Source organism: Malus domestica, chromosome 06 (assembly GCF_042453785.1).
Source record: "Malus domestica chromosome 06, GDT2T_hap1".
In the NCBI taxonomy this organism is placed as follows: Eukaryota; Viridiplantae; Streptophyta; class Magnoliopsida; order Rosales; family Rosaceae; genus Malus; species Malus domestica.
Genome location: NC_091666.1, coordinates 25643774 through 25715862, shown reverse-complemented (window position 1 = coordinate 25715862; position 72089 = coordinate 25643774). Strand labels below are relative to the sequence as shown.

The following is a 72089-nucleotide window of genomic DNA, read 5'->3' as shown; positions in this document are numbered from 1 at the left end:
AAGTTTCTTTCAAGTTTTCTTAAGTCTTCATCTACCCCTTTTGCCCTCAGGGTTATTAGTCATACTCTTTTTCACCTTTGATCATTAGTTAGGAGCTTATTGAGAGATAGCAACCATAAGAAACTCTAAACTTTTGGAAGAATATGAAGTTTCAAAATGTGATTCCATCGCCAATTAGGAAAACCACTAGAATTAAGGCCCAACATATAAGTAGAATTAACAGAAAAATTAGCATCACTTGTTCCAGTCCAAGTACACTTATCAGCCAAAGTATCAAAACCAACTAGAATGCTAAGAATTTGTTTAACAATCTCCTTTGGTAAAACAAGCAATAGTTTACCAATATCCCAATCATTATTGTAACAATAATCAGTTACAGTAGCCTTAAGCATATTAGTGGAGAGCAGGCAACTAGCATGATGAAGCAAAATACCAAATTTAACACATTTGTTAGTCCAAAATTTTACTTTATTACCATTTCGAATTTGCGATAGTAGCCCCTCACTGCAAAAGTTTAGTCCCTTCAAGAACACCTTTCTAAGTGTAAGAAGAGCCTAAAGCAGTTTTATCATTGAGAAACTAATCCACAACACCTTTAATATACATGCCGTTGAAAACTTTTGCCCAAAGACCATTATACCCCTACATCAATCTCTAAAAGTTCTTATCAAGAAGAGCCGAATTCTTAACTGTCATGTTTTTCAAGCCAAAGCCCGCCCACCAAGAGACTTCGGAAGGCAAACTTGGCTCCATTTAACCATGTTAACTTCCTCTTTTTTTTTTTTTTTTTTTTTTTTTGTCCGATTAAGTGGAGCCAAAGACAAAATTCTTATTCAACTTGTCTAGTCGATCGCAAATGGTAACTGGTAATTTCACTGTCTGCATATCATATGCTAAGATAAAGAAGGTGACAGACTGAACAAGAGCAGACTATCCAACAAAAGATAACGAATTCACTTTTCAAGTAGAAAGTCGAGCTTGAGCCTTTTCTACTAAGCCTTTGTAGGTGGTTCTAGTGATGTGATAATGAATGAGTAGAACTCTCAAATACTTCTCCAAACCATTAGTTAGAAGAGAACCGCAGATGCAACTAAGATCAAGAACCAATGCCGAACCGAATATTAATAGATTAGTTCAGTTTTGTACAGAAACTTAAAAATAAAATAAAATAAAATAACTTATTTGAACCAAACCGACCAATTTTTTTCCGGGTCAAACCAAGTTCGGTTTCAGTTTTCGGTCCATTCTGCCACCCGTACCCAAAAGAAATTTGATCCTTTTGGATTTTGGTTACTTTTTTTCCTCAATAGTTTCAGGATAAAGCAGTGAAAATCTGCCTCATAATAATTATGTAAATTATATTTCAGTTCTTTTTGACTGGACCTTAAAATGCACAGAATATATTTGTCCGCACGGAACTAATCTCAAAACCAAACGCATTCGGAAAATGCTCGTAAATGACACTAACTGTAGCGAATGGTCTCATCATATCTATAGCATCTTCCCTTGGTATTGATATGTTGTCAATACAATCGATATTGTCTTATTATACCGGTAGCAAATGGTCTCTTTGACAAGAAGAAGAACTTATACAGAACGAGTTTCTGAAAAGTCTACTTACTTACGAAATCCTTTCGTTTTCTAGTTTTCTTGTACTTTTAGTTTGAGCAAACGATAGACCAAACATTACAAAGCTAATAACTCTTAGCGGAGCGAAAATGGTTTTCCATGAGATGGAAATGAAAACTATTAGCTCCACAAAAAGTTTGTGAATAAGTGACTGTTTTATAATGAGCAAAAAATATCCATCTTTTTGCTAACATGACATCATGTATCTTGTAATACATTGTTAAGTGCAAGTTTTTCTTTACATGACAATGTATTATTAGATTGAGACGTCACGTTACAGTGAACCCATTTTATGTAAGTTGTTCTTCTTGAAAAAATGTAAATTAATAAACGGTATATATCGTGAATTGTTAGCTTTTGCAACAGTAATAGAGAATTTTGAAAAAATACATTCGATTAGGTCAAAGGTTCACAATAACTTATCAACCAAAAGCCCCCGAGGTCAGTCCGAATAGTGAAAGGAGGCATGAGAATAAATTAGGACTCGGTTAAGTCAAATGTTCGATTACAAACACAACTTTTTTTATATACAAAAGAAAAACAACCTTTATTTATTTTTCTATTTCCCATTTTTGGCAGTGTTGCTTTCTATACTCTCAAAGAATCTAGACGTCACCTAGATTTGTTGACACTACAATTGATGGTGAACCACGATTATCCACTCCTTTCGGAGACCAAGAAGACTCACAAAAACATTTCAATCTCTCCCTAACCACAAATCTGACTTCCACACCAGGAACGAGTTTCGAACATATAAAGTGGCTTACTTTGTATAAACTTTCATAATTTAGGGCCGAAAGTAGCGTTCTATACTTTAGTCCAGATACACCATATAATAATACATAATATATATATATATATATATATATATGCCCGACAATACAACCTATATAGGAAATAGGTCCTATCCAACCCCCTCCCATGAAAAAAGCACAGAAACCCGATCTCATATGATCCTCAAGAGTCTTGTATGCTGCCAGTGCATCTTTAGAGATGTCGTGCCGCCATGAAAAATTTGCCTTCAAAGGGAGGCATTTTCCAGTATATTATGTGGCTGTGCGAGGAGCTTGATCACAAGGTTGGCATGTACAGCAGGAGTATGAAAGTCAACCGAGAACTCACTGGATGCCGTTCACTAACTTCTCAAATTTCTGGGCAATTGCATGATGCTTCCTGCTATTGTACAATTGGATTAGCGACCCAATTGCGTTGCATATCATCTCGTTCTTCGGATTCCCGGTAGATTTATTATTCTCAAGTTCAGCTTGACAACTTGTCTCTCCAAGTGACGAGCATAGCGCCTTGAACCAGTCTTCGAGGAACGAGGCTTTCTGTATCCGCAGAAAGAAAATGAGTCCAAGAAAATGGACATATCAGCAAACATGAACATATGCACACATGACCATTTTCTTTAGGGGTGTGCTATCCACACACCCTATTTTACTTTTCACACACCCCTTGATAATTTCTGTCCTTTGATCTTCTTCAATTCATCCGATCCGACGGTCGAAAATTAAAAAGGTGTGTGAGAAGTAAAATGGGGTGTGTGGATATCACACCCCTTTGTTTATCTCCAAAATGAAAATTGTTATCATGGTTCACTTGGTCACTTCGTGAAAATGATCTACGGTATGACATGATAAAATATTTTTCTACAATAAAACTCGTGGAGAAGTAACTACGAATATTATCCTGGGCCAAGTTAATTCAATTTACGTGTAAGAAACACTTACTTTTACAAGGAAATCTTTGACGGGTTCATGATCCGAACTTGAAGTGAGGATAAGAACATGCAACACGGTTGAGGTCAACTGAACCAGGCAGAAGAAAAAACTAATAAACACATCATATACCTCAAACACATGCACATTAAACCAAAATTCACTATTTCAACCAATATTAATTCACAACTGCTCAGGTGCATTACGTACCTGGTTTTCAAGTGCAACCCTGTATTTGAAATTTGACGGTGATGCAATCCGATCTGAACCTTGATTCTCTAATATATGCACCAGACCCTGGATGACATCGGAGAAGGATTCTCCATAATCTACAACAAACCAATAGGCTTCTCTTTTAGTTTCCAGATTGTATCAAGGGATGATTTAAAGGATTCTCATACAAAACACAATGAGCAAGATTTCCTTGATCAAAAATGCATCCAGAAGATGTCAGTCAACTAATTGAACCGATAACAATAAAAATTGAACTTTGGTGGAGAAGGATAACTGATATATAGCATTGTGAAGTTACCAAGGCAACAATAACATAGAAACAAGGGTAAATCCAACTACATACCAAATACTGATGCTGGCACGGCCAAAGCAGAAGCAGCTTGAATCCTGATCTTAAAGTTGGAAGAATCGCGTAACAGCAGTAAAAGAATACTAAACACAGACGAAGCCCTGTCAGAAAACAATGCACGGTTAGCTTTTTTTTAGTTATGATTTATGAGCTTACTTTCATACTTTAGGAGAATGCAGAGAAAACAAGCTATTATTGTAAACACTAGTAAAATATTAGGCATTTCAACCTCATACATCAATAAATTGATTTCCAACAAGAAATAAAAAACATCGTAACCATGCCCGCATAAGATTCAAACTATACCAATCCATCTCTCGCAGTCTTAATGTCTCATTCAGAAATAGGTTGCTTAAAGCATGACAAACATTCCATTGGACCTGTTAGATGCACAGTAAAATTAGAGTTGAAAACAGAAGATAATAATGAGGATACAGTCTCATCCATTCCACTCAAATTAGAAAATAAAATCTCAGCAAGTAAGAACTGTCAGCATGGTACCTTAACATTACCAGTCGTAACACAAGAAATAAATGCCTGAACGACCCTCTCTAGCCAATGAGAATCTCCCAAAGAAGCTGGATGGCATGATATTGATACATCTCTTTGACTTCCTTCCCTGTAATTGCTTGATGATATTTTGTCAGGTTTAGTGCTCTTTATTGGCATGCCATTATTGTCTACTATCCTGTCACTATTGCTTCTATATTTGATAGATCTTGAAAGATTCCCTAGAGCCCTTACAGCATTTGATTTAATCTGATTGTAGAAAGAAAAAAATACTCAGAACTGTGAGATATACATGAATTATCAATGACTATAAATGAGCAGACACTATGAATTCTTTACATCTAAGTGTCTATCATTTGGCTTATTATCATCATATTCAACTAACATATAGAAAGGAGGAAAAAACGAAATGACTTGACTTGTTAACATATCTAACCTTATCTCCATCCTTAGTCAGACGCAAAGCGCACTCGGTTAATACTGTGAATAATTTAGAGATTTCAGGATAGCCTATACAGAAATGAAAAAAAAAAAAAAAAACAATAGAAAGAAGATTAGTAGTTTGAATAATCAATGATACAGTGTAAATACCATTGATATATCACGCTTCAAAATTAAGCTCACCTCCAGATTGTTTCAAGGCAAAATCATCAATACAATGACGGATAGAATCACATATGTTTGCCAGAGCCCAAGAAGCAGTTATTCGCACCTAAAATAAGAATTATACGAAAGGTTTTGACTGCTTAAGAAGTAAAATGAAATACCAATCTTATTAAATATAAAATATAATTAGACAGACAGGAAAATACCGAGATCAGGGGATCACGAGTGTTAATCTCCACAGCATGAACAAATTTATCAAGGATCTCTGCACTGTATAATTTAAGTTCTTAATGAATCTCTGTCAAAGGTTCTCGAACAAAGCATAAAATTCGAAGTCGATAACAGATAATAAGAACTCTGAGAATCATTCAATGCCATTAAAAACATGTCAAAATCACCTTTGAGAAACTTGAGGAAACATTGATATGACTCCAATGGCTCGACAAGCAGCTGACCTAACCGAAGGCACATCATCACTTACGGCAGCACGAACCTAAAAGGATTTTGTACGTATAACCGATAAGAAAAAAAGCTTTCTATTCCATTTACAAAAAACAGAGAGGTTACAGTATAGCACCAGTGATTAGTTACAAGAAAACTTACAGAAGAAGAAAGAATGAAGTTTTGTTTTTCCTTCGACAATGAGAAGAATACAGAAGAAGTTATACCCGCAAAACATGTAACAGAGGCTGCTCTCACCTTCAAGGAAATTTATAAGGTTCAGAACAGTAGATAAAAACGCAAAAAGATAATCCCTACATTTGGTATATTACCCCACTTGGGAAAAAGTCAAACGTTTATAACAACTAACCACTGCAGAAGGATGGTGAAGAATCAGAGACATATGTTTCTCAATTGTCTCACACCACTGCTCTGTTCCAGATTGACATGATGTGGGTTCATCTCTAGTATTTTCTGAGTTCTCTGGTTCATAAAAAGGGGCAGATGAAACTTTTTTCATCCTTATGCAGTCAGAAATAAATGGAGCATCAAGTAATTTATCATCTAAAGGGTCTTCAGTTCCTTTAAATCCAGATATTGCCCGTAGACATTCGTCCAAAACCTGATAATTGACATCAAGGATCATTATACGTATATGTCCGCGAGGGGAAAAAAATCAATTACATGAATATGACCTAAAAATACCACTTTGTAAGGTCTCGCTTGTTTCTAATGTACAACAAACTCAACAAAAATTAATAGTATTCATTTACTTTTTTGGAGAGGAAAAATAGCTGATATTAAAGGACTCTTACTTTAATAGCAGCTGTAATGACTTTTTCCCCAATAAATCCAACAAAATTTCTAGTATTGCCCTTATATCCTGTAGGAACTTCAGTAATAGCTGCCCTCAAAACACCATAAACAATGGTGGAAATTTGTTCCCAACAGGAAAACATTATGCTTGGGTAATTATGGGACACAGCCCTAAGTGCCTACAAGAAACAATATAAGCCTTAGATATAATCACCAAATGCGTCAAAATAGCCAAACTCCTTTAAGAAAAGAAAGTGCATAGTCGAAAAGACACTAATAGAAAAACCACAAGCATCTCATGACAGTTGATGGCATGCTACATGCTTGCCCAGAAAAGAATCAGCACCGCTGCAAAACCTGATTATCATAAACCAATTACCAGAAGAGCCTCAAAGCATATCGTTGGGTTGCTAACTTGTTCTGAAAATTGAAACAGTGTAGAGAGAACAGCTGACTTCTTTTTAGCATCGACAAAATCTGGAGAAAGGAGACAAAGTGGAAAGGCACAGAAATGAGACAAAGTGTGATGATTTTCAAAAGGATGGTGTAGCTTAAGAATTAGCAAACATGAGCACCAGTAAAGTTAATCAGTTATGCTACCAATATTAAGCTCATCATTAGATATCTCCACCAGAAGCATGTCTTTAACTTGCAGTGAAGAAGGTGAGATGTTCAGAGCGGTTGTCAAGCAACTAATAGAAGAAGCCTAATCAACGAGATAAAAATAGTTAAGTTATAACAGTGGGGAAGGGCAGGCAATGCAGATATTACTCTTTACCTGAAAAAGAAAAAGAAAAAAAGGACAACTAACCAGCAGACCAGTCTGATCACTTTTGAATGGAAATCCATTTTTCATCCTTTCTTGTAGAGACGTAAAAACTGTTGGCAACAACTCTCCAGGCATTCTTGAATATCTGTAAAATGATCATTGACAGGAAATATAAGTACACAAGATTTTCCTCAAAAAAGAGTAGGGAGTAACATCATTCATCGTTTTGTTGTGTACACAAGTGTCTAATAAAATAAATAAAATGCTACTATGAAGAATCAGTATTCAGAGCGTGCCACTTTTCCTATCCTCGCTGCAATAAATAAAGAATATTGTTTGAAATCAAGATTTTCGGAGTCAGATCCTAAAGTAAAGGAGGTGACTTACTCACCCAAAAGTAAGGGAAGTTGGTAAGGGAAAGATTCAAACCCAAAAAGGGCATAAAGGCAATATAAAATGCTATTAAAGCTGTAAGCCAAATTGCCCAATTTCAGAACTGAATTAAAAAGTACACACTGAATAGTTCTAACTGGAGGTTTTGGAATCTGAATACAGCTTAAGAGAAACATAAGATGATACAAGTGTTTTGAACACCAAATCACATTTAAACAAAACCAAAGAAAAGAAGCAAATCATTAACAATTACAAAATTTTTGGGGGGAGAACTCATACGGTGTAGATGATATCAAAAGCATGAGAATCTTGAACAGGGATGCCATCAGTCTACTATGAGTTTCACGTTGAATTAAGTATAAAATACCTACACCAGATACATCATAAAAATTGTGACGTCATGAGAATAAGTTACTTGAACATGTAACAGCAATATTATTGCAGTGAAAGTATGAATTTGTGCAGCATAGTGGCTTTCACATACCTGTATGAAGCTGCATTAGTATATGTCCAAGGGAACTTGAAAGTGATGTGAAAGATCCACGTTTAGAAGATTCCTTGAACTCTGCTACCTGCAGAAAAACAGATGACGGGCCATCCAACATTGCTTCCAGGGTTGATGCAGAAGCAAGCCGTGCCTAGCCACAATAGAAAAGCACATGTCAGCTAGAAGCACCACTGAACATAGATTATTATATAACCATTGGAGTATGTATGAAAGTTGTGAAAATGAGAAAACAAATTGCCATGAACCATAGCAGAAGTACAAAGATATTTTACATAAACCCAGGGTCTAGGTTCAAATAATTCACCAAAAGCAAGTGCAGTGTCTAAATCTAATCAGTAACAACAGTTAATGATACCTTTAGATAAGGATCAAATAGCAAGCATGTCATTAGTGTTGCTTCATATTTCCTGTAATTCAGAACATAACAGGAAAAAGTGAGTTTGGTGGTGGAGGATCAAGTATATGAAATTAACTATTTGGGAATAGTAGAAAGTGGGATGCTTTACCTAGGTTGTAGTACATCACTGGTTGGCAATAGCAGCGTCCATTGGCTGGTAAATGATTTGGAATCAGCTTGACAAAGATCCTTCACCAAATTAACGAAGAAAAGAAGGTAAGTGTGCAAACAGTAAAAGATTTCATTGTCAAAATACAGCATCCCAATTTCTTCGTACATAATGGATAATGTCATTGTGCTAAGATGTTGTCACTTGTCACCATCTTGTTAGATTTCATAATATTAATAGGTACACCAGTAAACAAAATCAACTCAAAAAGCGAGGTAATCAATATAGCTACTTACGCCAGCCAGAGGCCCAGATCACATAACATTTGCTTAACATTTTCCTTCTGCCCGAACTTTTAACAAGTAAAGAAATATTGCTTTTCCAAAATGATTGGTGGGATTCTGTAGCTTCAAGAAGACAATAAATTTTTAAAACAAAAGCAGCTACTTTTTGCTCAGCCATATTATCCACTGCTTCAATCGAATCCCTAAGATTTAATCACTGTCATTAATCACTTAATCACTTAAGATGTAAAACAACATTAATCACTTAATACTGAACTTTTTTTCTTTTAGCTAGCTTACACCCCAAGATTTAATTGGATGCCGTGATGTAAATTAGTATTTCCTCCCTTTAGTAAAATAAGAGATCTAAGATCTTTGGGAGGTGAGACCCTAGGGCAGGGTACATCTTATTCTGTAGCCTATTATTGACATTGAGATAAAAAGAAGTGAATAAAAAAAAGACAAAAAAAAAACTGAAAAAATCTTTAATAACTTTGACATTAGGAAAGAGGATAAGAACCAAAAAATTGCAAAACTTACCTGTATACAAACAATGGCAGCTACTCGGACTTTTGATTTCTGAATGTTGTCAATGTCTTTAATTGATCCATCACTGTCACTGTAATCTGAATCTGACAATGCAAACTCATTTGCGGAAGATTCATGATCTGATAAACTTTGAGAACCCTGAGCTCCACTCTTCTTCATATTTGAATTGTCCCTTTGGCGCAGGTGTGGAGGCCTATATGGAGTACGATCGGTCTTTTTAGAATCTTCCAAACCCAACTTAAGGCTTGCTAAACTAGGTTCCTTTTCCTTTTGACCAATTGCTGAACAGGTATGTTGGGTTCTACTATTAATGCCATAGGAAAAGAACATTCGCAAAGCAGCCACAAAACTTGACACCTGAAAGGATAATCAAATCCAGAAGGTGTGAAATATGATGGTTGAAGATACAACTCAATCTGAACCAGGCTATCAGTTTAGTATAATTTCAGTAAACAAAATCATCAACTTACATGGTCAGAAAATGAACACTTACGATCCGCGAGAGTCAAATGCAGACAATGCAGAAGCGATAAATAAAACCTGCAGCAGCACAAATGGCGTACCATTGCCAATATATATAAGGATGACAAATTCATTTATAATATGTCGAAGCAAGCAATAGTAGAGACTGTTGGAATACTTGGACATAAAAGCGTCTTCCACAAGCTGGCTTTTAGCTGCCAAGCCATCCATCACTTTCCTAAAAACCTAAGTGAGAGCAAAACCGCATCAGCATCACATATACATACATACATACAAATACACAGAATTACAAGTGTCAAATAAATTATCAGGACCTCGATTGTTGATCTCCAGATGTCCAACGGCAAGGTTAAACCAACTCTGGAGATTGCCTCTCCAAGCGTAGTAAATGCAAGCGTCTGAACTTCCCATAAACTACAATATCGAGGCACCGGCATTCTCTTCCCAACTTCAAGAACCGAGCTTTGGTTGCGAACTGAGCTCAACTCTGCATGAGAGCTCTCAATGATTCGCAGCAGGAACTTCACCAGCTGAACCTCCTCCGCCGTCGTGCATTTCCTCTGATACGCGCTCATAACACGTCTAAAGATAACGAATTTACAAATTACAATCGAATTCACAATCAGAACGCAAATTTTCCGGAAATGGAACCGAAAACCAGAGGAGTTGAGCATACCTTAGAGTCTGCAGAGCTTCCATAACCGGCGTAAAGGACGAAGAGCCGATGAACGAGCGAAGCATTTTGTTGAAAGCGTCGAGGATCAGAGTCCAAGAAGCTGAATTGATCTCGAGCGGAACACGATGGGAGATATCATGGATCTGAATCAAAACGACAACAATTTTCAAAATTTTCGGAGAAAAAACGAAGAAGCAAAGGCGCAGAGCCAAATTCTCAGTCGAATACATACCAAGTGCGTTATGTGAGTGAACGTAGGAGTCAGGTCTTCGCCGCCGTGAGACTTTGTGATGACGAGATCCATGACGAAGAGCAAATCGGAGGTGACTTCCTGCGGAGGTAGGTCGTGGGCGGCGGAGAGGAGAGTGTGGGAGTGGGAGAAGATGGAATGTTTGAGGAGTTCGGGGATTGAAGTGCGCAGAGGAGTTGTTAGGGTTTCGTCCCTCACTGTTAGAAACGCCGTCCTCCACCACCGTACTGGCGATGACGACGGTGGTGCCGCTGCCGCCATTTCAGAGCTTGGCTTCTCAGTCCTTCCAATTCCAACCCACTTTCAGTTAGTCGTATCGGACACTGTCCAAACTGATTCGGTTGGACAAGAGAGACCCGATCCATTGGGCCCAATAGATTGGATGATGGGCCCATTTGGAATATTCATATATGGGCTTAATATATGCCCTCTTTTTATGGCGAATGTTAGTCTACTCGCTTTTGATTCAATTCAAGAAGCAGAGAAATTCTTGCAAGTAGCTTGTAGTTCAGTTGGTTAAGAGCATTCACCTTTGCATCCGAGATCTTGTGTTTTAATCTCCTTCCTCATAGTTTAATGTAAATTATCCTATCGTTTATAAAAAAAAAGTAAAAATAAATCTTAAATTTAGACACCTAAACCATGTCATTCGGTACTCTTCACAAAAAGCAAGAGGATTCCTTGCATTTGGTTGCACTCAATCTCATATTTCCCTTATTACTTTGAGTCTGTTGCCATATACAGCGTCCGTAGAGAAGAATCTCTATCCTATGTTCTTTCTTGTCTAAGAAACCTCAATTTCACAATACATTAACCATTTTCTACCTAGTTTGACTTTAAGAAAGGACACCTAGACTTGTTAAGACGTCCGCCTAAGTCGTAACTTTCACTTAGACAGAAAATAGATAACTTTTTTTTAATAAATTGTAAAAAACTTGTTGAATACTTAGATGAATACACATTATATGTTTGTTCTCCATGTTTCCATTATATTCTAATATTTTATAATCTATATGTCATTTTATTTTACAATTTATGTATCTCAATACAATTATGTAATTTTTAAGTATAAGCATGGGCTTATTTATATGATATGTGATAAATTTACTTAAATCTACATAGTTCACCTAGCCTCCCCCCGGGCCTAGCGCCCCCCCCCCCGAGCCTAGCCACCCCCGGGCCTAGCCACTTAAGCGCTAGGCCTCGACCCGCCTCATGACTAGAGTCTAGCGTCTTCCAGAACTTTACTGTAGAGTATGTGAAGGTAAATATTAGCAATAACTGTACTAAGTGTAGGTCATAACCATCTAACTAGCGTGGTCGTCATGGCATTGGTACTGTAAGGATCCATGATTGCATTTGCATAGGTGATGAGTCACTTTCGCATCATAATTTGAGCACTGTTTACATCTTAGTTCAGAAGCCAAATCCCAACATGCAGAAAAAAAATAGAGATAAATTAAAGACATAAATGCAAAAGGAAGACAGCTGAGCTGAATCTTACTCGGCCATCCAATTAATTGGGAGGAATTCTTATGTAGTTCAGAATTGCCCCGCAGTCAGTGGCGTAGCCATGATTTTCAAATAATGGGGTCATAATATCAACCAAAAAGCTTTATTGGTTCATTCTATCGAGCACCTAATAGGTACCTATGAATTCCTACCAACATATGCCGAAATTTTATGTCAACATATGTCGACGACTACTATTACTTGTACATGCTTGTCGAGGGTGGATGTAAGATACTGTGGAGTAATGTTGAAGACTTTCAAGGCTTTTCAACTAAAACATTTCATACAAGAAGAGAGAAAATGAAGACAAACATGATAGAAGAAAATAGAAGAAGTAGGATGAGGAGGTCATAATTTAATTTGCCTTAGTTGTTTTTTGCGGTTAAATCAATATACAAGTAAATATACGTAGTTTTTAAAGTTATTGGGGTCAAGGAAAACCAAAGATCCCATGCTGACTCCGCCACTGCTCGCAGTGGTCACAATGGTGGAACTAGGGGGTATGATACCAAAATACTATTAATATACATATTTATACTTGTACATATAAAGAATATTTTCATTTTTCATACATTTCTAAATCCATTCGCTAAAATATATGTTTTTCAAAATCAAACGTACTATATATACGTATATTTACACAGTTAATGTTGAATGCATTTAGTTTCACATATTTTTTAGTGTAACATATAAAAATTTCACGTATTATACAAATATTTATAACATATCTAAGAAAGATAACATTTTTTTTTTTGTAAAATGTATTTTTAACATTTTTAAATAATAGCGAACTTCGTATTTATTTAAAAAATTGCATAATAATATACGAACTTATTTTTAAGTGCTATAAGGGCATCTTCTTCTCCTAACTATAAGAATCGTTGTCAATGTTAGAAATTGATACTCCAAGATAATTTATAATGGAGAGAGATGGCGATTTGAGTGTGTACAGGATGATGTGTGCGGACAGACGGAACATGTGTCCGTATTTTTAAGTAGGTCTTATAATGCGTGAGGACAGACAGAACATGTGATCCAAACACCAGTCAGTTAGATAGGTGGAGTCACACATGAACAGTGAATATTATCTAGGGGTGTGAATCCACATACCCCATTTTACTTCTCACACACATTTTTAATTTTCGGCTGTCGGATCGGATGAATTGAAGAAGATCAACGAATATAAATTATCAAAGAATGTGTAAGAAGTAAAATAGAATGTGTGGATAGCACACCTTTATTATCTACATGTCTATTTCCTGCCATGACGTAAAAAACGGAAAACTAATGCCCTAGCATGTACAGAAATGGGCTAAAGCTGAAACTGAAAGCAGCCTCAACCAAACACATTGAATATTGTCCCAATCCCCCCATTAATTTCTGCTGTGAAGTTACCTTCGAAGCAGGCAACCTCACTAAAATACTAAGACTTTTAATAAAAAACCGCGATACTATTTATTTTAACGAAAAATCATATTTTTACATTAAAAAGTCAATTATGTTACTATTTATTTTACCCTTTATTTTATATTTATCATTAAAACTCAAAGTTTTCAAACATTTTTCATTAGTTTTCCTTAAAATATTTCTCACCTGGCTTGTTTTTTGTTTTGTGTGTTTTATTAGTGGTTGGTTTTGCAGGTTGGTGATGAAGAAAGTTCAAAGTGTGTGATGGAGGCCTCGTTGGACAGCCCACAGCCACAAGATGTGAGCTCTATTAGCCGACTGTGTGGGTCCAAATAAGCCGGCGTCGTTCCAAGCCCATACATAAGCTCATTTACTCTCGTGGTCCTGGTACATTTGAGCTTGTTCTACTCACTCACATCACCATCACTCTCCATCAGAAATTATTTTGGAGTTATCAATTTCTAACATTGACAACGATTCTTATCTCTCTTTTTTACTCTTCTTTTTTATTTCTTTGCCGGATCTTGGTTATAATGTCCTGTGCATGCCAATGTTTGGCTTATTAATGCATGACGAAGGCCTCGTTTGGGATTGAGGTGATTTTAAAAAAAGTCACTGTGAAAAAAAGCTGAGGGTCATTTTTGTGTTTGGTAAACTGAAAAAAAAAGGCTTATTTTGGAAGCTGCTGTGAGAATAAGCTGAAAATCAAAGGAAAAGCTGAAGCTGCTATTTGCTGCTTTGAAAAAAAGCCAGTTTTTTCAAAGCACATGGAGCTACAGTGCTCCTTTAATGAAAAGACACACTATCATCCTGCTTTTTTTTCCAAAAGCACTTTCACAAAAAAGTTTACCAAACACTCTACTGGCTTTATTTCACAGCCGCTTATTCTCACAGCACAGCCGCTTATTCTCACAGCAGCTTTTTTTCAAAGCACAGCAATACCAAACCAGCCCGAAGTATGTTATGGTTAGTTGCATATGCACACGTGTTATAGATTCTTGATTAAAGCATGTGAAATTTAAAACTAATGCATCAACGATCATACTTCTCCCACTAGTCCCTAGCCGATTTGCGCAAGCTAACTGCATGCTTGATTTGGCATAGTGACTGGACAAACTAAGAACATATATGTATCAACAGTCAAAACTTACGCACATGTGTAAACAACTGATGTTAGCAAAAATGATAGATGACTCACATCACATGCATCAGAAGTCAAAAACCACCCAGACACGCAATTACCTGGTGGTCTCTTGTTGCAATGTCATTTGAAAGCTTTTGAATACCTAGCAGCAGCCAAGTATAATATAATAGATGTTGCCTTCACAACTTAAGTGACGTCTAATCTTTTGAATACCTAGCAGCAGCCAAGGAATCAAAGATGGAAACGCGGCTACAGAAACGTGGACGTCTCTTGAAAATTATATGGAGCCATCTCTCTGTGCCCTAATAACACCAGAAACAGATACTCCGGTTGTTTCTATTTGGAGACAAGCTGAAGCTGCTGCCCTTATCAGCTTATCCACTACTGCTGTTTGCTTTTCTTTTTTCAGAAAGGAAAAACTACGGCGCACTGCAACAGAAAAAAGCACACAGATTAGTTTACAGAAGCACAAACTAATTTTTAGGTAATGGATTTTTCTGTAATTTTATTTCATACATACATGATAGATGATACACCCACCAGCTCCACTTTATCATAATCATGATTACTCTTAATTATTTTTCTAATCCTCTATCTCATTGTCTGTTATCGAGCGTGTGTGTATATATATATATGCGCATTATATCTCTCATCACATGATTTCACTTGATGTATATAATAAGATAATGCCGATAAAAATAATTATAAGTCTGATGACACGCAAGATTTTCTCGGTTGAGGAAGAGGCTATGTGGAACTTAATTACATCATTACCATGGTAGTATCATCATACACAAAGCAAACCTAAAATTGATGACTTGAGTTAGAAGGAAAATGAGTTGGGATATGCATGAAGCTCAATGGGGTCAGCTGGGAATTAATTTAATTATTCAAGTGTGGATAACTACCAAAGTTCTATGTAATTTAAATCATTTGATTAATTCTACTTATGTTTAGTTTATATAAATGAGAAATGATAAGGGGCTTATATCAAAATTGGTACCCTCTATGGACTCTTTATCATTTTATGTTTTTGGTATAATATTTTATAATGTTGACATGATAATTAACATTAAACTGTGAAGTGGTACAAAGTCTATGAAGAATCCCACTTTAAGAGATTTTCCTTAGCATTTCTCTATATAAATATATAGAAAAGGTTAGCTTTAGTTTAATAAAAAAAAATGTGAAGGAGAAGGAAGTGTTTGCGACAAAATATTTTGAGTCCTAATGGTGCTCTTTGCTAATATAAGAGAAAGCAATATAAAATTGAGAAAACTAAGTTTAACCTTGTTCATCTGGATACGTATTAGGATTTTGTGAGGTCATGACTCGTGACACTCATTATTTAATTTACTTATATTGTTTGCTTTATTATGATGAGAAATAAGATCTTAAATAACACTTAGGGTGTAGTCAAATTAGGATTTGACATGATTTTAATGGACTTTAAAATTAGAGGGTAGTCAATTAGGATTTTAGAAAAAAGATTTTAAAAGACTTTGAAATCATGATGTAGTCAAATTAGGATTTAAGAAGATTTTAAAAATACATCCAAATCCATAGGTAGTCAAGTGAGATTTTAAAAGACATTTTTAGAATGATTCTAAATCTATGGGTATTCAGAAAATAAAGATTTGGTAGGATTTCATGAAGAGCTGGATTTCATTGGATTTGAGAACTATACCCAACACCAAATACAATCCCACCTCAACCCCTGGGATTTCTTTCAAGCTTATGTTCCATTGTCTCTCTTCAGCCCTCACTTCTTAGCCATAAGCAGCAGGAGAATTACTTCTCTGGTCCATATACTGTTGAATCAATACTCACTCGCACACCTTTGACCCTTTCCACTATTGTTCTTTATATTTTTATGCCTCAATTTGGTAAAGGGTCAGTTAAACTCATTGAATCTGCCATGGAAGTGGTCGGTTTGTCAATAGAGTTGCAGATTGACTTGAGCTATGGAAATATATCATTTCAAATCAAACCTAGAAGTTTGATTACCAATCCAATCGGCAAAGTAAGACCAAAATTCAAAACCAACCATCTATAATGTAAGAACACATCGACCCACTGGTAAAAAAATCAAACCCAAAGAAGAAGAATTTGATTTGCACCTGAAAATTCAATTGAATCACTCGTCGATGCTCCGAATTGAATTTGAATAAAAAACAATAATTCTTCAGGAAGACAAAAAATGGACAAGACAATTAAAAAGTTTGAATTGGGTTGACAGGCCGGCTTGAAAATGAAGCAGCTGCAGAATCATGTTTTAGGGCACGGAGGGAGAAAATGGTTTTTCTTTTCTTATTTGAAAAAAAAATAAAAACAATCTAATAAAGATAAAAGAAAAGAAAAGACTATGCAAATCCATCAAAATCTACAAATAAAATCCATACAAATCCATAATAATCTATAATATAAATCCATATAAATCTGTCAAAATCCATATAGAATTGTAAGTACATTAAAATCCTTTGAAATCTGTCACTTAAAAAAAAGTCTATTAAAATTCTCTGAAATCCAAATTGACTACACCTCCTTACTCTCTCGCTCCACTCACAACTCCAACACCGCTATTTCCCTCAAGTATATCCACTTGAAGTTAACCTCTCTTTTTTTTCACATTTTAAGAAGGGTATGTTAAGGAGATTAAATTTGTAAATTAAATAACATAAAAGTTGATAATTGGATTATTAGTTAAGCGTTGATAAACGTGCTTATTTCTATTGGTGAGACATTATTTAGTTTGCAAATTTTGTCTATAAATTTAGTCTCCCTGACATTTCGATCAACTATAAACCCCCTATTTGTAAGAATTTACACACTCATTTCACCTTCCGACACTTTTATTAATTTTGTCTATTAATTTTCTTCAATCAAATAGAGTCCATCAGCTAAAAACTAAGAAGAATGTGCGAGATAAAAATTAGTGTGTGGAATAGCAGCACCCTATTTGCAATGGCGTTTCTAAAAACTAATTAAAGTCCAAAAGATTTTTTCACTTTTGAAAATGTCGTCTATTTGTAGTATAAGGGCATCACATCTAATTCTCATGCTTTATTATAAAGTTAAAACCGTTGTCTAAGTTCACCCAATATTACACAGAAATAGGAATAGTTTGCAAAAGGTCACCTCCATTTATGATTTTTGTAGGTCATATGAGTGGCTGTATTTTTGCTGACGACTCTTAAGTGGTGATAGTACTCATTGCCTTACTTAGTATATTGGATGGGTTTAAAATTTTAAGATTTATGCATATTCACTACACATATCTCAGAATTTAAACCCATTTAAATGTAATCAATCGAATGATGAGCATTATAATCACTTAAATGTTGAGCAAAAAATATTCTCGCCATATTATATAGCTAAACATTAAAAGATGGAAGTATTTTTGTATATCATTTCTCCCTACAACCTCTCTTTATTTCCCTGTTCTAATTATTCTCTGATTTATTTAATCCAAACGTAAAAAAGGAATGTGTGTAGAATTCGACCCCTTTTCTTTATACAAGATCAAACATTTTATTCAATCAAAGATCAAATTCTCCCCTTCCACAATAAGGGATCGAATTCTAAACATATATTTGAGTGTAGTTAAGTTAGCTAAACCTAAATGAGTGTTTTTACTTTTGTACTCAAGTTTGAATTCTCTTTTTGGTAGTGCAAATTAGATTAGAAATTTAGAATATTCACTTGAATCAATAATAGTAATTACAAACCCCCATCAATCCTTATTTCAAAAATATATTGTTCATCTTCAAGAGGTTTTTTAGTTAAAATGGTCTTTGAGATTGACGTAACTCATCACTTTGGTCCTTGAGTTTTGAAATCGATAGAAGTGGTCTTTGAGTTTGTTCACTGTCAATTATTTTGGTTATTCCGTAAAAAATCTCTGTTAAATAAGGAACAAAATGACAAAAATACTCTGAATTTAATCAACAATGGGCAAAATGATTTGACAAAAATTGAGGATATTTTTATCATTTTAGTCCTTATTTAACAAAGATTTTTCACGTAAAGACAAAAATAATTAACAATGAACAAACTTTGGAACCACTTCTATCGATTTTAAATCTCAAAACCAAAATAAAGAATTATGTTAATCTTAGAAACCAGTTTGAATAAAAAGCCTTCTTCAACACTTCAAACCACATTTAAAAGCTAGATAATAAATTCAGCTCCCACCAATTTCTCATTTTTCTTAATTTTTCATGGTGTTGTAATTTTCAGATGGAACTCATGTTACTCGCGCGTCAGCTATCCGCAAGGTTGTAAGTAAACCAAAAATGCGTGGGAACTAAGAATTGACCAATTCCATGTATTTGGAAAAAGAATCATTCCTTTCCTTCTAACCAGTCGCAAAGTGTAATTAAATTAAAGAATTATGTAACACAAAGCATATTGTTAGCTTAATTTGTGTAATATTCTCACAAGTAATATGTCAACAACCAAGTAAAGATAAACACACTAAGTATATTAAAAGTTACAACGGGTATGACTTCAATGCTACGTAACACTCACTGCTATGGTTGTTTTAGCTGTTAAATGTAATTTCCACAACCACATCATTCAGTGTCACGCACTGTTGAAGAAAAAAATATATCTTCATTGGCTATAAAGCTTGAAAAATAGTATGTTGAATATGTGAAATCTCTTAAGCTTATTAACTCAAATTAAGATTTTTGTGTTTGTGAAAAGGTCGAAGCTAAAATGTAAGAATATACATCTTATAAGTTACGTCGATTGATCAAATTAGTCTAGCAACCTTTTTGTATTCGAGTTCGAATTCTCTCATCCAATACGAATTTACAGTTTATTCCATTTCCACCTTGTTTTTGTTTCTTAACTAATTTGTGTAGGTTAATAGAGTGTGGAAGCTCCCAGAAGAAGATAGGTAGTGATTCTCAGTACCCCACACATGTCAAGTATTCCAAATAATGACAAATATTTCTCACCCAGGCCAAATATAATAACGTAAAAGATAATGCCAGCGAGACGATTAATTTAATTATATTTTATAAATTATATAATAATATGGAATTTTTTTAACAAACGATGTTATTTAGAATGGATGAGTGAACTAAACCTCACAATGAACGACTTATAATAATATGATTCAAATTTACTTTTGACGAGAATTGAACCTAAAAATTCATACTTAGAAGTAAAGAGCAATACCACTAAAACGTAGTACTAAATGGCTTGTTATTGTTGATAATTAAATTATTACTAAATATTAATTAATATACTTATTTTTTATTTATGATACATCATATAATTTGCAAATACGGTGTAAAAATTTGGTCTGCAACCATTCCTCTAATGTGAAACCCAAATTACACGTATGCATTTCTTGCTTCCCTTCCCTGCCCTAACACCTATAAATCTTCCTAATCTCCACTCTCACGCAATCTCTCTCTCTCTCTCTAGAAAACTAAAAAGCCAGAATATAAAACATTCTACCTTTCTGCAAACTTCAGAAAAGAGCTGAGAGATCATCAGCAGCAGCAGAGAATTACTAATTAAAAGAGCATACATAAATGAGACCACCGCCAACAGTGGGGCTGTCAGCTGTGGAAGTAGCTGATGTTAACCTCATCCACCTTTCTCCGCCACTTCCTTCACCTCCAGCAGGGCCAACGACATGCGGCTCCCACGCCTGCCGCTGGTGGCCTTACTCCGGCTCAAAAGAATTCGAGGCCAACGCCGCCATGATCATCATCGTCCTCCTTTGCGCTCTCATTTGCGCGTTGGGTCTTAATGCCGCCATCCGCTGCTTCGTCCGCGGTGGCAGCACCAACCCTTCCGATCGTCAGAACAACAGTGCTCCTCAGAGACAACAGGCGTTGGTTGATGTTCAGCAGAAGAGCAATGTGGCAGCGGCTAAGTGCTTAGAGGCGGCTCCGGCGGTGATTTACACGGCAGAGATGAAGGCGAAGCTGGCAGGGGTGGAGGCGGAGTGCGCCATTTGCTTGTCGGAGTTTGTGGAGGGGGAAGGGATTAGAGTGATAGGCAGGTGTAAACATGGTTTTCATGCTCAGTGTATTCAGGAATGGTTGTCTTCTCACTCCTCTTGTCCCACGTGCCGACGCACGTGCCTTCCTCAGTCTCCGTCTCAGTCACCACCACCTCCGCAACCCGCCAGGGAGCATAGTTCCGAACAAAATCCTATGCCGGAAAGCGGCCCGTAGCGGCTTTGTTCTTACTGAGTTTGGCCAATGTATACATGTATGGAAAATGCAACTAGTTCAAGAGTTGAAGTTTTTATCCAGTTTTTTTTAAATGGTGCCGTACACTTAATTTAATCTGGTATTAGGCAAAAGTTACCAAGCCTGATTCCTTAATTACCATCTTAGCTAGATCGGAAATCACTCTCGTTTTTTACCTTCTGCACTCTGCTGACTACTTGTTGACGTTTGATTCTCTTTTGATAGGCGAGGCGACAATCCAAGCCCAAAAATAAAAAGAGAGAAATGCACAAGAAAGAAATGAGAACGCGAAAATCAATTCCCATAAAACAGCCAGCAAATAAAGTAATACATCAATTAAAACCAGCATATATGGAAACCCTTGCGTTTTTTCTACCCCTTAGCCTGCATCTGTAGAAATAACCGTCCAAATTTTTACGGGTGTACCGAAAATGCCTCTGGCCTTTAGGACACTGGCCGACTGCTGAGTGCTGATGCAAAATATGAGAAGTCCGGAGTATGTGACTGTATAACTTATCAGATCGATTGATAACGTTTCTCCTTCCAGCCGTTTCTAACCGAAAATGTCGCTTTTCCGGAACGCACTTGGATTCCGAGGAAGGTCCCAAGCGCGTAATCCCCCTCCTCCGTCGATAGAGGGGGAAAATGTACACACACAAACGGACTTGCAACGTCGTTTCTGAAATCCGAACTTTTGGGACCGCCTTAGTGAGCACAATACAAGTGCTAGGGGACGCAGGCCACGGTGGTTATGCCGTGACAATGCAAATGCTAGGGGAGAACAAAACGCAATTTATGCAGCCAACTCTTGCAGTTTTGTTGCCCCTCCCCCAGCAACTTCCTCATTTCCCAACAACAAAGGAAGATAATAATGTAAATTAATAATCCAAAACAACATCATTAATTATTTAATTAGTATCTAATATTCTATTTCAACAAACTTTAAAACCACATAAACAATGTGTACAAAACAGCACAACTGCATATACCGATCCGACTTAAGAACTACCGTTCTTACTATATCATATGTGACGCAATCTAAAAGCGATGACAAAAGAGATGACGGACCCCAAGCTCACACAATAAACGCTATCTGACAATCCGAAACCACACAAATCCAAGGAGGGGGGGGGGGGGGGGGGGGCGGGGGGGGGGGGGGAAGATGACGATATGATCGTATGTCTAGAAGCACTTCCTGTGGACGATGGACGGGCCTGATTCGTCATACTCAGACTTAGAAATCCACATCTGCATTCAAGAAAAACGAGACACCGAGATCATAATCACAGAACCGTACTTCCTAAACAAATAAATTGTACTCGAAGAACGACTTTCAGTAGTGAACATATATTATATATACACAATCAGAAAGGTACTAAACTTTTGTATCGGTTTTAGAAATCTGCAACTTATATGCTGATACCATACTTATAGAGATGGTTTGGGAGTAAGGTGCTTAAAAAAAAAACATCCATGAAAAAAAGCTGTGAGGGTTTTAGGTGTTTGGTAAACTAAAAAAAAAAGGCTTATTTTGGAAGTTGCTGTGAAAATAAGCTGAAATCAAAGGAAAAAGTTGAAGCTGCTATTTGCAGCTTTGGAAAACTGGTTTTTTTTTCAAAGCACATGGAGCTACAGTGCTCCTTTAATGAAAAGACCCACTATCAGACTGCTTTTTTTTTTTCCAAAAGCACTTTTACAAAAAAGTTTACCAAACACTTTGCTGATTTATTTCACAGCCACTTATTCTCACAGCACAGCAGCTTATTCTCACAACAACTTTTTTTCAAAGAACAGCAATACCAATCCAGCCCTTATAAAATCACAACCAATTTTTATTTCTCTCACTTATAAGTTTGCTCCTCAAGAATATCACGAGGTGATTTCACTGTTTTAAGTTATTTGAACATAAACTCTTGAGATTTTCCATAGTAAATAAGAATTCAATAATCAATACTCATATCTCTTCTATGATCAGTAATACGAAGTGAAATCAAATATAAGCTATCAGCGTAGGACAAGCAGTATAAGTGTATAACCCATACCTGCTGGAATGTGCTCAGTGAAGCTAATATGGATCCTCCAATCCAAACACTATACTTTCTCTCTGGAGGTGCTACCACCTTAATTTTCACGCTGCTTGGTGCGAGGGCTGTGATCTCCTTGCTCATTCGATCAGCAATTCCTGGGAACATAGTGGACCCTCCGCTGAGGACAATGTTGCCATACAAGTCTTTTCTAATGTCAACATCGCACTTCATAATAGAGTTATAGGTGGTCTCGTGAATTCCAGGCGATTCCATTCCAACGAATGATGGTTGAAATAGGACCTCAGGGCAACGGAAACGCTCTGCTCCAATGGTAATCACCTGACCATCAGGTAGTTCGTAGCTCTTCTCAATTGATGAGCTGCTTTTAGCAGTTTCAAGTTCCTGTTCATAATCAAGTGCCACATAGGCAAGCTTCTCCTTGATGTCGCGTACAATTTCCCGTTCAGCAGTTGTAGTAAAAGTATACCCCCTCTCAGTCAGGATCTTCATCAAGGAATCTGTTAAATCTCGTCCAGCAAGGTCAAGCCGGAGGATGGCATGTGGAAGTGCATAACCCTCGTAGATGGGAACTGTGTGACTGACTCCATCACCAGAGTCCAGCACAATACCTGGAAAATGTTTTGTTGTTAAAAAGTAACGAGCTTTCAAGATTGTAAACTTTGCTTCCAAATTTATTTGTTTGTTTGCACATGGAAAATAATTATAACAAAATAAATAGATAAATCACTCTCGGTTTTTCATATTGGTACAAACCTGTAGTACGCCCACTAGCATAGAGGGAAAGAACTGCTTGGATGGCAACATACATAGCAGGGACATTGAAGGTCTCAAACATGATCTGAGTCATCTTTTCCCTGTTGGCCTTAGGATTCAGGGGTGCTTCAGTAAGGAGCACAGGATGTTCCTCAGGAGAGACACGAAGCTCATTGTAGAAAGTATGATGCCAGATCTTTTCCATGTCATCCCAGTTGCTAACAATCCCGTGTTCAATAGGGTATTTTAATGTGAGAATACCTCTTTTCGACTGGGCCTCATCCCCGACATAGGCATCTTTCTGTCCCATCCCCACCATAACACCTGTGTGTCTAGGACGACCAACAATACTGGGGAAAACAGCCCTTGGAGCATCATCTCCGGCAAATCCAGCCTGTTGAAGGAAGTCATGACGATCGTTATATACCAAGGGAAAGCATGTATGTTAAGATGGGTTCTCATACATTACCAGGCAAAATGAAACAAAGCCCATACCTTAACCATTCCAGTACCATTATCACAGACGAGAGGCTGAATGTCCTCGGTATCTGCCATTCTTTATGGTGATGCTGCAGAGGAATCAGGGAAATCCGTTAGTAACCTAAGAAACATACTAGAATGCATACAATTATGGTAACTTCTTCATTGAACGAATCAGTTCTTGGTTTTTACATCAGAAAACTCTGTTTTGGTCTTGTAAGTTGGATTGTGTACCTTATAACCTAACTAACAAGCATGGATTAATGGGAGATTGCCACAAGTTGAACAAAACAAAGGTCATATCAGTGAGCCATTACAATCCTGGATTAAGTACTAAACATTGGGCAACCGGTAATTGAAGACACGCGTGAAAAGTGAAAATCCACCGCTTATAAAACGTAATACTCTATTTCACCGGAAGATCAACAAAACAGGCAAAAAGCAATAAAGCATAATTTCTAATTCTTTCCAGGAATTACATCCAAAACCGAAGGCTACCTAACTATTTTGTAAAGGGTTTGTCAGGCACCGATCACATATAGAAATAACACGGCTGATTCTTATTCCCATACCACAGATGAATCAATTACACGCACTTCAAACTGGTATCAAGCATTTCGGGTTTTCCTTTCAAGTACACACACACACACAATATGTTTGTCACCAATTGATAACAAGTAAGGGGTTTTGGATCAGATTAAACCAAAATATGAGATTTGTCATGCTTAATGCTAGTGATGGGTTGATGCCATCAAAATTTAGATGCCAATCAGATTGAATCACTACAAAATCTGTCAGAATTTGCCACTCACAGTCTCAGTCAGTCATTGACTAATTAACATGAACAGCAACAATCACTCAACAAATTCACAAAACACCAGAACAATCCACAGTGAACTTGTGAGATGATAGATCAATCAACCAACACAAGATTAAACAAATTAAATTCACAACAGTAAAATCGGAAGCAGGAACAGAAAAAAAAAGAAACAATTCAACTTACAAAAACTTGGAAATCGATTCACAAGAGGGGAAAATAGCAGATATACTGAAGAGAAACGGAAAAAAATGGTTTCTTGGTAGCAGGAGGGAGACAAAGAGCTTAAGAAGCACGCATACCTTCGGGGAGTCGAGGAGGATTTGAGCTGACAGCTAAAAGGATTGGGTGGGCGGCCGGCCAGACGAAATGATGGAAAAATGAAGGTCGGTTTGATTCTGCTTTACGATTAGACAATTGAAGGAATTTCTGCCAACCTCTGGAAAGTCTGGACTGTCGAACTTTCCAGAATGTATTTTGCTTATTTTTACAAAAAAAATTGTAGTAATGGTCTTCTAATTTTAACTTAAATAGAGCAATGATTCCTTAATTAAAAATTTATTACTATTAATCTCCTAATTCATCAGAATGTGCAACTATGGTCCCTCAACTAAAAATCCATTACCATTGATCTCTCAACTTTAATTCAATTAGAGAAATGATCTATCAACTTTAACCTAATTAGAGCAATGATCCCTTAACTTTAACCCAATTGTGGTAATGGTCATTCCAACATAACTCATTTTGACAAAATTCTGACGAAGTTGATGAAAATAACTATAGCTACATGTTTTGATGAGTTGAGGTATTCCAATTATAACAATAGTTATTCCAACATAACTCATTTTGACAAAATTCTGACGAAGTTGACCAAAAGGACCATAGCTACACACTTTGATGAGTTGAAGAGCTATTAGTAATGAATTTTTAGTTGATAGACCATTGTTCTAATTTGATTAAAGTTGAGGACTATTGCTATAATTTACTCTATTTTTACTTGTACTCATTAAATTGTTACTTTAAAAAAAAAAATTAAATTGGTACCGGGAAAACGTAGCCATAAAAAATAATATTCTAATTTCGACGTAGGAAACTCATCTACGTCAGTACATTTGACGGAGGTAACAGAATCTAGCCAAAGTGAAGCAACCGAGAATGTTTGCACTGTCTTCTAATTGCCACATAGGAACACATTCAGGTCAGTACATTTGACGGAGTTGGCGGAATCTTGTGACAGTAGAGCAAATATCGGGATATAGATACAAAGCGCCCAATGTATTTTTTGCAGATATTTATATAAATTAGAAATTAGGAAGAAAAAAAAATTAAAGAACAGGAAAAAGGAAAGAAAAAGAGGACAGCTGGAATTTTGACTAATTTCTCTGATTATGGTAAAGGGCAGGATGACATCAATGAAATTTGGAGACCGAAACAGAAAATGCTAACTTTATTGGCACCGAAATTCAGAAAATACGGAAAACAATAAAGGCATGATGTCTGCCGAATTACTAAGTTAAAAAAGTTGATAATGTTTGGAAAATCATCAGTTTAATTTATATTTTATAAATTATATAACGTGATTATTAGCATTATTCTAAAGAAAATGTTACTCGGAAGTTTCAAGGTCAAAATGGGCAAAGTCAAGAATAAGAGCGAGAATCAATCGGAAGAGGATGAACTACTCCCATAATCAAATCGAATTCTTGTTTTTAAGGTATTGGAACATGATCCTGATGCTGTTAGGTTGCACCATAAAAGTAAGGTTTGATTATTGCCATATTGGGAAACTGATTATGTTTTCAACTAGCTAAATATTAGGAAAACTAATGATAAGTAGGGCTGGGTTCGGTTAGAAACGGTTCGGTTTTAATTTTTTTCGGTTCGTTTTTTTTCGGTTTTGATTTTTTTCGGTTTGGTTTTGGTCCGGTTCGGTTTTATTATTATTATTATTATTATTATTATTTTTTAGATTTGGATATTAGTAAACTAGCCCAAAAGATGACCTGCCAAACTAGCCCAATAGATCCAACAAACAGTAAAGGCCCAAGCCATAAAATACAACAAAAGAAATCTAGGCTTCTACTGCGGCACTTGCCGCCGAGCATCCCTTCTAGGACAAACCCTCGCCACCAACCAACCGACGCCTCGCCGATTGTAACATTTGGCCACGAGCGCCTGTCCGAACACAGCCAAATAGACGAGATCCAAGGGTTTAATAAAAATAAAGATCCAAAAACCAAAGATCTTTACCACATAGGGCTCCACAAAGACAAATCCAAGAACAACATCAACCAATTTTTCTTCAAAAATTCACAAAGCATAGTTAACAAATAAATTCACATAGAATAGTCAACAAACCAAAGAAATAAAAACTATTAATCAATACATAAAAAAAACTACATTTTCAGCACTCAAAGAATTAAACAAGAAAAAGAAAAAAGAAGAAGAAGAATTTGAATACTTACTGTTAAAGAAATCCGGAGGAACAAAGATGGATGTCTGGTGCGACCTCCATATGAATCCCAGAGTAAAAAACTATTTGGCTTGAATTTGAAAAGCAGAGATCGAAAGTTTATGGAGAAAGAAAGGAATATTAGAAAGGAGTGAAGAAGTTGTTGTTATTGTTGGTGAGAGTCCACAGAGAGTCTATCAGATGAGGAGCAGAGAGACAAGAGGCGTAAGATTTGGAGAGGGAAAAAATGGGGATTGTCAAATAAATTCATCACAAACCCTACGCCTCTTGTGGTAATCCTTTAAAAAAGTAAGATCCATGTTACAACCATGGACTTGGCAGGTTGGAGAGAGGAAGAGAGCAAGGAGAGTTGAAGGGAGGAAGAGAAGAAGGAGGGAAAGAGAGACTGAGGGAGCAGAGAGGAAGAGCAGCGGATGAGAGAGAGAGTGTATGTTTAAGAATGAAAAGGAGTGATGGCTAGGGTTTGTAAACTTTATAAATTTTATAAACCATTAAGATAAGAATACCTATAAATAATATACTGGTACAGTTATAGCAATACAAAGCCTACAGTAAAGTTGGTTCGAAGGAGTTATCCCGAACCTGGACGAAAAGGGTTTGAATCTTCACTCCAGCAGGTTTTGAGTATTTATATTTTATTTTCATATTTCGGTTCGGTTCGGTCCGGTCCGGTTTTCATACCTCAAAAATCGAAACTGAACCAACCAAATTCGGTTCGGTTGTCGGTTTTTTTCGGTTTTCGGTTTTTCTAACCCACCCCTAATGATAGGGGCTTGAAAACTTTGAATGTTAATAAAAAAACCATATACTAACTTTATTTAATGGTTAGAACAAAACCCAATATTAAATCAATCCAATTAAAATGGCCCAAACAATCAGTTTCCATTTTTTTTTACAGCAACTCACACACACACACGAATAGTTAGAGAGAGCAAAGAGCCGTCAAACCCTAAGGTCGCAGCCATGTCTCTTATTAGAATTTGCAGATGAGGAGTTGCAGCGTATTATGCATGTGTTGAATACCAACGTTGATAGAAAGCATAAGATCATGATTCGCGATTACCTCCATCAAGGGTATCTGTAGACATTTCGCCGACATCGTCTACAAGAAGGGCGATGTCGACATGAACAAAAGGGTTGGTGAGCTATCTACTACCGAGCTCAACAATCTGATGACTATTATGGCAAACCCCCCCTCCTCCCCCAGTTGAATATCCCTGACTAGTTCTTTAACAGAAAGGACTACAAGGATGGTAAATATTCCAGGTGGTCTACAAGGATGGATATTGTGGTGTTTCGATGTTCATCATTTCCAACTTACTCTCTTCATTCCCATTCTTGGTTGCACTTACTCTTATTATCTGGGGAAATTTGGACCGGATGATAGAGAGCCTTATGATAGTTGTGGCTTCTCTAGTTCCCAATTTTCTAATGGGTATTATAACATTTGAGTGTCCTGATGATGACCTCGGGTTTCTTCCGCTTACTACCAGATCTTCCCAAGCCGTTTGGGATACCAATAAACCACTCCAAGTGGTGGGACTTGGCTACTATTCCCATGTGATCTTCGACACTATTGGGGTCTTTGTGTGCGTGGACAAGGATTTGTGGCTTTTGAAGAAGCGACATTCCGGAGAGCAGAAAGAAGGAAATGACACGCATTAAGTTTTATAAACAGTGTAGTAAGTTTAATAAACAATGTCGTATTTTTCATAAATAGTGTAGTAAGTTTCATAAACAGTGTTGTAATTTTCATAAACAGTGTAATAAGTTTCATAAACAGTGTAATATCGTTAACTTTCATAAACAAGGGAAATTTGGAAAACTAACCAAAATTTGGAACACATGTAGAATTATAGACACTGTTTTAAATTTATTATAATTATAACGAAATATTAACATAAAAGTACTAATATACCCTTAATGACTAAAGTCCTTCACAATCATGCCATGCCCTCGTCCTCCTCTTCCTCTCCTCGTCATCCTGCTCCATAGCTGTCACAAACTTACTCCCACCACCTATCCTCGCTGCAGTGCTTCAATTGGCTCTTCAAATCCGCCACCACCGAGAAGCTCCTTTTGTTGTCCCGGCTGCACTAGTACATTTTTGGGCAGTGGCTCTTCTTGAACTGATTCTTCACGCAAATCACCGATTTCAACGGCCGGAACTTCTTGTGTGCCTTGTTCCGGTTTCACTGACATTCTGAAGAGAAAGTCATTTCTTCACCCGGCGTAGTCAGGAGAGCTTTTCTTCTTCCTCAGAATTTTCTATTTTGCTAACACTTCACTTGCGGTCTGATTTGATAATTTAGTAAATATAAAAATCAAATTGCTAGTGATAAACCCATGTTTGTTTCACAGAGAATTTGAGTTCTACACTATTGGATTTCAAATGAGTTGCTAGTGATTTGATTTCGATATCGAAAGGGCCCCCAGATGGGTAATCTGTTGTAATATTCAATACCCACAGCTTATTTTTCTTTGAAAGTTTGATATTTGTGCTTAATTTTGTATAAGTAATGTATTGAGTTTCTTGTTTGCTTTCTTTGTTTTCTTATAGGTTTGGATTGTGCGTATTGGCGTGCCGGGTTGGTTAGTTTTAAGTAAATTTCTAGTCTCTGACCTTGCAAAGTTAGGCTCTTTATTTGATATTTGCAACTATTTCGACCTAGTACCATTACCATGTCCATCTGGTCCTTGTTGATTAGAGCGTTGAGTGGATTAATTCTGTGAGAAAACATTGCAGCGCAACCATTAGTCGGACCATCAAGAGATTCCAGAGTGGGACTGTCGGGTCCGAGTCCTCATTCAGAGACTTGAGGAAGCTGTCTGACGGCGTAGGAAAAGGCAACTGAATCGGAGGAGACAAATGCCAAAACCTATTTGTAAAAGATTTATGTATGCAAGGGTATTTTAGAACTTTCACATGGATTTTTGGTTAAATTTATAAGAATTGGAGTAGGCAGGCTAAATTCCATTTCGTGGTACAAAATATGGCTAGTTTACCAAATTTCCTCATAAACAATGTAGAAAGTTTTATAAACAGTTTATGTGATGACCCATGGATTTGCGAGTCAGATTTTATTTTATTTTAAATTTTTTAATATTAAAATTATGTATTTTTTATTAAAATTTAGGGAGTTTTAACGAAAAGGGCTTGACACCTTTGCTTAAGATTCCTTAAATCTGTTGTCCCGAAAGTGATGTCTCCTTCATGTCTCATTCTTTATTTGTTTGACACGTGTACTACCACTAACTCTAATTTAACTCTGTTAACTTTTACTGAATTAAAAAAAAAAATGAAGTAAAAAAAGAAAAATATTAGCAGAAGCAGCTCTCCAGTTTCCAATCCCTGCCCACCACACCCACACCCACCCCTCCCCCTCCCTTACACCAACCCACAACCAAAACCCCTATCTCACTTGGCTTAAGATTCACATAGCTTTTTTAATCATATTGGTCGAAGAGTCGAGAGGTTTGTGACAAATCTCTCTAGAATTTTCAAACACCAATCTCACTGAAATCTTCTAGATCTGTCGTGAAATACAAATTTCGTCGGCATCGTAGTGTCAGTACGAAACCGCCGTCGCCGGTGCCATCGCTGGACTCACCTCCATCGCTGCGATGCGCCGCCTTGACGTTGTCCGTACCAGGTTTCAAAGTCCACAACGGTCACGCTACGACGATTAAGGGAAAGGGAGGGGAAGGGGTTTTGGTTGTGGGCTGGCGTAAGGGAGCGGGAGGGGTGGGCGTGGGTGTGGGCAGAGGGACTGTAAACCGGGAGTTGCTTCTGCTAATTATTATTATTTTTTTTAATTTAGTAAAAGTTAACAGAGTTAAATTAGAGTTAGTGGTAGTACACGTATCAAACAAATAAAGAAGGAAACATGAAGGAGACATCATCTTCGGGACAACAAATCCGGAGGCCCCTTTATTGCCTCACTTATTTTTTAATTTCCAAGACTATCCTTTATATTAACCCATTTAACCCTAGATTGTCTCATTTCTCTTTCACCACAGCTTCCTTTCTCTCAACCACAACTCTCATCAAAATTACAGACATGTAAATCCCTTCGTCTTCTGCTTTTTTATCTCTGTGTAGGATTTTTAGTTTTGAATTCATCGTGGAAAGGGGTTCATGATGGAGTAACTGGTTTCATTGTCGAAAAAGATTTTTTGCTTTCGGTAAAACCCAGCCGACAGCTCCATCCTCCGTCATCCCTCATAAGATCCCAACTTTCGTGATGTATACTTTCACTGATAAGCTCCAACCTCGGTCCAATTTTCCCGCATCCCTGATAAGCTCCAACCCTAACCCCTTTGCATTGCCTTTCACGATGTCGGATTTGAGTATAAAGAACCAATTACCTCAGCCCCTTTTAGATTATAAGCTCCAACCTCATCCCTTTTGCCCACATCCCTAATAATGTCTAGTGGGTTGAGCTTTTATTTTTTATATATTTATTTTTCATTTTAATGTTGTATTGTTTAGGAAGAGTGATACTTTATCCCCAATTCTTTATGCTCACAAATGTTTCTTAATCAAATATTCGTAAATCAATTGTTTATGCTCACAAATGTGAATGCCAGTTTTTTGCTATGACCTATTTGCTACCATGATGACATATTTGAGAAGATTGTGAATGTTTCGTTAATCTAATGACTGATGACACCATGATAGTCAAGAACTACGTTTTAATATTATGATGTTTAGGTAGGTTATGAATATTTTGTTGATAGTATGATGCTTAGGTAGCTTATGACTATTTTGTTTAGGTTGGTTATGATGGTTAGGCATAAGTACTTTGATGTAAAATATTGACTTTAATGAAGTTATTTGTAGTTTTCTACTTTTTTCTTGTTCTTAATATTTTTTTTCTTTATTTATTTACTTTTATACAAAATCCACTTTGTGAAGATCTCTTTTAGTTCAAGGGGAATTAGTTTTTCGGATTTGAAATGGTAAAAATCATTCCTTCTACCTCATTCACATTATGTAACTAAATATATCCTTGAAGAGTTAAAATTGAAAATGCTCAAAACAATTTCTTTCCACGTCCTTCTAGCTCATTCACTTATGCACAACTCCATGCTCATTCACATTATGCACAACTTGATGCATATGCCGAAGAGAAGAAACTATAACTTGAGCAACAAAGTTTAAATATTAACGTAAATTTATAAAAAATAAACAAAAACATTTCAGAGTGTCTATGAAATTTTTTTTTTTGGTCAGAGTAGTGTGTCTATTGTAGTGACCCAAAATTTAATTCGGAAGCTAACCACAGTGGTAGGCCAAAAATAAGTCATGGTTAATCTTTACGCTATTAACAAAAATAAATTTCTTTTCTTAACAATCATTCACTAAAATTTAATTTTGGTTATTTTATGGTTGCATCTAACCTCCTTGTTAGACTGCCTACGTACCAAACGGGATCAAGACATTTGTAATTCGCTGTCACATTTAATTTGTTTACTAATAATATTCAAGTGGCGGATACATTCAATACTAGATTCAAATGATTGAATCACATCAAACGAATATCAAATATAACATCAAAATATCGAAATTAACTTAAAAGGGCAAAATTGGCCCACTGGCCATGCACGTATAACAGCGGTTTTCGGCGAACAAAAACCTAATTTTCTGACTACATCTAAAAACTACCAAATTTACAAACATGTATATCTCAATGAGAGAAGCATTTTTTTTATACCTGGACCGAAGTCCAATTTAGTCGGGAAACACCTAAAATTGCCCTGGATTCATCAGAAACCCTAGAAATGGGTGTTCTTGATTCAATGCCAAAACAAACTCCAATGCCTCAACCAATTCATGGGCATTATTCTTGAGGTTGAGAGGAGTCTATTGGTGGTGGTGATCAATGAGATTGGCTTCAGGAATGGCGGATTGCCGTTAGGGAACCTTTGGCGTCTTCGATGCCATTCTTTGCAAAACGGGAGCCAAAACTCGTCGGGTTTGAGTGGAAATGAGGGAGGGAGGGTCGTGGAGTTGGTTCTAGGTGGTGGTTCGACAAATTTTACCAGAAAAATGCCGGAAGGTGTGTGCAAGAACTGGGTCAGGAAATTGGGTCGCGCAGGTAAAATGGGATCCAGTGCTTCCCCCTATCTCTCATTTCCCTCCTTTCTTTCCCCTCTCATTAGGCAGCCACCCCTTCCTTTCCCTCCTTTCTCCTCTTCTTTCTCCATCCTAGCCACACATGTGGCACCCAAATCACTGCTCCAGCAAAGCTGGAGCCTTCTAGATTAATGGTCAAATGATCATTTTGCCCTTACATTTGCTCGTGTCTCCTCCATTATAATTGCGTTTCATAGATGGTTTTTGCCTACACGCTTGTTGGACTGAGCTCTATCCAAATATGCCAAGAAATACAACGAAGCATATAAGGATAAAATACGTCATCGTATAATTTTGATTTAGCTAACTAGGGGCATTTTCGTCTTTTCCACATATCGAAAAATTATTTGTCGTAAATATAAATGTGTCGTAACTCCAAATACGACTACCAAATATTTACTAATAAAATCTAGGAACACGATTTCACATTCCTCCCATTTAAATTTCGTAATCATCAATTAATTCGAATTTCATAACTAAATCACATATTTAAAAATAATCAAGGTATTACATCTATGAAATAAAAAAGCAATTTAAGTTTCGTTACTATTAAATATTTTTTTATTAAGAAAAGTATATAAAATATTTTGAATTGGAACAAGGGTATTTTATTGATCATACTAGTTTATAATCTGATTCTGATGAATTAGTAAACAGCTTTATAGAATCAGTGTCACTTCTATTCCGATTCCAGAACATTTAAAAAAACAACTTCAACATGAATTTGATTATGACTGCTCCTCATTCCAATTCATCATCAATCCAATTCCTTTTATCGTCTTACGTAAACGCACCACAAAAGTAATCTCCACTAACAAAAGTTAAAAGCCCCAAAAGTTTATCATTATACTTCCACCATCCAAGGAAGATGCTAATTTGATTGTAGCTTCCACTAGCTAATGCATTAACTCAAAAGAAATGGCTGAGGTTGATCCTTCACAGTTATAAAAACCACATTAAAACTTGAAGCATAAAATCCGCATTTCAAATTAGTACAAGAAAAGTTTGATATCCATGGAAGGATGCACTCATTACTTGGCAATGGTACTGGTTCAGCTGATCTACGCCGGATCATACATCCTCATAAAATTATCCCTCCAGGATGGACTCAATCAGATTGTCTTCGTCGTTTACAGGCATGTTCTTGGCATGGTTTTGACCATTTGCTTATGTGCTTGAAAGGTAAGCATTCTTGCCGCTTTCAGATTTTCTTCTTGTACAAGAAACAGTGAAAACTAATTTGGTAGTGGATGTGCTGAGCAGGAAGCAGAGGCCTTCACTCTCATTTTCGGTAGCTGCAAATATTTTCCTGCTCGCCTTGTTAGGGCCTACCATCTTTATGAATGTATACTGTGCTGGTTTAGCATACACTACTGCAACAGTTGGAACTGCCTTGGGTAATGTTGTCCCCGCTTTGACGTTTCTGATGGCAGTTCTTCTCAGGTATATTCTATGCCTTTCCTTCGATTTCTTCTAAGGTTCCATGTCCTGTAATTTGGTTACTTTTATTCAGGATGGAGAAATTGAAGATTAGAAGCGCTCGAGGCCAAGCGAAGGTGGCTGGTACAGTTTTCTGCATATGCGGTTCTCTTATTTTCACATTCTGGAAAGGAGGACACCTGTTGAAAGGTGTCGAAAAGCCACTGATAAATGTTTACGACGCCGAGAAGTATATTAGCAAGACCAAGCGTGTTCACGAAAACTGGATCAAGGGTTCTGCTCTTATTCTGATTAGCCACAGTGCGTGGAGTGCGTGGCTAATCCTCCAGGTGATTAGAAACTTGTTTCAAGATGGCTCCGTTTATACAAATACTAGCGCCTCTTATCACAACCTATTTTTTGGATATTTTAATTTGATTTGAAAAAGAATACTTAATGTACAGTTTATGATTTTAAATTCAAAACAAAAAAAGGTTGTAAGAGGTGAGGAGTATTTTTGGTATTATGAACGTTTCACCAAATTTGCCTTCTCCCATTTATATAATAGATAATGTCGAAATTTAGTTTTTTCATCAACTTTGGCTTTTCTTGCTCCACAGGGTGTGGTGTCCAAAGTCTACCCTGCTCCACTGTCACTAACCACCATAATGTGCTTTTTCGCATCGCTGCAATCTTCTTTCCTTGCCCTGTTTTTGGCTAGAAACCCCAGTTCATGGAGACTGGAGTGGAACGTGCAGCTTTTGACCATCGTCTACTTCGTAAGCGTTTTCTTATATATATCTTAATTCTTCTATAAGATATGTTCAACAACATAAAATGCGAAAATAACAGAATGCTGTATTGCTGTTGTGAGAATAATTTTCTGTGTCTTAAAATATAACTCATTAATTTAATTTTGTTCTTCCATGTTGTTGGGATAAGATATATTTGAATCTGTAAAAATTTTGAGTCTTCATCTGATCCTTTTGCAATAGGGAGTTCTGAACACAGCATTAGTCTATTACCTGCAAGCATGGTGCATCAGTCACAAGGGACCAGTTTTTGCAGCTATGTTCACTCCACTTCCAGTCGTCCTAGTGGCAGTGTTTTCGGCAATTGCTTTTGCAGAGCGGCTTCACTTTGGCAGGTAAACCGAAGAACACAAACACTTTCTCCCCCTTCCATCTTGCTGCTTTCACATATGGGAATTCCGTAGTCGGTGCTAGCAGATTAGTTCATCCTAAAATATCCAAACTTTTTTGTGTACAGCTTGATTGGAGCACTTCTTATTATTGTGGGACTTTACTGTGTGCTGTGGGGAAAGAGGAAAGACGGTCTTGTTGGCGAACATACAGAGATTGAAAAGGTGACGGTCGACGATAATAAGGTGGTTGAGATTTACATGAGTGAAATTTCAGTAGTCAATCCTGTTACTAAAGCAGAAACATGATCATGGAGGCATGCTAGTTTTTTTTTTCGCGGTGAGATCTTAAAGAACCGTTGACTTAAGAAAAGTTGTGTTATATCATTATGTAGAAGTTCAGAGAAAACTAATCTAAATTGCAAGGACTCAGAATACTCAAATGAACACATCCTCTTGGATACTCATTGGAGCACATCCTCTCTAACTAATGTAGTTAAGTCCACTTAATAAAAAGAAAAGTTATATTTAACTAAATAAAACATTTTTTTTGTTTCAGTTCCTTGTTTAAAGTGTTAATTGTGATGACTATTATTCATTTCATTGGTACAAAAAAATGTTTCTTATCACTGGGACGCTTAATGAGAGAGATACTAACAACGATATATCTTTAATCTGTCAGTGTATCTTGCAATTACATGTTAGCTAGAATCTCCTCAAATAGAGGAGACCACTAAAATTATTTTCCACTAATGAATTTAAAATTCCCCAAATAGGAAGATGTCATGGTTCTTTAGTATATTGGTAAACTGATTGTGAATTCCACTAGCTAAACTATAAGATGTGTTGTCATGCGTGAACTCAGAAGAAATGGCTGGGATTGATACTTCACAGTTACAAAAACCCCATTAAAACTTGAAGCACAAGAAGGTTTGATATCCATGGACGGAGGCACTGGTATTAGTTGGCAATGGTACTCGTTCTGCTGGTATACGACGGATCAAAATGTCCTCATAGAGTTGTCCTTCATGAAAGATTAAGGCTCCGTTTGGGATTTGCTTTGTTTTTTTTTTTTCTCAAAAAAGTGCTTCGCTTTAAAAAGAAGTAGCTAAAATTTGTTTGGTAAATATTTATAGACCTCCTTAATTTTAAAGTTTGGGCCTTCACAGGGCTGCTTTTAGAAGCTACCATTATGTTGCTTTTCAAGGCGACTAAAAAAAAAAAACCAAAATAATAAAACACAGAAGGATTGATGAAAATTTCTCTATACCTACAATGCCCCTTTTATTTTTCCAAATGACTTCATCTACCCCTTATTTTTTACACGCTATTATATGTACAAAAAAACCCTAGTCTAATCCGTGAACTTTTACACAGGACTCACATTCATTTCTCTTACTAAAGAGTTCATTTTTCTTGTTGGTATCCTACAAGCGATCATGCTTGGGAGGAGGATTTTCTATCCTCCTATTCTCATCCCCTTCCATCCTCTTCTCTCACATATTACTTTTTGTTTTATTATCTCTATAAAAAAATTAATATAAAATGTTGATGTGACTTAATATTGACCGTTCAAATAGGAAAGAATTTAAGGATAAAGAGATTAAGAGAGTAGAGAATCTCATTCCATGCTTGGGCACCCTTTTGTCTGGTGTACTTCTATCTGAAAATAATGATGAATCTGAAGAGAGTGACAACATTCAAATCAAAAGCAATGATTCTGATGTGTTGTCCCACTCAAAAACACTCAAGTTAATGAAATAATTTGGGGAAGAAGAAAAAAAGAATTCAACAATTCGATACACAAATTAAGAAAGAAGATCAGGAAAAAGGAGTTGTTGACATGGTTTAAAATATCTATAATATCCCGATATTTCTATCGAAATTTCCGTATTTTTGGACTACCGATATTTTTTTAGACTACCGATATTTCCGATATTATCGATATTTTAGACATTGCTAAGTCACTCATGTATCTTACCATGCAATTTATAAAGTGTGAAATATTGTACTAATTCATTATATATAAATGATTATGGTATATTTAAACTTCTTTCATTAATTACTACATATTTTCTACACTCACAATGTTTGCCATCTCGATATATAATCAACTTAAATCAATTATATCTATCATGCAATGCATTTCATTCCATTTTTTGTGATAAACTAATAGATAATTGACTAAATAAACATCCTGCAAAGTTTCAATAAAAATTTCCAAGTTTTTCTTACAATTCCGTGGTTTTTATTCAATTTTTATCGATATCGATAATATCCCGATATTTTCATCGAAATTTTCGTGTTTTTGGATTACCGATATTTCCAATATCATTGATATTTTATACCTTGGTTGTTACAAAGAAGGAAAAGTGGGAGGTGCTGTTAAGTTGTCACAACAAATTGACCGAATGATTGATGTAGTGGACACTAAATAAGTTAAGAATACATTTTACCATTATAGTTGTTTATAGTTGTTTTTATTTAATATAAAAAATGACAATGCAAACTACATATGTTAAGATAATCTGAAGGAAAAAGATTAGATACTTTTGACGTCATGTCTATTTTTGTCATTATACAAAGAGTTTTTTAGCTAAAATAGTCCATGAGATTTGCATAACATATCACTTTGGTCACTAAGATTGAAAATCAATAGAAATAGTATATGAGATTGTCCACCATTCCTTATTTTGGTCATTCCGTTAAAATCTCTGTTAAGTGTCCCGGATCATTTGGCCGAAAGTTTGGGCAATTTTTAAAACTTCGTAACTCAATCGTTTCTTAACCAAATTCGCCCCATAATATATCAAAATGAAGATAGGAAAGTATAGAACAATATTATACATATTTGGAAGCCCAATGGTTTCTGGAGATGGTCGGAAAATATATTGAAAGGTGACTGGTCCGCAGGAAAATTGGAAAACTCACAGGAAACTGGGTAACTTTTAAACGTTCATAACTTCTTCAATACTCAATGAAATCGAGTGATTCAAAAACAAAAATCATACTTCTCGATGAGACAAAGAGAATGGTACATTTCTTGATGGCTAAAGCTCTGTGGTTTGGCCGAAAACGGCTTGGAAGTGACTATCTTAGTCTCAAGTTAGCCACTTTCGAGCTGTTTTCCGTCCAGACCACGGTGAATTAGCCATAAAAAAAAAAAAGGGTACCATTCTGTTTGCCTTGTTGGGTAGTATGATTTTTGTTTTTAAATCACTCAATTTCGTTGAGTATTAAAGAAGTTATGAACGTTTAAAGTTTACTCAGTTTCCGGCAGGGTACCATTCTGTTTGCCTGATTGGGAAGTATGATTTTTGTTTTTAAATCACTCGATTTCGTTGAGTATTGAAGAAGTTATGAACGTTTAAAGTTTACTCAGTTTCAGGCGAGTTTTCCAGTTTTCTCTCGAACCATTCACCTTTCAAGTTATTTTTCAGCCATATCCAGCAACCATTGTGCTTCCAAATAGGTATAATCTTGTTCTACACTTTCCTATCTTCATTTTGATATATTATGAGTTGAATTTGGTTAAGAAACAATTGAGTTATGAAGCTTTGAAAATTACCCAAACTTCCGGCCAAGAGCTCTGGGACACTTCACAGATTTTTTAACGGAACGACCACAATAATAGATGGTGGACAATCTTAAAGACCATTTCTATTGATTTTCAATCTCAGGGATCAGTGATATGTTATGCAAATCTCAATGACCATTTTGGCTAAAAAGCCTTATGCAAAGATACAACACTTTTATATTAATATTCACTAAAGGATTTTATATTGCTTTTTATGCTCACAACAGTTTTAAAAGTACAGTTTACCAAATGCTTAGCTACTTTACTTTACAGCTGATTGTTCTTAAAGCATAACATTTTTTTTTTTTGGTTAAATTACACTTTCATACCTCAGGTTTGAGCTCTATTTCAATTCTTTACAACATCTTCAAAACATTTCACTTTCATACCTTAAGTACTATTTTATTTCAAAATAATAACTTCGTTACATTTTCCATCCATTGATTCGTTAAATGCTGACGTGGCTGCCACATATATGACACATGGCTGCAAAATGTCTGCCACGTGGCAAAAAAATAATTTTTTAATGGATAAATTACATTTTCATACCTCAGGTTTGGGGCTTATTTCAATTCCTTACAACTTCTTCAGAACATTTCACTTTCATACCTTAAGTACTATTTTATTTCAAAATAATACATCTGTTACATTTTCTATCCATGGATCTGTTAAATGCTGACGTGGCTGCCACATATATGCCACGTGGTTACCAAATGTTTGCCACGTGGCAAATAAAATAATTTTTTTTTAAACCTGAATTTTTTTTTCTTCTTCTTCCTTCTTCTTCTTCCTTCTTCTTCTGGGTTGCAGGGAGTTCCCTTTTTTTTTTTCTTCTTTTTTTTTTTAGGGGTTCGGGTTCCCTTTTTTTTTTCTTTTTTTTTCTTTTTTTTCCTCCTTCTCATTCTCATTCTCTTCTTCTTCTTCCTCCTTCTAGGTTGCAGGGGGTTCGGTCCCTCTTTTTTTTTTCCTTCTTCTTCTTCTTCTTCTTCTGAGTTGCAGGGGGTTCGGTCCCTTTTTTTTTTTTTTTTTTTTTTTTTTTTTTTTTTTTTCTTCTTCTTCTTTCCTCCTCCTCCTTCTTCTTCTTCTGGGTTGCAGGGGGTTCGGTCCCTTATTTTTTTTTTTTCTTCTTCTTCTTCTTCCTTCTTCTTCTTCTGGGTTGCAGCGCATTCCTTTTTTGAAATAAAATAGTACTTAAGGTATGAAAGTGAAATGTTTTGAAGATGTTGTAAGGAATTGAAATAGGCCCCAAACCTGAGGTATGAAAATGTAATTTATCATTTTTTAATTTTTTTTTTAAAAATACCTAAATCTTCTAAATATAAATAATAATTAAAAAAAAAAACAGAAACCTTATCCCCCTCATCCTCCTCTCATCTCCCCGCAACCCCCAAATCCATCTCCCCCATCTTCATCTTCTTCCTTGCAACCCACAAAAAAAAAAAAAAACCCACTAAAACCTTATCCCCTTCATCCTCCTCTCTTCTCCCCACAACCCCCAAACCCATCTCCCCCATCTTCATCTTCTTCCCTGCAACCCATAAAAAAAATAAAAATAAAAATAAACCCTAAAACCTTACCCCCCCCCTTCATCCTCCTCTATTCTCCCCGCAACCCCCAAACCCATCTCCCCCCATCTTCATCTTCTTCCTTGCATCGCAGAAAAAAAAAACAAAAAAAAGAACCCAAGATCCCATCTTGCCATTGCCCGGTTCGTGGAATGGGTGTGGATTTAAGGAGTGCGGGGTGTGTAGAGAAGGGAAGAGGGTGGGTGCGAAGGTGGGTGCAGAGGGAGAGAGGGTCACGGGTTGGGGAGGTGCGCAAGGAGGGTCGCGGGCGGGTGGGGGTTGTTTCTGGGTTTCTGGTTTTGGGGGGAGGGGTTGGGGTTATTGGGTTTTGGTTTGGGGGGTTGGCGGGGGTGGTTTATTTCAGTTTTTTTTTTAATTTTTTATAATTATTATTTATATTTAGAAGATTTAGGTTTAAAAGAAAATTAAAAATTATTATTTTTTTGCCACATGACAGACATTTGGCAACCACGTGGCATATATGTGGCAGCCACGTCAGCATTTAACGGATCAATGGATGGAAAATGTACTGGAGGTATTATTTTGAAATAAAATAGTACTTAAAGTATGAAAGTGAAATGTTTTGAAAATGTTGTAAGGAATTGAAATAGACCTCAAACCTGAGGTATGAAAGTGTAATTTACCTTTTTTTTTTTAAGTGTAGCAATCCCAAACTGGCAATCTGATTGTCTTCGTGGTTTATAGGCATGTTCTTGCCATGGTTTTGGTTGGACCATTTGCTTATTTGCTTGAAAGGTAAGCATTCTTGCCGTTTTCAACTTTCTTCTTGTACAAGAAACAACGAAAACTAATTTGGTAGTGGATGTGCTGAGTGTGAGAATGTGGGACTCTTGGGAATGAATTTCACATTATGAGAGGAGGGACTTTGCATGGACTTATAAGAGGTTGGGCTACTCTCTCCATATCGTCAATTAGTTTTATAGTGGAATCTCAATTTTTTTCATAGTATCAAAGCAGGTTGACCCAGTTTTTTCATAGTATCAGAGCAGGGACCTTACAGGGTGTTGTGATCTCGGCATTAGCCTACTACCTGCAAGCATGGTGCATCAGTCACAAGGGACCAGTTTTTGCAGCTATGTTTAGTCCACTTCAAGTCATCACAGTGGCGATGTTTTCGGCAATTGCTTTTGCAGAGCGACTTCACTTTGGCAGGTAAACAGAAGAGCACAAACACTCTTTTTCCCTTTCCATCTTACAGTTTTCACATTTTCCTTCGTCGGTGCTACCAAAATAGTTCATCCTCAAAAATCTAAAGTAGATTATGTGTGCAGCTTGATTGGAGCACTTCTCATTATTGTGGGACTTTACTGTGTGCTGTGGGGAAAGAGGAAAAACGGTCTTGTTGCTGAAGACGCAGAGATTGAAAAGTGATGCTCGACGATAATAAAGTGCTGGAGATTTCCATGACTGATATTTCAGTAGTCAATCCTGTCACTAGAGAAAGGACATGATCTTGGAGAAGAGTTTTTTTCTTCCGGTCGGATCAGAAAGAACAGCTGGTGTAAGAAAAACTGAAAATATGACTTTAGCCCTTCAAACTCAATTTTCTTCATGTAAAACCCTATATAATTTTTTTTACTCAAAGAAAACCTCCACATAAGCAAATTCATTAATTTCATATTACTTCACATATTTTACATTTTCACATGCCTAAAATACCCTTATTACATATTTGATGTAAACAATTAATTGTAAGGAGAGAGGAAATGATTTTGCAACAAGACAAAAAAGACATTAATGGTAAAATTTTATTGCATATTAATTTTTTAGAAAGGCTTTGAATTTTTATAAAACTATTCGATTCAGTTTTTTTTCACCCTACTCTTGAATACTTTTGAATTTGTCCTTTTTTTATTAATATATTAGAACATTGTATTTCATTATCTACATGCACATTAATTTACCTACAACAATTATACCATGGGTGTAATATAATATCTATTTTTTACAATGATGCAAAATAATGTTTATACCAACAACAAAACGTGTCTAACATATGTACTAATACATGGAAAATAATTTACCTATATTAAGAAGAAATGTAGTTCGATGCATAATATTAAAAATACTATGTTACACCCATGTTTATACAACTATAAAACGTGCCTAACATATGTAACAATACATGGAAAATAATTTACCTACAAGTTAGAGAAATGTTATTTGGTTGGGTGTAGTATAAATTTTTTTAATAATTAGAAAAATTAAATATAACCAGGTGTAGTGTAATTTTTTTATATATAATTAGAACAAATTAATTTACCTACCTACTATTTGAAATGTTCATTTCCAATGATACAAAATGTTCATTACCTAACTACAAATTAATTTCCAATAATTTACCTACAACAATTATACCATGGGTGTAATGTAATATCTTTCTTTACAATGATACAAAATATTGTATGTACCAACAACAAAACGTGCCTAACATAAGTACTTGTACATGGAAAATAATTTACCTATAACAAAAGAAATGCAGTTTGATGTATAAAATCAACAATATTATGTTCCACTCATGCTTATACAACAACAAAACGTGTCTAACATATATAACAATACATAGAAAATAATTTACCTACAAGTTAGAGGAATGTTATTTGATTCAAAATATATAATATAGGTGTAGTATTTTTTTTTTTAAAATAAGTGGAACAAACTAATTTACCTACCAATTAATATGGATAAAATTGTTGCAAAATATATCATGAAAAAATAAAAACTACTTTTCTAGTTTGACATGGATACGGTTAATGCAAACACTTTTTACATTTTATTTCACTTTTTCTACTACTTTTAATTTGGCATAAATTTAGGAATTTGGAAAGGGACCATAAATTATGAGTGGCATGGGTGTAAATAAATTGTATTAATAGGTCAATAGTGTTCCCATATGTTTGCAAATTTTAAATTTGGGCTTAAACTGGATCTTTAAAGATAGATGAGTTTTTATTTAGAAATAATGAGTTGTAAGGGCCAAAATCTAAAACACCCTAAGAAAAATTATGTTTCATCATGAGATATAACATCACTCATTGAACATTCATTCTTATTCATACAATCTAGTCCTTTACACATTACAGTAATTGCTCGCGGCCTAAGTATTAAACTATTTCCATCGATGGTTTGAGTTCCAACAATTGATATGAACTTATTCAATCGACATTTGTATACTGACCTGGAATTATTTTGATCATCGGGTGGATTCCATAAGCAGCACAGAAATCTACCACTTCTTTGCGCATCCTTCTCAGCTTATTGCACTGCCGGAATGGTTTTCATACCTTCCAAAAAGGTTGATGCTTGGTTATAGTTTCAGCATCCCATTTGATTTCATAGCCAATTTGTATGCGAGTCTTGAATCAGTGAACACCATCGATCTATGAGGCAGAACTGATATCTTTACAATCAAGCACAGTTTTTTTTTTTTTTTTTTTTGGTAATACCAACGATACTCCACCTAAATAACTCAAAAAGAGCACGTAGTAGTACGTCCGCTCGGATTCTCAGTGGAGCACCTCCCCTATAGACATGAGCACTTAACAAAGTGAAAATTTATTTTATTTTTGAATTGTAAATAACTACTTTGTCAATGATGAAGAAAAAAAAAACTTAGAACCCGTTTTGTATTCAACCCAAACTCAAGTTTTTAAACTCAAAAACATATTTTAGTGTCAAGTTAAAAATTCTTGTTTGGTCAATTCATTCTCAAAAACACAATTCAAAACTAACTCAAAATCATATCCTACTCCTAGAAAACAGCAAAAGAGAGAATGTAGATTTTTTATTTAGGATAACTAGTTCTTTTGGTTTTATATACGGTGGAACCTCAACTTTTCATGTTATCAGATTAGGTTGGCTCACGTGTGAAGCCCAACGGCCACATGTGCTCCAAGTCACCCTATTCGTGTGATCCATGTGTGGATGCAAATTTCCGCTTTCTTCTTCTTGGACAAAATTACACCTACAAAACAATCAACACATTTGGTCAAGCCCAAGAACCTCACGTGCCCACGATGAATGGGAGGGGCTTTGGCCAAAGAACATCCGATGCCAAAGTTAGAATTTAGAGAGAAAAAGTGTTTAGAGGATTTTTGGGAGTTTTGCAAGAGTATCAACTTCGCTTTTTAGAAGAAATAGGGTCATATATATAGGGAATGGGGTGTTATTTGGTGATTCGATTAGCAATTAATATATTAATTAGGTATAAATATATTAATTGGCTAATTATCATAATAAAAGAAATGTTTTGAGAGGTTTTTGGAGGTTATGGAATGAGGATGGATGAGACAAATTTGAACTTGTTACCTATTTTGGGTACTCCTGATTTGGTTGATGGATGATTCTCCATTGCTCGTGTATAGGAGACTCGGTATGCCTCGAGGGTAAATTTGTTATCTTCACCCAAAAATCCAGGTGTCACTTTGTGATTATTTTTGGCTCCACAAATGCCCCTACACCTACTGGGCTGCTCGTAGGAAAGTGCAGCAGGTGTAGAGATCTTCTTGCTCTAGTAAACTTAGGAATGCTTCATGTTTTGATGTAGATTCCCCCTTTTAATATGAAATTAGATCCTTCTAGGAAAAGGAAATAAATTTCTCTCAAAGCGTATTTAAGTCCACCTTAAGTGGGTTATTAAATCAACTTTGGAGAGTGATTTATTTTACCCTACAAGAGAAAGAGAGCTTAGAGGATATTTGTTCCCCCTCATCTAGCAATCTTCTACATCTTGCATGTGCAAAGGATCGTCTTTTGTAGCTTTCTTCGTCTTATCCACGCTACACCAATGTAATAAAATCTTAATTTCTTCTTGTCTTCTTATTAGGTGGTGCTGCCACAGGGCAGTCGTTAGGATGGTGCGGCACGTCAGCTGGCAGGGGCCATGAGTCGGCTTGGCATGGGCCAATGAGGTGATGTAGCCAAAGATTGGTTTGGCATAGGGTGAGGAAGTGGTGTGGGATAGGCAATTGTTTGGGCTGCCACGTCTGGGCTACTTGCTGAAAATGAGAAAACTGCTTGAGTTTGATTTTTTAACATTTGTTGCTTAGTTGATCTTCAAGCATTTGATCTTTTGAACTATGTGGCCTTCTTGCACTGGTGAGTTTACCCAGATGGGTGTCAGGGATTTAGTTTACCCTCTCGCACTGGAGAGCAAACTCATATGGGTGTCGTGGAATTGGTTTACCCTCTTGCACTAGAGAGCAATTTGTTTATCCTCTCGCACTGGAGAGCAAACCCATATGGGTGTCGGGGAATTGGTTTACCCTCTCTCACTGGAGAGCAATTAGTTTATCTTCTCGCACCGGAGAGCAAACCCTTTTGGGTGTCTGGGAATTGGTTTACCCTCTCGCACTTAAGAGTAATTAGTTTATCCTCTCGCACTGGAGAGCAGACCCTTTTGGGTGTCGGGGAATTGGTTTACCCTCTCGCACTGGAGAGTAATTAGTTTATCCTCTCGCACTGGAGAGCAATTAGTTTATCCTCTCGCACCGAAGAGTAGACCCTTTTGAGGCTTAGTTGGTACGAGAAATTGCGCAATCGCTTGGTTATGAAGCTTTCTACTTCTTCCTGAATTTTCCTTTGTTGGGGTGGCAGAGCTCTCGATTGCCCCCAATTGTGATGTGCTGGTCTAAGCTGTTATTCCATATGTTCGGCTCGTCTATGCCGCGACTGCAGTGGGTGTGGTATGTTCCTAATAGGCGAGCGTGTAACTCACAAGCTACTGGTTGAACTTGAGCCGGATTGAGTGACTGCTTATTTATGTCTGCTGTGCTGCCTGCTCTGATGTAATGTGGAGGATACTCCTTGCGGGCCTAGCTGTGAATGAATACTTCGCTTGGAAGGCTGCTTATGTTAATTATTGGAGTGCTTCCTCAACCGTGAGTGTATGCTCGTCCGTGGGCCTAGTCGATAGTGCATGCTCATCCGCGCGTTAAGACGAGAGTATACGCTATCTCGGGGGCCCAATCGGGAGTGTACTCTGCCCAAACGCTCGGTTCGTGGATGGTCGAGTGGCTGCTTGCAGAGATGCTGCTGGAGAGGTTCTTCATCTGCCTTATCCTACTTTGGGACACCTCATTTGTGGTACGTTGCATCTTGGTACGCTACAAGAGTTAGTTCACCAAGGTCGTTTGCTGTGCTAGGGTGCTTGTGAACTCTATGACTTGTCAAGACAAGTGTTATTCACCATTTGCATTGGAAGAGCTTGGAAGGAATGTGCCTCCTTAAGTAGTGGAAATGTGGTAGATTCCGGGCACGAGATTTGAGTTGGGAAATGTCAAATCCACGGAGAAATTTGGTGAGAATGCCCATTGGTTCTATCGTAAGCCCAAAAATTTGAAACCGGGATGGTTGAACTAATCTTGGACCGATTTAGGCTACGAGAGTAGACTGCTTGGCTGGAGCAGGTTGGGCCATAAGAGTGGACTGCTCATCGGGAACAGGCTAGGCCACGAGAGTGGGCTGTTCGGTTGGAGCAAGCTGGGTCACAGGAGTGGGCTGCTCGTCGAGAGCAGGCTGGGCTATGGGAGCAGACTGTTCGTCGGGAGCAGGCTAGGCCACAATAGTGGGTTGCTCGGTGGGAGCAGGTTGGGCCACGAGAGTAGGTTGTTCGTCGAGAGCAGGCTAGGCCACGAGAGTGGGTTGCTCGTCGGGAGCAGACTAGGCCACGAGAGTATGCTGCTTAGTGGGAGCAGGCTGGGCCACAGAAGTAGGTTACTCGTCGAGAGCAGGCTGGGCCACGAGAGTAGGTTGCTCGTCAAGAGCAGGCTAGGCCACGAGAGTGGGCTGTTCGTCTAGAGTAGGTTGCTCGGCGTGTGAAGCTTGTGAATGTGAGGCTTGAGCTCGGCTTGGCAACGCATAGGGCTCGCACCGTGGTGGTGGAGTCATAGACCTCGCCGTGGATGATTGCCATGGTGGCCACCACGGTGGTTGCCGTGGTTGAATCTTGTGGTGGTGATGCCGCTTCCCTTATGATCACATTTAGGGCTGGTTTGGTATTGCTGTGCTTTGAAAAAAAGTTGATGTGAGAATAAGCGGCTGTGCTGTGAGAATAAGCGGCTGTGAAATAAAGCAGCAGAGCGTTTGGTAAACTTTTTTGTAAAAGTGCTTTTGGAAAAAAAAGCAGTCTGATAGTGGGTCTTTTCATTAAAGGAGCACTGTAACTCCATGTGCTTTGAAAAAAAGCCAGTTTTCCAAAGCTGCAAATAACAGTTTCAGCTTTTTCCTTTGATTTCAGCTTATTCTCACAGCAGCTTCCAAAATAAGCTTTTTTTTTTCAGTTTACCAAACACCTAAAACCCTCACAGCTTTTTTTCATAAGTGCTTTTTTTAAGCACCTCACACCCAAACTAGGTCTTAGTCTCGTGGATCGCCGCGATCGTATTTCTTGAATATTGGAATTTTCACTCATGGAGTTTTCTAAATTTCTAGCCATTGTATTTCTCTTTTTTTGCTTTATCAAAGAATCTTTGCAAATAAAAAATTCTAATAATCAGAACGTACGAAAAATATAAATGGACTAGAAAATAGAGAAAAACCTTTTTATGCGAGAGTCTTCTGCGAGTGTAGGACTCAACTCTCAATGAAAGCACCAATTTGTGGATGCAAATTTCCGCCTTCTTCTTTTTGGACAAAATTGCACCTACAAAACAATCAACACCTTTGGTCAAGCCCAAGAACCTCACGTGCCCACGATGAATGGGAGGAGCTTTGGCCGAAGAACCTCTGATGCCAAAGTTAGAATTTAGAGAGAAAAAGTGTTTAGAGGATTTTTGGGAGTTTTGCAAGAGTATCAACTTCGCTTTTTAGAAGAAATAGGGTCATATATATAGGGAATGGGGTGTTATTTGGTGATTCAATTAGCAATTAATATATTAATTAGGTATAAATATATTAATTGGCTAATTATCATAATAAAAGAAATGTTTTGGGAGGTTTTTGGAGGTTATGGAATGAGGATGGATGAGACAAATTTGAACTTGTTACCTATTTTGGGTACTCCTGATTTGGTTGATGGATGATTCTCCACTGCTCGCGTGTAGGAGACCTGGTATGCCTCGAGGGTAAATTTGTCATCTTCACCCAAAAATCCAAATGTCGCTTTGTGATTATTTTTTGCTCCACACCACGTGTTTGGTTTGAAAATTCATCATGTGAGGGGGTGCGTGAGAATGTAAAGGTAAAAGAGTCCCACATTGGTGAAAGGAGAAACCTTGCAAGGGCTTATAAGATGTTTGACTACTTTTTATATTGTCAATTAATTTTACAGTGGAACTCCAACTTTCTTCGTGATCGCATCTTCCCACTGTCCTCCCTCTCTCTTTTTTGCTCATCTTTTCTTCCATGTCCTCACACTCTCTCTTATAAACCTAAACAAATTTGAGAAACCCAAAGAAATTGAGCTTTTCTTCCCTGTCCTCACACTCTCTCTTATAAACCCAAACAAATTTGAGAAACCCAAAGAAATTGAGCATTTTGAGAAACCCAAAGAAATTGAGCATGGTCTCTGATGAGGCGATATTATACCATATATTTTACCCTAATCTTAGTTATAATTTATTGGTTGTTTTGGTAGAATTTTGATACTTTGTTATATATTTTCAATGTAGGACATTCGAATTCCTCTGGGAAACAAATGATCACATGGATTAATTTTGGAGTGATTCCAATTGGAGGATGTTCGTGAGTCTTTCAAGATGATTGTGTCAAAATTTCAGATTTTTCTACCTGGCCGTTTGACCGTGGCGATGAAATTAAGGCCCAGCGCGCAGCTTTCACAGATTGAAGTTTATGGATGTTTTGGGTATTTTGGAGATTCAGATGGTATATTTTGAGGCAGATTCATTCTGAGGATTTGTAGGGGATGTCTCAAGCTTTGAAAAGAGACATTTTGGGACCAAATCGGAGTTGATTTGGTCATTCAAAAGACTAATTTTCTGAGAACTCCGAATTTTAGTTCAAATATGAAACCTTTTATTTTTTGTTTTATTATTTTATTATGTTTACTAGTTTTATTCTAAGTCCTTTTAGGGTTTTATTTTGTAGTAGTTTCAATAAGGCTTTTTAGCCACTAGGTTGAGAGGGGAGAAGGCATGCATTTTGGCTTTAGAGAGCTTTTGACGATTCAAGTTTATTTCCAAGGTGTTTTCTATCCACGTTTTTAATAATATTTTATTTTATGATTTTTTGTAACTAGATTTGTTTGCTAGGGCGAGGCCACGAGCCTTAGTAAGAATATGTAGTTTCTTTTCAATTTGCTTATGATATTATGCATGCAAGTTTTGAATTATTAACCACCGTGTTGAAACTATTTAATTGTCTTGATGATTGACCACCGTTAGGATATTTAGAAAATTAATTTGATGCAATTTTGGCAGAGGGCTGTCCTTGGAATTAACGCTGGCTTCTTGTGGTTAATATGTGTAACTTCTTAGGATAGACGACACGTTTTAGGGTTATAAGGTTTTTCAAAAGGATTTCACAAAACATAACGAGTCTTGCATGTTCACATTTGATCTAGACGCCACGAACGGGTTGGAAGAACTACGTAGGATTGTTAATGTGATAGCCTGTCCCAAATGTTCTTATTATTTTATCCTCGATTGTGTGAAATGACTATTTTGCCCTTGAGCGTTAGGTTGTGATTGTGAGAAATGAACTTAGGTGGTGGACCAATTCATTTTCTTCCTAAGTTGTTGGACCTAATTGGAAGTTAGATTGTTTTGTTTGTTTTGTTGGGCTGCAACCTGGACCACACACTCACACTCTCACACTCTCCCGTTGACTCTCTCTTTCTCTCTCTTCCCTCTTGGATTTCATCCATTTTCTGTACAATTGTACGGACAATCTCTTAAACCAACCATTTCATGCACGGATCGGGGCTGTGAATGTGATCTTTGTGTTCTTTGCAAGTTCAGGAGCTCATCCATGCCATTAGTTTGACTTGAGAACTCGTAGAACTCAAGAACCAGAAAACCCCAATTTGGTGCAATGTTCACTTGACGTGATCGTGAAGGTTTTAAGTGGTTTTGAGACTTAAGAAGGTAATATTTTTACTTTACTAGCACGTTGGATCGATTTTGGAGTGGTTTTGACGTTAGAACGTTTGGGTTTATATAGTTGCAGGGTTTGGCCGGTTTCCTTGAATTTTTTCGGCGAGATTCCGTTAGTTTTAGGACCTTAAAGTGGTAAGAATGTGTTCTTCTCATCCTAAGCTTCATTTTGGTACAAATTTCATGAATTTTGGATGAGAAATGAAGAAGATATGAAGATTTGAAAATTTTCCAGTTTTCAGTGACACAGATGGCGGCTCCAGCGAGGATCACCGGAGAAGACGAAGAATATTCCATCAAAGTTAACGAAATATTCCTGACGGCGTAAGGTAACGCCGTAAGCTTCTGTTACTATTTAATAGAATATTCCTGACGGCGTCAGGCTAGCTGACGACACTAGTCTGCGCTTGGAGGTGCGTCTAGCCATGCCATTGCCGACACGTGAGGGCGCGTGGGGACAAGAAATTTTTTATAAAAATATAGGGTTGTTTGTGGGGTTGAGTAGATCACGTTGGTATATTCAAACACCCCAATTGAGCAATGTATGAGAAGTTATTACCTAGCTTTGTTTATGTGCTTTAAAATAACGTTTATATAGTTGTTTCGCATATAGGTGAGACCTATCCAGAGGACGAGCATAATCAAGCGAGACTTGGGGGCTACGACCCTTCCACATATCAGTGAGTGGGCTTTTGGTTTCAGTATATACTTATATACTTGGTATTTTTCCCAGAAAATGTGTTTAAATGGAATTATGTTTTGAAATGCCATGCCTATGGATTTATGCTTAGACTATGAATTTGTATGATATGTATATATGTGATTCGACGCGGTGCACGCCCAGGTAAGTACCAAGTGAGTTGTAGATTGTTATTGTGAATTGATGATTATATGAGATATGTTGAGAGCTCATAAACATGCACCCCGGTGTTAGTGCTCCCACCTGTGGTTAGGGCACAGTCCTTCACATGATGTTCACCTCCCGCACCATACGCTCACCTTGGATCCAAGTTAGGTGCATAGTCCTGTCGTACATACCACTTTAGGTGGTTCCGACTCGTAGGTGACCCGCGATTATTCGCATAGTCTTCACGTGATCGTAGCACTAGAGCGTATTTGTTTACACCCAGTCCTGTCGTACAGACCACTATAGGTGGTTCCGACTCGTGTGCAGGCATACTTGTTGAGCTATAGATTCAGTCGTGTAGGCCACTTTAGGTGGATCTGGCTGATATGTTGTTTCTCATGAGTTAATTCACCTGAGTTGCTTATTCTGTTATTTTGAGATATTTGGCATGCATATTTATGATTATCGCTTTTCTAAGCATGGTTTTGATATAAATATGAATATATTCTATTTTCTAGGAAATTATACAGGTTTTACGGTGAAGGGTTAGAACTTTTGATAAATGAAATGGTTTTGAAAAACTTTGTTTTTGCACACTCACACTTTCTGTTTTGTGTTCCTCTAGGTTTTAGGTAGGAGTGCTTGTTGGTGGCTCATGAGGAACTCACAGCAGCTTTGACAGATTATCACTAATGTAGGATCACCTTTGGGTGTTGTATAATTAGTATTCGTCCTGCTGGACTGCACTTAGGCTATTTATGCTCTAGTTGTGCAATTATACTTTATATCACGCTTGCACCTTATCTTGCCTAGTGCTCTAGTTGGTTTGGTTTTTGTATATTCGCATTTCTTATATTATTATTGCTTCCGCACTGTGCACATGGCTACATCACCCTCACGTGATGGCCATCATGCCTTGATCTTTGGTCAGGGTGTGTCAGTTAAGGTGACGGTGGAACCCTAGTGCTCAAATTTATTTTAAAAACTATTTTCTTTTGTTTTTTACTTTCCCAATTTATTTAATTGTTTTTAATTAAATTCATTTTAAATTTTTTAGATCATAAAATCACATTTTTCCAAACTTTGTTTTCAAATAAATAATTAAGATTTGGTTTTAACATAAATTATTCATTCAATCCCTGTGGAAAACGACCTTGCTTGAGCAGTTATGCTACAACAACCTTGTTCTATTGCAAGTATTTTGTGTGATTTTAATCTCTTTGCAAAGGTACCTAAAAAGCATATTAGTCTCTGCCGTGATCATCGTTTAATTCTATCCACCGTGATTGTTGTAGGATTCTGTCAATTGCAAAAGTAGTTCAATCCGTCACGAATCTGTTCAATTTCACCTCGAGATACGTTCGACTCTACCTCTGTTACTGTAGTGAGTCACGACTCAGGATCTAGCGGTGGCTCAAAGTTGCAAGCAATTTTCTATACATTGTTTTTTGGGGAAGTGTTATTGGCACTCCAAAAATCTCATTCTACACTCCTCACAAGTGTATTTTTCGTTCCTAATATATAAAGTATGAAGTGTAGAATGAGATTCTTGGAGTGCTAATAACAATTCCTTTTTTTTTAATTAATTTTGGTATTTTTGTTAAGTGTTTGGTCATGGAGATCATGACTGGAGGAAGAAAAGGAGGTCTCGTCCAGAGAAATTTTTTTAGGTTCCGAGAACACTAGCTGAGTTGGTGTTCCTAACAAATGAAAGCTTGACACATGTTCATTTTATTTTATTCAAGATAAAAATTGCCAACTAGATTCTTTTTGAATTGAAGCTTCCTAATTCACCCCAAACCTAATGCGAAAGAAAATACAGAAAATCCACCGCCAACCCCTACCACACCATTGACGCCGAGCTCCTATCACAGAGAGACCATCCACCTCCATCGCCGGTCGGTGATTTCATCGGAGACTCCATCTTACTATTCTTTCTCTTCTTCCTTCTATTTATCCCACTCTTACTTTGGCATCAACTCGAGGAATGGTCGGTGGCAACTCAAGAGCTGGTGAGTTCACCGACTCACCGGCTTTCCCTTTTGTCCTTCCCCGGTTTAAGAGAGGAGGAGAAAGAAAAAGCGGAAGAGAGAGTAGGTGGGAGAGAGAGGTGAGGAAGAAGGAAGGGATGGGTGTGTTGGTGCGAGAGTTGCGGCGGTGGATGTGGTTGAGTGTTAAGAAAAATCTAGGATTTTCTTATGTTTTTGTTTTTCTTTAATTTAATTCTTTTCTGAGAAATGAAACAATGAATATTAGGGATAATAAAGAAAGTTCATTAACAAATGCATTGATTATATTTTCCAGAAACCGAAATGCATTAACTCAAGGGAGTGTTTTTTTTGCCAGACATCAGATGCTGATTAGTGGTGAATATGTGTCAAGTCTTTATTTGTGGGGAACGCCAGCTCAGCTAGTATTCCCGGAATGTGGAAAAATTCCTCGTCCGGAACAGGGAGGTCCACGGTAAAGGGAGTGGGGTCTATTTTTTAATTTTTTAGAAAATAATTTTAAATTTCTTACCAAATAAGTTTTTTTTTAGTACATCGATATTTTTACACTAAGGGAAGGGGAAGTTTGGCTAAGTCATACAATGAGTAGCCTAATTTGTTATCGAATTCGTAATCCATTAGATTCAAACCTAAGACCTCTCACTTCCAAGTGAAGAGGAAAACCATCAGACCGTAGTACTGAATGGCACCAAATAAGTTTTTTAGTCTTACAAAAAATTGTTTTTAAGAATTATTTACTAAACTGATGAAATTTTTTTGGTAAGATACCAATCGGGCCTTTAATTTTTTTTTCTTTTCAATTTTATATTCAAGGTGAGGATTGTGACGACAATATTAAACTATTCATTTCATTAACACAATATGAAAGTTTGTCACGTGTCACTATTTCACCTAATAGAAGAGATTCAAACCAGGATATGTCTCTAATTTGTGAATATATTATGATTACGGGATATACCTTTGTTTACTAAACTTGATGAGTAAAAGAAAAGATGGGACCCACACAAAATTTTGGAATCCAATTCCTAAATTTGGAGGATTTGGATTCCTTAGAACAACATATTATTTGGTTTCCTAATTGCTGGGCTAATCGGATTGACACTTTTGCTCCCTTTACTGCTTCATTTATTTTTTAATTTCAAAGACTATCCTTTATATTAACCCATTTAACCCTAGATTGTCTCATTTCTCTTTCACCGCAGCTTTCTTTCTCTCAGCCACAACTCTCGTCAAAATTACGGACGTGTAAATCCCTTCGTCTTCTGCGTTTTTATCTCTGTGTAGAACTTCTAGTTTTGAATTCGTCGTGGAAAGGAGTTCATGATGGAGTAACTGGTTTCATCGTCGGAAAAGATTTTTTGCTTTCGGTAAAACTCAGCCGACAGCTCCATCCTCCGCCATCCCTCATAAGATCCCAACTTTCGCGATGTATACTTTCACTGATAAGCTCCAACCTCGGCCCATTTTGCCCGCATCCCGGATAAGTTCCAACCCTAACTCCTTTGCATTGCCTTTCACGATGTCGGCACTGAGTATAAAGAACCAATTACCTCAGCCCCTTTTAGATTATAAGCTCCAACCTCATCCCCTTTGCCCACATTCCTAATATTAATAATGTCCAGTGGGTTGAGCCTTTATTTATTTTTCTTTTTAATGTTGCATTGTTTAGGAAGAGTGATACTTTATCCCCAATTCTTTATGCTCACAAATGTTTATTAATCAAATATTTGTAAATCAATTGTTTATCTCACAAATGTGAATGCCAGTTTTTTGCTATGACCTGCTTGCTACCATGATGACATATTTGAGAAGATTGTGAATGTTTCGTAAATCTAATGACTGATGACACCATGATGTTTAGGTAGGTTATGAATAATTTGTTGATAGTATGATGCTTAGTTGGGGTATGACAATTTTGTTTAGGTTGGTATGATGGTTTGACAGAAGTATTTTGATGTAAAATATTGACTTTAATGAAGTTAATTGTAGTTTTCTACTTTTTGCTTGTTCCTAATATTTTTTTCTTTATTAATTTACTTTTATACAAAATTCACATTGTGAAGATCTCTTTTAGTTCAAAGGGAATCAGTTTTTAGGATTTGAAACGGTAAAAATCATTCATTCTACCTCATTCACATTATGTAACTAAACATATCCTTGAAGAGTTAAAATTGAAAATGCTCCTAACAATTTCTTTCCACGTCCCTCTAGCTCATTCACTTATGCACAACTCCATACTCATTCACATTATACACAACTCCATGCATATGCCGAAGAGAAGAAACTATAACTTGAGCGACAAAGGGGCAACTCCATGCATATACACAATTCCTTGTATAGTTTTGGTTTAGCCAACTAGGGGTATTTTCGTCTTTTCGACATATCGAAAAATTATTTGCCATAAATATAAATGTGTCATAACTCCGAATACGACTACCAAATATTTACTAATAAATTCTAGGAACGGGATTTCACATTTCCCCCATTTAAATTTCATAATCGTCAATTAATTTGAATTTCATAACTAAATCACATATTTAAAAATAATCAGGATATTACATCTATGAAATAAAGAGTAAACTGTCGATTTGCCCCCTAAACTATCACTCAACTTTCGATTTGCCCCCTGAACTTTTTAATTGGAAAATTAAGGACTTAAACTAATTTTTTTGGCCAATTTGCCCCCTGCTGTTAATTTTTCATTCATTCCATCCAAATTTCTGTTAAATGGAAGCATATGCACAACATGTGTGGGTAGTTCGGTCACTTCATTCTTTAAAATAATTGAAAACCTTAGATTTCTAAAATATAAACCTATGCAAATATGTGTGATTCTATAGCTTTTCTGTCTGAAGGTCTAGTGAAATGACGCTTTTGTCCACAAATAAGAGTTACGTGGTTTGCACATGATAAGAGTTAACGTTAATTTGGATGAAATTTATGAAAAACTAACGGTAGGGGGGAAATCGGCCAAAAAAATTAGTTTAAGTCCTTAATTTTCTAATTAAAAAGTTCAGGGGGCAAATCGAAAGTTGGGTGATAGTTCATGGGGCAAATCGGTAGTTTACTCATGAAATAAAAAAGCACTTTAAGTTTTTTTACTATTATATATTTTTTTATTAAAAAAAGTATATAAAATATTTTGGTTTGGAACAAGGGCATTTCAGTGATCATATTGGTTTATATTCCGATACTGCTGAATTAGTAAACAACTTTATGGAATCAGTGTCATTTCTATTCCGATTCTAGAACATTTAAGTAAACAACTTCAATATGAATTCGATTCTGACTGCTCCTCATTCAAATTCCTTCTCAATCCAATTCCTTCTATCGTTATTATGGTTGCGTAAAAGCGCAACAAAAGTAATCTCCACTAACAAAGTTAAAATGCCCCAGAAGTTTATCATTATATTTCCACCATCCAAGGAAGATGTCAGGGTTCTTTGCTAAATTGATTGTAGCTTCCACTAGCTAATGCATGAACTCAAAAGAAGTGGCTGAGGTTGATCCTTCACAGTTATAAAAACCATATTAAAACTTGAAGCATAAAATCCACATTTCAAATTAGTACAAGAAAAGTTTGATATCCATGGAAGGATGCACTCACTTGGCAATGGTACTGGTTCAGCTGATCTACGCCGGATCATACATCCTCATAAAATTATCCCTCCATGATGGACTCAATCAGATTGTCATCATCGTTTACAGGCATGTTCTTGGCATGGTTTTGATAGGACCATTTGCTTGTGTGCTTGAAAGGTAAGCATTCTTGCCGCTTTCAGATTTTCTTCTTGTACAAGAAACAGTGAAAACTAATTTGGTAGTGGATGTGCTGAGCAGGAAGCAGAGGCCTTCACTCTCATTTTCGGTAGCTGCAAATATTTTCCTGCTCGCCTTGTTAGGGCCTACCATCTTTATGAATGTATACTGTGCTGGTTTAGCATACACTACTGCAACAGTTGCAACTGCCTTGGGTAATGTTATCCCCGCTTTGACGTTTCTGATGGCAGTTCTTCTCGGGTATATTCTATGCCTTTCCTTTGATTTCTTCTAAGGTTTCATGTCCTGTAATTTGGTTACTTTTATTCAGGATGGAGAAATAGAAGATTAGAAGCGCTCGAGGCCAAGCAAAGGTGGCTGGTACAGTTTTCTGCATCTGCGGTTCTCTTATTTTAATATTCTGGAAAGGAGGATACCCGTTGAAAAGTGTCGAAAAGCCACTGATAAATGTTTACGACGCCGAGAAGTATATTGGCAAGACCATGGATTTAAATATCGATATTATCGGCGAAATATCGCCGATAATATCGATTTTTCGGGGAATGGATATTTAAATAGGTATCCGTGTGGTTTTCGTCAAAATATCGAGATATTCTGTTGAACGGTGCAATCGGACTCTGATATCGAACGCCGGAGAAGAACGCCGGAGATGGTGTGCCTATTCCCGAGCCGATTTCGTCCCAAAAACCTTGCAAAAACGCGATTTTTAACTTCAATTTCACATATAAGCTTCAAATTTCACGCATGCATCAACGATTCAACATATGTGATGTCGGTTTAGGGCTTAGGGTTTCAATGGAATCTCACCTGAAAAATCGATGACTGGGCCAACTCTTTGCTCAGCGGCGCACCACCAGAGACGACTGAGCCAAGTCCGACTTCGCCAGAGCCACGATCAACGGCAGCGAAGGATTGAGAGAGTGGGCGAAGGATCGAGAGAGTGGGAGAAGGGGGAGAAGAGAGGTCAGGCCTCAGAGAAGAAGAGAGAAGGACCGAGGGCCTCAGAGAAGAAGAGAGAAGGATCGAGAAGGGGGAGATCTGTGTGTGTGTGGATCGAATGGAGAAGGGGGAGAAGAGAGGTCCGGCGCCTCAGACTCAGAGAAGAAGAGAGAAGGATCGAGAATGAGAGAGAGAGAGTGAGAGAGCCGTATGCGTGTGAGATATGTGTGCGTGTGTGATGGCATGTCTGTGTGTGTGCCTCTGTGGTTGAGTGACCCCATCTGACTCACCTCATGAATTTTTCAATCACTTTTTACAATTGCAGACAATGGACAACGAATAATAGCATGTCTGTGTGTGTGCCTCTGTGGTTGATTGACCCCATCTGACTCACCTCACTAATTTTCAATCACTTTTTACAATTGCAGACAATGGACAACGAATAATAGAACTTTAATAATGAAACCGTGTGTCACTGTGAGTCTGTGATATGCTTTCACATGCAAAACCATGTTCCACTCTCTGTTATATACTTATATTCCCTCAGAGCATGTGCAAAACCTTATCAGAGGTGGAGTATCAGAGGCATTCCCTCTAAGCATTTTCGTTTCTTCTTCTTCCCTTACCATTTTCAAAGTCATTCCAGATCCATTCCAAAGCTTGAACACAAAGGGTTCCATATTTAAGGTAAGTTTACAAACTTATATTTATATTATTGTAATTTATACAACAACAAATAAATTTGTATGGACTTGTATGTTAATTTTTTTAAGTAATTAATACTTGCATGTTAATTTTTGTAAGTAATTAAGTAATGTTAACAATTATATGTTAATTTTTTTTAAGTAATTAAGTAATGTTGTATAATTATTCCCTAGGATTATTTTAATATGTTTAATGTTATTTATTATTTTATTTCCCTTACCATTTTCAAAGCCATTCCAGATCTATTCCAAAGCTTGAACACAAAGGGTTCCATATTTAAGGTAAGTTTACAAACTTATATTTATATTATTGTAATTTATACAACAACAAATAAATTTGTATGGACTCGTATGTTAATTTTTTTAAGTAATTAATACTTGCATGTTAATTTTTGTAAGTAATTAAGTAATGTTAACAATTACATGTTAATTTTTTTAAGTAATTAAGTAATGTTGTATAATTATTCCCTAGGATTATTTTAATATGTTTAATGTTATTTATTATTTTATTAATATTAGGTTTTATTATCAAATTAGATTATTATCAAATTGGATTATTATTAATTAAATTGGATTATTCATTAAATTGGCTTATTATCAAATTGGACTATTCATTAAATTGGATTATTGTTAAATTGGATTATTCATTAAATTGGCTTATTATCAAATTGGACTATTCATTAAATTGGATTATTGTTAAATTGGATTATTATTCATTAAATTGGCTTATTATCAAATTGGACTATTCATTAAATTGGATTATTGTTAAATTGGATTATTATTCATTAAATTGGATTATTCATTAAATTGGCTTATTATCAAATTGGACTATTCATTAAATTGGATTATTGTTAAATTGGATTATTATTCATTAAATTGGATTATTCATTAAATTGGCTTATTATCAAATTGGCTTATTATCAAATTGGACTATTCATTAAATTGGATTATTATTAAATTGGATTATTATCAAATTGGATTATTATTCATCACTATGTTTTATATTAGGATTATTTTTTTATCAAATTGGATTATTATTCATTAATATTAGGTTTTTTATTATTATCAAATTGGATTATTCATTAAATTGGATTATTATCAAATTGGATTATTCATTAAATTGGATTATTATTCATCACTATGTTTTATATTAGGATTTTTTTTTTATCAAATTGGATTATTATTCATTAATATTAGGTTTTTTATTATTATCAAATTGGATTATTCATTAAATTGGATTATTATCAAATTGGATTATTCATTAAATTGGATTATTATCAAATTGGATTATTATTCATCACTATGTTTTATATTAGTATTATTTTTTTATCAAATTGGATTATTATTCATTAATATTAGGTTTTATTAATCCATATTATTTTATTAATTACTTAAATTTTTACAATCATTTTCTTTACTTCGTATTTAATTCTTCTGTACAATAACTTTATTATTTAGGTTCTCTTATATAACCGTCATCACTACTATATTTTTTGGCCAAAAAATATTTGTCTAATTTTCATGAAAAATAAATGTAGGTACGTTTAAGATGTCTAGTGGAGCTACTAAACGTGATCCAGCTTGGGAACATGGAGACCCAATAGACGGAAACAAACATGGCACAATTTGCAAATATTGTGGTCGGGTAATGAAGAGTGGTGGAGTGACACGACTTAAGTACCATCTTAGTGGATTAGATCCAGCAAAAAATGTCCAACGATGCGATAATGTCCCCCCCAGAAGTGAAGGCATTCATCAGCACATTATTAAAAAATAAAAAACAGCAGAAGGAAAAGATAACACAAGGAATGGAAAATATTCGAGCTGGGCTACGAGGAGAAGTCATTGGCCAAGCGGTTGACAGTGATGATGATGACGATGAGGACGAATGTGATGATGACATGGGACCTGAAGAACGACGCAGTTTGAAACAAGCATTACGTGCCTCCAAACAGTCAGCATGGGAAAGAGAACACCTTCATAAAATTCCTAATAGGGGACAAGGTTCCGGGACAAGTGGTGGTGCACAAATGAGACGGGGAGGCAGTCTTAGAGAATCACAACCAACACCACCAATAGCCCCAAGTTTATATAAGTCATCCAACGCACGTCAAAAGAGTGTTTGGAGTTATTTCAAGGGAGGTAATGTGAAGGAGGGAATGAGGCGTCTAATTAGCAAGTTCTTTATCTATGAAAATGTCCCTCCTGCGAAGGCATCATCACATCATTTAAAAAATATGGTAGTGGGATGTCAACAAGTCGGTGTTGGAGTACAACCTCCCACTCCCTATGAGATAAGAAACAAATATTTGGATTGGGAGTATAACGACATTGGCAAGTATGTTAACAAGTTGAGGTCAAAGTGGGAAACTCATGGTTGCACAATCATGTGTGACGGATAGACTGGCCCGACCAGATTGTCTATCATAAACTTCATGGTATACTCCAAGGGAAAAACAGTTTTTTTGAAGTCTGTTGATGCTTCAGACCATATAAAGAACTACAAGTATATTTACAAATTATTGAGGGATGTAATCATGGAGGTGGGAGAGCATAATGTTGTCCAAGTCGTGACCGACAACGGTTCTGCATTTGTCAAAGCTGGAAAAAAGTTAATGAAGCATCATAATGTGTTTTGGACATCATGTGCAGTACATTGTATTGATCTCATGTTTGAGGCAATGGGGAAGAGAGAGAATGTTGCTACTGTGGTCAAAAGAGCTAGAACGATCACAAATTATATTTACAATCACAGTTGGTTGTTGGCAAAGATGCGTCAATTTTGCAAGGGAGAAATTATTCGTCCAGCTACCACTCGATTTGCCACCAATTATATTGCATTAGACAGCCTAGTTAAGAAGAAAGCAGGGTTGAAGCAACTATTCACTAGTGACGATTGGGCAAACCACAATTTCAGCCGCTCAAGTACAGGTCGTATGGTGGAAAGTATAGTGCTTGATCATGCTTTTTGGACTCAATCAGAACATGTGTGCCAAGTGTTTGAACCTCTGTACAAAGTTTTACGGATCGTTGACACAGAAGTGTATCCTACTATGGGGGCAGTATATGAGTTGATGCGTGTAGTGAAGGATGAATTGGAAAGAAAACATGGTGCAAGGTGGGTCATAAAGATAATTGATGACCGATGGTATAAAACATTATACCACGATTTGCATGCAGCAGGTATAAATTATGTCATAATTTGCAATTCATTTCTTTAGTTGCATAAGTATTATTTCTCTTATTAGAGTATGTGTTTCTTTGAACAGCATATTATTTGAATCCCCGATACCAATACAGACCCGGTGTTGGAGATGATGGTACCCTTATACGTGCTGTACATAATGTATTCTCTAAATTAGACCCTGCATCACCAGCAGTTGGCCAATTTGGAAATGAGGTACACAATTACTTAAATTATAATAATTACTTTGTTGGATTAAACTAACACGATTTATTGAATTCAGCTAACATGGTTTAAAGATGCAAGAAGAACTTTTGGAGAACCAACATCAGTTGCTGCTCGAACAAATATGTCTCCTAGTGAGTATAAACATATTTCACTATAAGTTTATAATAGAATTTGTTGGAGTTATTAGGCTTATCAACATTGTTTTTCATTGTAGCTGAATGGTGGATCATGTATGGGACTGATGCACCAACTGTGAGAAAGTTAGCAATCAAAGTATTATCACAAACAGCTTCCTCATCTGCTTGTGAAAGAAATTGGAGCACATTTGCACTCATACACACAAAGCAAAGAAATAAGTTGGCTCATAGTAGCTTGGAAAAATTAGTTTATTGCTACTACAACATGAAGCTTCAACTTCGAGATAAGGAAGCAGAAATAGATCATGTCGACCGTGGTGACCCACTAGATGTGTTTGATATTGTTGGTGCAGATGATGATACACAGGATAACCAACTTTATCAATGGATTAGACCTCTTCATTTAGATGATGATGAAGGCAACCCAGCTCCCAGAGTTGCTGAAGAAGCACGTAATGAAGGGATACATGTAGAAAGAGTATTAGAAGAGGAGGTGGGATCTAGCAGCGCTGACTCTTTGGAAGAACTTTTGCGCCCAAGACCAAGAAACACTGGAATTCCACCTTCTTCCAATCCTACACAACCACAACATCGTGCTGATACTAATGATAGCTCTAGTACAAGATCAGGAGACTCACCTACCACCGGAGGTGGGAATGATGAAGGATACAGTGGAGCTGGAGGTAGTGGAGCTGGATATGGAAACTATTATGGACCACCTCCCGGATTTATGACCCCTTTCACTGGTGAGGCAAACTTCACGCATGCAACACAGGATGATGACCATGGTAGTAGGCGGGCAGGACCAGGAATTGGTGCCATAGGGAAGGACTATACTCGTAGAGAAAGAGGCAAGGGGATTTTGTCAAGTCAAGAAGATGACTCGTTATCTAGAACTTCGGACTCTGTTGGAGTGGGAAGTAGTAACTATGGTTATACTCATAGCCAACCATTTCCCTACCCTTCATATCCCATTCCTGTTGGGATGGAATCGAGCGAGTCATGGAAACAATCCCAGGCTCAATCTTCAAATGATTTTGCTTATGGACAACCTCTACCAATCTCGGATCCATATGGGTGGCATGTTAACAATTACATGCAAAACTATTTTGGAGATTTATCATTTGATAACTACTCTTCACAATACACTCACTCTACACGTAGAGATGATGAAGATAGTGAAAATTTTGAACCTCATAGGAACTCTATGTGGTACTAAAGTGTAAAATATTGTACTAATTCATTATATATAAATGATTTATAGTGTGTTTAGACTTCTTTCATTAATTACTACATATTTTCTACACTCACAATGTTTGTCAGTTCGCTATATAATCAACTTGATAATGTTAAATCCATCATGCAATGCATTTCCTTCCAATTTTTTGTGATAAACTAATAGATAATTGACTAAATAAACATCCTGCAAAGTTTCAGTAAAAATTTCCAAGTTTTTCTTACAATTTCCGTGGTTTCCATGTAATTTTTATCGATATCGATATTTTATCGATATTTCCGTCGATATTTCCGTGTTTTCGGACTACCGATATTTCCGATATTACTGATATTTAAATCCTTGGGCAAGACCAAGCCTGTTCACGAAAACTGGATCAAGGGTTCTGCTCTTATTCTGATTAGCTACCTTGCGTGGAGTGCGTGCTGTAAAATCATTTTGTGAATGACAATGATTTATGCCGAGAATAATTGAGAGAATATTGACTTGGCAATCAAGTTAATGAAATTTCTAGGACTCTCGGTGCCTTAAGAAAATAAACATATTGGAGTCCTAATTACATGCAATCAATTAAAGGCCTTTATTAAGTAAATACAAGGAATAAGAATCATGATGGGACTATAATTAATGAGATATGATTTGGGTTGATATCCTTTCTGATAATAGGGAGGAATTGATGGAAACCCTAGCTATATAACCTAGGAGCAGTCCCTGCTTCCATACTGACTAAAACTCACGAAAAACTATAAGCCTATTTCGATAGTAGAGTTCATTGAGAGGTACTGGAAGTAGAAGACTACTTCTACTTTGTTCGCAAGAATCAATGGCTTCACCTTCATAACCATGTCTTCCGTATTCTACAGATAAGTTTAATATAATTAGTAGATCTCCATTTTATATTGATTTGATTTATTCGTGATCCTAATGTCTTGTTGTTGTGATTTCAGAATATGTTTTACACGTGGCTAATCCTCCAGGTGATAAGAAACTTGATTCAAGATGGCTCCGTTTATACAAATACTAGCCTCTTATCACAACCTATTTTTTGGATATTTTAATTTGATTTGAAAAAGAATACTTAATGTACAGTTTATGATTTTAAATTCAAAACAAAAAAAAGGTTGTAAGAGGTGAGGAGTATTTTTGGTATTATGAGCGTTTCACCAAATTTGCCTTCTCCCATTTATATAATAGATAATGTCGAAATTTAGTTTTTTTCATCAACTTAGGCATTTCTTGCTCCACAGGGTGTGGTGTCCAAAGTCTACCCTGCTCCATTGTCACTAACCACCATAATGTGCTTTTTCGCATCGCTGCAATCTTCTTTCCTTGCCTTGTTTTTGGCTAGAAACCCAAGTTCATGGAGACTGGAGTGGAACGTGCAGCTTTTGACCATCGTCTACTTCATAATCGTTTTCTTCTATGTATCTTAATTATCCTATAAGATGTGTTCAACAACATAAAATGCAAAAATAACATGATGCTGTATTGCAGTTGTGAGAATAATTTTCTTTGTCTTAAAGCATAACTCATTTGTTTAATTTTGTTCTTCTATGTTGTTGGGTTAAGATATATTTGAACCTGTAAAAATTTCAAGTCTTCATCTGATCCTTTTGGAATAGGGAGTTCTGACCACAGCATTAGTCTATTACTTGCAAGCATGGTGCATTAGTCACAAGGGACCAGTTTCTGCAGCTATGTTCACTCCACTTCCAGTCGTCATAGTGGCAGTGTTTTCGGCAATTGCTTTCACAGAGCAGCTTCACCTTGGCAGGTAAACCGAAGAACACAAACACTTTCTCCCCTTTCCATCTTACTGCTTTCCCATATGGTAATTGTTGGAGCAATATTAGAAAATATGAAAATAACACAAGCATTCTAATAATAATCACATAGAAATTCACAACATCAATTATGTATGAGACTAATATAAACAATTAGAGATAAAGTTAGAAAAACTGACAAACTTGGAGATTGAGGCTTGCATAAATGCAATGTCCTAAAGATAGAATTTCGCCCCTACTCTTGTGCTTGTAGTTCGATAGGCGTCCATCTCCCAGGATTCAACAATCTATAATCCGAAGTCAAAGCACTTCAATCTTCGGACTTTGGCGAACTTCATATATTCCGTACTCTCAAGACATGACTCGGAAAACAAACGAAGAATGAGAGAAATAGAGTGGGGAAACCCTATTTCTCAAGAGTAATTAATTTTGTTATTTTTCTACTCCTTTCATGGCTTAGTGTTACTGGGTTTATATATAACCCAAGTGCCTTCTTCTAAACTGCGTGACTAACTCTATACCGATGCTTTGCGGTTTGCACCACTTCTATAACCATGACAACCAATGAGGGAAAGGTTATAACTATTATGTTTTAAATACTATAGAGAAAGTGTTGCATTCTCTGCATGAAACACTTCACAAACTAATATTTTCATTCAAACTCATATTAAATATTATAATATTATATTATAATATTAAATATCCAACAGTAATTTCGTCGGTGCTTGCATATTAGTTCTTCCTAAAATATCCAAACTTTTTTTGTGTACAGCTTGATTGGAGCACTTCTCATTATTGTGGGACTTTACTGTGTGCTGTGGGGAAAGAGGAAAGACGGTCTTGTTGCCGAACACACAGAGATTGAAAAAGTGACAGTCGACGATAATAAAGTGGTTGAGATTTACATGAATGAAATTTCGCAGTCAATCCTGTTTCTAACGGAGAAACATGATCATGGAGACATGCTTTTTTTTTTTCGCGGTCAGATCTTAACGAACCGTTGATGCAAGAAAAGTTGTGTTGTATCATTGTGCAGAAGTTCAGAGAAAACTAATCTAAATTGCAAGGACTCAGAATACTCAAATGAACACATCCGCTTCGATACTCATTGGAGCACATCCTCTATAGCTAATGTAGTTACGTCCACTTGATAAAAAGAAAAGTTTCATTTAACTAAATAAAACATTTTTTTTTACTTCAGTTCCTTGTTTAAAGTGTTAATTGTGATGACTATTATTCATTTCATTGGGACAATAAAAATGTTTCTTATCACTGTGACACTTAATAAGGGAGATATTAACAACGGTATATCTTTAATCTGTCAATGTATCTCGCAATTATGTGTTAGCTATAATCTCCTCAAACAGAGGAGACCACTGAAATTATTTTCCACTAATGAATTTAAAATTCCCCAAATAGGATGATGTCATGGTTCTTTAGTATATTGGTAAACTGATTGTGAATTCCACTAGCTAAACCATAAGATTTGTTGTCACTCAGAAGAAGTGGCTGGGATTGATACTTCACAGTTACAAAAACCCTATTAAAACTTGAATCACAAGAAAGTTTGATATCCATGGACGGAGGCACTGGTATTAGTTGGCAATGGTACTCGTTCTGCTGGTATACGACGGATCAAAATGTCCTCACAGAGTTGTCCTTCACGAAGGATTATGGCTCTGTTTGGAATTTACTTTTTTTTTTTTTAAGTAACTAAAATCTGTTTGGTAAATATATTTATAGGCTTGCTTAATTTTAAAGTTTGGGCCTTCACACAATTGCTTTCAGAAGCAACCATTAGGTTGCTTTTCAAAGCGACTTAAAAAAAAACCAAAATAATAAAACACAGAAGGATGGGTGAAAATTTCTCTATACCTACAATGCCCCTTTTATTTTTCTAAATGACTTCATCTACCCCTTATTTTTTACACGCTATTATATGTACAAAAAACCCTAGCCTAATCCGTGAACTTTTACACAGGACTCATATTTATTTTTCTTACTAAAGGGTTCATTTTTCTTGTTGGTATGCTACTTGCGATCATGCTTGGGCACCCTTTTGTCTGGTGTACTTCTATCTGAAAATAATGATGAATCTGAAGAGAGTGACAACATTCAAATCGAAAGCAATGATTCTGATGTGTTGTCCCACTAAAAAACACTCATTTAATGAAATAATTTGGAGAAGAAGAAAAAAAGAACTCAACAATTTGATACACAAATTACGAAAGAAGATAAGGAAAAGGAGTTGCTAAAAAGAAGGGAAAAGTGGGAGGTGCTGTTAAGTTGTCACAACAGATTGACCGAATGATTGATGTAGTGGACACTAAATATGTTAAGAATACATTTTACCATTATAGTTGTTTATAGTTGTTTTTATTTAATATAAAAAATGACAATGAAAACTACTTATGTTAAGATAATCTGAAGGAAAAAGATTAGATACTTTCGATGTCATGCCTATTTTTGTCATTATACGAAGGGTTTTTTTAGCCAAAATGGTCTCTGAGATTTGCATAACACATCACTTTGGTCCCTGAGATTGAAAATCAATAAAATAGTCTCTGAGATTATCCACCATCTATTATTTTGGTCCTTTTGTTAAAAACTCTGTTAAGTGTCCGAGAGCACTTAGCCAAAAAGTTTGGGCAATTTTTAAAGCTTCGTAACTTAATCTTTTCTTAACCAAATTCGACCCATAATATATCAAAATGATGATAGGAAAGTGTAGAACAAGATTATACCTATTTGGAAGCCCAATGCTTGACGAAGATGCCGGAAAATAGACTAAAAGGAGACTGGTCCACAAGAAAACTGAAAAACTCACCAGAAACTGGGTAAACTTTAAACATTCATAACTTCTTCAATATTAGATACTTTTGACGTTATGCCAATTTTTGTCACTATACAAAGATACAACACTTTGTATTAATATTCACTAAAGGAATTTATATTGCTTTTCATGCGCACAACAGTTTTAAAAGTACAGTTACTAATTTGGTAGTGGATGTGCTGAGTGTGAGAATGTGGGACTCTTGAGAATGAATTCCACATTGATGAGAGGAGGGACCTTGCATGGGCTTATAAGAGGTTGAGCTACTCTCCATATTGTCAATTCGTTTTATGGTGGAATCTCAATTTTTTTCATAGTATCAGAGTAGGTTAGCCCACATGTGAAGCCCAACGACCACACATGCTCCACGTCACTCAATTCATGTTGTCCACGTGTTTGGCTTGAAAATTCGCCACACGTGACGGGACGTGTGAGAATGTGAATGTAAAAGAGTCTCACATTGGGGAAAGGAGAAACCTTGCTTGAAAATTCAGTACTAGTGACGGGGCATGTGAGAATGTGAATGTAAAAGAGTCTCACATTGGTAAAAGGAGAAACCTTGCTTAAAAATTCACCACACATGATAGGGCGTGTGAGAATGTGGATGTAAAACAGTCTCACATTGATGAAAGGAGAAACCTTGCAAGGGCTTATAAGAGGTTGGGCTACTCCCTATATTGCCAATTAGTTTTATGGTGAAACCTCAACTTTCTTCACTGAGTAGAAGCAGAGGCCTTCGCTCTCATTTTTGGTAGTTGCAAAGGTTTTCATGCTCTTAATGTTTGGGTCTACCATCTATTTGAATGTATAGCCGAAAAGTTTTCATGCTCTCAATGTTTGGGTCTACCATCTATCTGACTGTATACTCTGCTGGTTTATCATAATTCTCCAACAGTTGCATGTGCCTTAAGTAATGTTATCCTCGCTTTGACGTTTTTGATGGCTGTTATTCTTGGGTATATTCTCCATCATGTAAGACATATTCTGAAATCACAACAATAAGATGTTAGGATCATGAATAAATCAAATCAATATAAAATAGAGATCAACTAATTAAATTAAACTTATTTGTAAAATACGGAAGACATGGTTATGAAGATGAAGCCATTGATCCTTGCAAACAAAGTGAACAAAGTAGAAGTAGTTCTACTTCCAAGACCTTTTAATGAACTCTACTATCAAAATAAGTTTGTAGTTTTCATGAGTTTCAGTGGGTATGGAAGCAGGGACTGTTCCTTGGTTTTATAGCTAGGGTTTTCAACCAATTCCTTCCTATTATCGGAAAGGATATCAACCCAAATTATGTCAAATCAATTCGAGTCCCATCATGACTCTCATTCCTTGTATTTACTTAACAAAGGCCCTTGATTGATTGCATGTAATTAGGACTCCAATATGTTTATTTCCTTAAGGCACTGATAGTCCTAGAGATTTCATTAACTTGTATGCCAAGTCAACTATTCTCTTAATAATTCTCAGCATAATTCATTGCCATTCAAAAAATGGTCACTACTACAAAATCATCTATAACTGGCGGTCCACAAACCGACAAAAAATGTATATTACTGTCGGATTTTAAGCAAAATCCGATAGAAAATGGATGCAGTGATGGATATAATAAGCGACAGAATTGCCTACGTTAAGAAATGAATTTTCCGACAGAAAATAATCTAAAACCGACAGAAATTATGTCAGATATAACCGACATAGAATATATTAATAATGAATAAATAAGAGTATTTATGTCTGCTAAAACCGACAGAGAATTTATTAATAAGAATAAATAAAAGAATTATTGTCGGATAAAACCGACAGAAAATATATTAATAATAAAAAATGTAAACAACCACTTTCTACATTTTCCATATCCCCTGCATCATTTTCCATATTCACAGCAAGATCAGACATAGCTTCATTAGGATGCGGCTTAGGACGCATCATGCTAGCCACTGTTACAACATCGTTTGTTTCTACCTGCACACATTCACATTCCATTAGAATCACTTAATCACAACAAGCATTGCTCATTCAAATGAATCTCTCCCCGAAATCGAATGAAAATCGAAATACTTACAGTGTTGATGACATCTATGATAACGGAGAGCTCCTGGTGCGACAGAATACTAAAATAATAACCGCCAGAAAGTAAAATAATAAAATAGTCAATTTCTGTCAATTATAACCACCACCATTAACTTAAAAATCGCCAGAATCTGTCAAAAATATTTATAAAAAAAAAAAAGATTCAAAAATACTGTCGGTTATAACCGACTGGATTTTTTTTATATCCGACACTAAAAATCCACTAGGATTTTATGTCGGATATATCTGACAGGATTTTTCTAATATCCGCCACTAATTAAATGATGTATCGGATATAATTTATCCGACAAATTTTTTCTAATATCCGCCACCATCATCCACCACCTAAAGCTAATATTGTAGTAGTGGGTTTTACATTCTCCAACTTGAATGTCAATGAGAATACCTCAACGAGATAAATATATATGGTGATCACTTGAGTCCACTAAAGTATGCAATCATACCTTTCAAGTAACTTTGAGACTAAGTGCAAAACCAAAGAAAACAAGGCACACATTGGACAATTCCTTGCACTCCATGATTACATGCACACTTAACTCAAAGCACCATGTTACTATCAAAGTCATGATATCAAGTCAAAACATTAGCTCACAATAGTCGAACTGAAAATATGAAAATATATTTCAGTACAAAAGTAGTTCACAAAAGAACTCAAAGGTTGGTAACAAAATCCAACTTTTCTGTCAATTTAGAATATAATAAGAGAACAAGTAAAATACGACATACTGTTTACAAAATCAAGACCTCTTATTAAAACTTATGAATAAAATTTAAACAAAATTTACTCTTAAAATATCAGCCACTAACACTTTAAATT

The 72089-nt window shown here is 36.4% G+C and overlaps 3 protein-coding genes and 2 pseudogenes across 6 annotated transcripts; 3 read left to right on the top strand and 2 right to left on the bottom strand.

The window, feature by feature from the left end:
* Positions 1-2372: 2372 nt before the first annotated feature.
* LOC103409999 (uncharacterized) lies at positions 2373-11047 on the bottom strand. 3 transcript variants are annotated; one of them, XM_070823626.1, is made up of 26 exons: positions 10707-11047; positions 10475-10617; positions 10113-10380; positions 9956-10023; positions 9786-9855; positions 9307-9672; positions 8483-8562; positions 8332-8383; positions 7953-8106; positions 7748-7835; positions 7118-7220; positions 6907-7012; positions 6686-6783; positions 6306-6485; positions 5861-6112; positions 5653-5748; positions 5448-5542; positions 5256-5319; positions 5068-5155; positions 4880-4923; positions 4435-4692; positions 4240-4313; positions 3928-4034; positions 3561-3679; positions 3363-3440; positions 2373-2960 (listed from the first exon to the last, which is right to left on the bottom strand). In XM_070823626.1, the coding sequence occupies exons 1-26, from the start codon at positions 10983-10985 to the stop codon at positions 2748-2750; spliced, it is 3543 nt and encodes a 1180-aa protein (XP_070679727.1). In that variant the 5' UTR covers positions 10986-11047; the 3' UTR covers positions 2373-2747. The 3 variants fall into 3 exon arrangements, with proteins under 3 accessions (XP_070679727.1, XP_070679726.1, XP_008346995.3); XM_070823625.1 differs by having other exon boundaries at positions 4880-4953; positions 6686-6784; positions 6923-7012; XM_008348773.4 differs by having other exon boundaries at positions 4880-4953; positions 10707-11046.
* Positions 11048-20112: 9065 nt separating this feature from the next.
* On the top strand, positions 20113-21079 carry LOC114825343 (RING-H2 finger protein ATL79-like). The gene has a single exon (XM_029103775.2). It carries the CDS (start codon positions 20337-20339, stop codon positions 20985-20987), a length of 651 nt encoding a protein of 216 aa, XP_028959608.1. The 5' UTR covers positions 20113-20336; the 3' UTR covers positions 20988-21079.
* Positions 21080-21883: 804 nt separating this feature from the next.
* Positions 21884-25606, bottom strand: LOC103409996 (actin-7). 2 transcript variants are annotated; one of them, XM_008348770.4, is made up of 5 exons: positions 25406-25606; positions 24302-24375; positions 23807-24200; positions 23048-23661; positions 21884-22253 (listed from the first exon to the last, which is right to left on the bottom strand). In XM_008348770.4, the coding sequence occupies exons 2-5, from the start codon at positions 24359-24361 to the stop codon at positions 22188-22190; spliced, it is 1134 nt and encodes a 377-aa protein (XP_008346992.1). In that variant the 5' UTR covers positions 24362-24375; positions 25406-25606; the 3' UTR covers positions 21884-22187. The 2 variants fall into 2 exon arrangements, with proteins under 2 accessions (XP_008346992.1, XP_008346993.1); XM_008348771.4 differs by having other exon boundaries at positions 25290-25561.
* A 9064-nt stretch (positions 25607-34670) lies between these two features.
* Positions 34671-36738, top strand: LOC103438679 (WAT1-related protein At1g43650-like; annotated as a pseudogene).
* Positions 36739-57914: 21176 nt separating this feature from the next.
* On the top strand, positions 57915-67340 carry LOC114825473 (WAT1-related protein At5g64700-like; annotated as a pseudogene).
* Positions 67341-72089: the final 4749 nt, after the last annotated feature.

Bases quoted from the DNA above. Each gene is read 5' to 3' on its own strand.
- LOC103409999 (XM_008348773.4), bottom strand. From the start codon at position 10,985: ATGGCGGCAGCGGCACCACCGTCGTCATCGCCAGTACGGTGGTGGAGG. The intron at 8,563-9,306 runs GTAAGTTTTGCA...AATTTGGTGAAG, and splicing joins CTGCCATTGTTTGTATACAG to GATCTTTGTCAAGCTGATTC. The intron at 2,961-3,362 runs GTAAGTGTTTCT...CTGCGGATACAG, and splicing joins TCAAAGATTTCCTTGTAAAA to AAAGCCTCGTTCCTCGAAGA.
- LOC114825343 (XM_029103775.2), top strand. From the start codon at position 20,337: ATGAGACCACCGCCAACAGTGGGGCTGTCAGCTGTGGAAGTAGCTGAT.
- LOC103409996 (XM_008348770.4), bottom strand. From the start codon at position 24,361: ATGGCAGATACCGAGGACATTCAGCCTCTCGTCTGTGATAATGGTACT. The intron at 24,201-24,301 runs GTATGGGCTTTG...TTCCTTCAACAG, and splicing joins ATGGTACTGGAATGGTTAAG to GCTGGATTTGCCGGAGATGA. The intron at 22,254-23,047 runs GTATGGGTTATA...TCTTGAATGCAG, and splicing joins CACTGAGCACATTCCAGCAG to ATGTGGATTTCTAAGTCTGA.